We start from the raw sequence: 72089 nt of genomic DNA on the forward strand, positions 1-72089 counted from the left end.
CGTGCACACTGTGGCTACACCAGCAGCACTCCTGTCCCAAACCTGACTAAATAACAAGTTCAATCTCCATCCATCCATCCATTTCCTACCGCTTGTCTCTTTCGGGGTTGCGGGGGGTGCTGGAGTCTATCTCAGCTGCATTCGGGCGGAAGGCGGGGTACACCCTGGACAAGTCCCCACCTCATCGCAGGGCCAACACAGATAGACAGACAACATTCTCTTATTATTATAATCAAATGACAGCAGTCATTTCCATGAGGTTATTTTCTAATGTAAGTGTTTAGGCCCACTTAGAATGACAATAACAAAAAATATTGTTTTTCATGAACTGTGTACTTGTATTGTTTGTCTGGGTGGAGGTCCTCCTTTGGAAATAATGTGTACCCCTTTCAGACATTGCATTTAGTTCCCATTAAAACATTCACATGTTGCACAATGAGATGTAAGCAGGGGATCATGTGTACATTCCTGCAACTTCCTGTTTGTAAAAAATATATTTTTATTAGTATTTATTTAATATACTAACAGCATTTCATGAATAATATTTATAAATTAAGATTCCTAATAAATGATACTAGAAAAAGCCCACATTTGATTAGTAAATCATAGTGTAACGACCTGGAATGACACTTTATGTGTGGTGTTGGAGTTGTCCGACTTTTTGTGTGGCTGTAAACGCATCACTGGCTAAGTGCCATATGTGCATGTGTTGGCACAAGTGAGAAAGAGCGAGCGGCTGCTGTTGATATAACAAAGTTGCTTTTGGTCTGGTTTGTACTGCAGAAAATGACCACTTTTGCTGGATATAATTTTTTTTACTAATGTTTTGGTGATGTGTTTATGGCCGAGTTTTGCTCAGTAAAGTGATCGATGGAATTCATGTCCTCAAAGCGCCTCGACAGACGTCACAATATTTGAACAATGATGACGAAAACTGTTTTGTCTGTCGTGTCCGCGTGTCGAAAATTGTTATGCGCTTATTTTTTTATTTGATTTTGTGCGTGGCATAGATTTGCCGTGCGCAGAGGACACTTGAGCTGTGCGAAATTGCACAGGCAGAGGGAACGTTGCTGTCAATTCTCTTATATACTCTTTCATTCTAGACTTCTAGAGTGTTTGATTATCACATCACTCTAAATGTATAGACTATAAAGTTCACAAACATAAAGAGGGATCCTAGTGGGCCAGGCCAATCTTTCCTTATCTCTAAACTAATACTGGGGAAATGTGTAGAGTGTTCTGGGCTTCAGACATGATTTTGTGTCAGAATTCCTTGAGGAAAAAATGTATGGTTAGGCTTTGTGTATGTAGTGTAAACCTTCCTTGGTTTACAGCTATGTTGTTATTATGCTGTTTGTTACTTATGTATGTTATGCTGCAGCTATTTAAAATAGTTTTGTCAATTTGTTCTGGCGACAAATTGGCCCTTGGAAACATATCTTTGTCTTTGTGTGTTGTATGTAGAGCACATTGCTTAGCAGAGTTCAGTGATGCAAATGCATGTCAAATTGATCAACACATTGCATTATTCTCCGGTGCAATAACAGTACTGAAATGAAGGCTAAAAGGGCATTCATGGGAGCTTTAAAAAAAAAAAGAAGAAAAAAAACAAGTAACTAAATAGTTACTTTTCACAGTAACGCATTACTTTTTGGTGTAAGTAACTGAGTTAGTAACTGAATTACTTTTGAAATGAAGTAACTAGTAACTGTAACTAGTTACTGGTTTTCAGTAACTAACCCAACACTGCCCACCTGTTCCTAATTAGCCTGCACACCTGTGGGATGTTCCAAATAAGTGTTTGATGAGCATTCCTCAACTTTATCAGTATTCATTGCCAACTTTCCCAACTTCTTTGTCACGTGTTGCTGGCATCAAATTCTAAAGTTAATGATTATTTGCACAAAAAAAATGTTTATCAGTTTGAACATCAAATATGTTGTCTTTGTAGCATATTCAACTGAATATGGGTTAAAAAATAATTTGCAAATCATTGTATTCCGTTTATATTTACATCTAACACAATTTCCCAACTCATATGGAAACGGGGTTTGCATATATATATATATATATATATATATATATATATATATATATATATATATATATATATATATATATATATATATATATATATATATATATATATATATATATATATATATATATATATATATACATATAGGCTAGGAGACACCAAGAGTAACAAGGGGTAGAAAATGGATTAAATAGGACAGATTAAAAAATGATGATAATAAAATAATAATATATAATTTAAAAAATATTATTGTTTTTAACTTGGGACTTCCTGCGGGCCGGATTTTGGATGCTGGCAGGCCGAATGCGGCCCGCGGGCCGTAGTTTGGGGACTGCTGATGTAACCTGTTATATGATAATTTATACTTTTGTAATAAAAACATGCATTAGTGTCTCCGTGTTGAGACACACTGGGCCTAGAAACTCAGAGCCAATGGCTGCAGAGTTGGTCCAGACTTCTGTTTATCTGGGGATCTAACAGTATCAAGTGTTTCTGCTGTACTCATTTGCCTGTTCCTAAGGTAGTGTTGCTCACAAACGGCAGAATAAGAAGTCCTCTTTGAGGAACCAACAGGAACATATGACTCACAAAATCAAGGCTAGCCTGGAGCTTTGTCTTGTCCTTTTTTTTTTTTTGTTCATAGCCGCAGTTCTTGGGGATTCACTGCACTAGTCATCGTGCAGTACCATGTATGTCTTTCCTGCTCTCGCACCACCTTCCCTGCAGGGCACCTGTATGCAAGGGAGGCATCGTAAGCTAACAGCCGGTCGAGAGAAACTGCCGTGAGTCACTCTGTACTTGCGCATCACTCGCTGTTTACTAAATTCACACCACCTGCTCCATTAATTCCTAATGAGATTTGCCTTTTCATTTCAAAACATAGGTGACGGTTTAGAACAGCCTGCCTGTTGTTGTTGTTGTTGTTGTTGTTGTTGTTGTTGTTGTTGCACCACGGGCAAGCCTCCCCTGCATTTAAGGCAATGCTTCCCAATAATTGTTTGCAGTGGTGTGCCGTCAGGGCCAGCAAGGCTTTCTCTGCTGGCCTAACATAACCAGAAATCATGATCATAATTAAAGATAACATTTTATTTTTCATTTACTTTCTCTAAATATCTAAAAGTATTCATATTATCTTCATGTCATATTATACTCCTTCCAGTGCTGTTGATAGATAATAGCCAATCAGATCACAAGTTGTTGACAGTAGCCTAACTAGGTAGCCTGATGTTAACGAGACTGACTCACTTGTCATTCCAAAGTGAGTATCCAATCAGAAGTTGCAATTTACTAAAGCAGGAAGTGTTACAGTAAATGGGTTATACTTTTATAGTGCTTTTCTACCTTCAAGGTACTCAAAGGGCTTTGACACTATTTCCACATTCACCCATTCACACACACATTCACACACTGATGGAGGGAGCTGCCATGCAAGACCCTACACTGCAAAAACTGAAATCTAAGTAAGATTAAATATCTCAAAAAGGGTGATATTTGCTTATTTTCTGTCTGATAAGATAATTCTTCTCACTAAGCAGATATTATGTTAGAGTGTTTTACTTGTTTTAAGGGTTTTGGTCCTAAATGATCTCAGCAAGATATCACAGCTTGTAGCTGAGATTTTATGACCTATATTGAGTAAAACATGCTTGAAACTAGAATATCAACTGTTGCAAAGCTGTGTCATCAACACTCACAAGTATAAAACTACTTTTTTAAAGTAATAATTTCTTACTTCAAGCATGAAAAAAAAAATCATGATGCCGAGCGCATATCATTATGTGAAGATAATTGCACTAGCATTTACTTAATTTAAGAATATTTTTCAACATATTGAGCAAAAAGGTCTCTTTTTTTTTCTACCAAGAAAAGTGCACTTGTTATTAGTGAGAATATACTTATTTTAAGGTATTTTTGGGTTCATTGAGGTTAGCTAATTTTACTTGTTTTGGAAAGTCTTGACAAGCCGAATTTTCTTGTTCTATTGGCAGATAATTTTGCTTAGTTCAAATAAAATACCCCTCATTTTTATTTATTTTTTTCTTGTTTTTGAACACTGACTTTTTGCAGTGTAACCACAAACCATCAGGAGCAAGTGTGAAGTGTGACTAGGTTGGTAGAAGCTGGGGATCGAACCAGGAAGCCTCAAGTTGCTGGCACGGCCACTCTCCCAACCGCGCCACACCGACCCCCGCGCCATAGCCATACCGGGCTAGCAGAGAAATCCCTGATACTCACTTTTTTAACCCACAAAAAAGGAGAAAAAAACATTGATTAGGTGGCAGATATATATTTGCGAGGCCATTTTCAAGAAGGATATTTAAAGAGAAACTAAATCTTGTGAGACGATGTCGGCCAACCCCGGAAGCTAGCTCAGCTGTCCCGGCGATGAAATGGGGAAATGCCCGCCTCTTGAATCAACCAACTACGAGGGGTTGTACGGCGTCGAATGGGTGCTACAAATTGTGAGTTCAAATATGTTGTTTCTTTATTTTTTCATGTTTAATATGTTTTTGCAATTTTAATTTTGACAGTGCCGCATAATATATGTTTTAATTGCTGATGCGGGTTTATTGATTTTTAAATGTGCCAGAAAAAAAACAGTTTTGTACACTGTTGATGTGTTTCAATGCTCAGTAAATGTGTTCCTGTATAGCAGTGGTCCCCAACCTTTTTGTAACTGCGGACGGGTCAACGCTCGAAAAATTTTCCCACGGACCAGGGGGGGAGATGTTTTTATTTTTTATTTTTTTTTTTTTTTTTGTCATAAAAAAATACAATCATGTGTGCTTACGGACTGTATCCCTGCAGACTGTATTGATCTATATCAGACCTGGGCAAGTTAAGGCCCGGGGGCCAAATGCGGCCCGTTAAGCTTTTCAATCTGGCCCGCCGGACATTCCCAAATATTTTTTCTAGATCTTTAAGATGGAAACTGTAGCTGCCATTATGATGTGCAGTGATGTTTTCTAATGACCGTAAGTCTTCATCTATACAAAGTATTTCAATGGTTGGAATCTGCACTTTTGCATGATATACTAGTTACTATGGTCATCTAATTAGTTACTATGGTAATCTACGTCATAGCAGCTCAGACGAGGCACCAAGCAGTGTTGGGCGGGAGGCGTTTCCACAGACGCGGAAGGAGATTTTCACAACAAAGTTCTAAAGCTTAGTGTTGTATCAGATATATCAGATTGTAGGTGGGTTTATTTTTTACCCTTCGTGTTCATATTTCACTGTTTGATGCATTTTTGTTGAGTTTCACTTGATTGTAAAATGTGTTGATAGAAAGGGGGTGTGACGTTCATATTTTGTCAATATTCAGTGTTTTAACGTTCATAGAAAAATGTAAAATTCCATTACGTTTTTTAAAGCGGTCTGTCATAACGTTTTTAGCATTAAAGGTCTACTGAAACCCACTACTACCAACCACGCAGTCTGATAGTTTATATATCAATGATGAAATCTTAACATTGCAACACATGCCAATACGGCCGGGTTAACTTATAAAGTGACATTTAAAATTTCCCGGGAAATATCCGGCTGAAACGTCGCGGTATGATGACGTATGCGCGTGACGAAGTCAGTTTAACGGAAGTTATGGTACCCCGTAGAATCCTATACAAAAAGCTCTGTTTTCATTTCATAATTCCACAGTATTCTGAACATCTTTTGCAATTTGTTTAATGAACAATGAAGGCTGCAAAGAAGACAGTTGTAGGTGGGATCGGTGTATTAGCAGCGGACTACAGCAACACAACCAGGAGGAGAGAGCAGAGGCGCTAGCCGCCGACCTCACCTTGACTTCCTACGTCTCCGGGCCGCCAAACGCATCGCGTGAAGTCCTTCGTCCTTCTGCCGATCGCTGGAACGCAGGTGAGCACGAGTGTTGATGAGCAGATGGCGTAGGTGGAGAGCTAATGTTTTTAGCATAGCTCTGTGCGGTCCGGTTGCTAAGTTGCTAAGTTAGCCACAATGGCGTCGTTAGCACAGCATTGTTAACCTTCGCCAGCCTGGAAAGCATTAACCGTGTATTTACATGTCCACGGTTTAATAGTATTGTTGATTTTCTATCTATCCTTCCAGTCAGGGGTTTATTTTTTTTGTTTCTATATGCAGTTAAAGCACGATGCTATCACGTTAGCTCGTAGCTAAAGCATTTCGCCGATGTATTGTCGTGGAGATAAAAGGCACTGAATGTCCATTTCGCGTTCTCGACTCTCATTTTCAAGAGGATATAGTATCCGAGGTGGTTTAAAATACAAATCAGTGATCCACAATAGAAAAAGGAGAGTGTAGAATCCAATGAGCCAGCTTGTACCTAAGTTACGGTCAGAGCGAAAAAAGATACGTCCATCACTGCCTCTCAAGTCCTTCACTGTAACGTTCCTCATCTACGAATCTTTCATCCTCGCTCAAATTAATGGGGTAATCGTCACTTTCTCGGTCCGAATCTCTCTCGCTCCATTGTAAACAACGGGGAATTGTGAGGAATCCTAGCTCCTGTGACGTCACGCTACTTCCGGTACAGGCAAGGCTTTTTTTTATCAGCGAGCAAAAGTTGCGAACTTTATCGTCAATTTTCTCTACTAAATCCTTTCAGCAAAAATATGGCAATATCGCGAAATGATCAAGTATGACACATAGAATGGATCTGCTATTCCCGTTTAAATAAAAAAATAATAATTTCAGTAGGCCTTTAAATCAGACATTATTGTGAGGTTTTGTATTAGTGTTCATAAAAATAGATATACCGGCCCCCAGACACATTTTTTTCTCTAAATGTGGCCCCCGAGTCAAAATAATTGCCCAAGTCTGATCTACATTGATATATAATGTAGGAACCATAAATATTAATAACAGAATGATTTAATAATTTTTTTTTTTTTTTTTTTTTTTTTTTGGGGGGGGGACCAGCAGTGGTCCCCCCCCCAAATATATATAGTATAGTATTTCTCCAGCAATGGTCATGTGCTGACATAAATGATGGTATTTTGAGAGGTAATCATTGAAGTCGGACATCACTGAAGGCCTAGGTGGGAAACGCACGGCCCGCCACTGATTTTTTTGTCATGTCCCACTTGGGGACATAATTTTTTTCCACACCGCCTCTAAATTCAAATACAATAGAGAACCTGATAATATGTATTCATCAATCTGTTAATACTGGAGGTCCCTTGCCTCTCATCCCATATTTCAGAAGCACTGATTTAAGGGGACATGACATGTTCTTGGCAAAACTCCCCATCCCCATTTAAGCAAAAAAATAACAATGTGCCTGCACATGGTGGAGAGAACATTTGAGCTTCATCGTGCTGATAATAAGCTGTGACTTGCTTATTGATTTCCATCATAACTGCGTGGGCCTTTCAGGAGAATGAATAGACAAATCGATGGGCATCAGAGAGATCACAAACGTTTACCATCGCTTTATGATACCTAAGCAATATGAATTATTACCGTGAGACTCAATCGTGCCTGCTTACTCGGAACAAAGTTGTCTTTTTTTTTTTATATCTGAAAAGCATAGTGCATCATCCAGACAATCACATTTAAAGCAACAGTAAGGCTTCATTGGGGTGTTTTGATGTGGACCAGTAGTTGTAAAAAAAATGTTTTTCCAACAATGTGATGTTGAAAAATAATATCCATAACATGGTTCTTTGGAGCATTGGCACATGCTGTAAGAAAACTAAAGCAACATCATTCTGACACCGTTTATAGGACCCCTGCCGCATGCTACCTTTATTATGCCTCCTGCATGTGAGGGCCATGTCCCTTGGAGGCCCAAACTTTTGTGCTTGCATTGACTTTAATGATCATTTGTTTATGTAGCTGTGTCTGCAGCAGCCCACGCTTTCCTTTCAAATGAACTGCGCATACCTGAAGGGCACTAATGTGACCACTTTTTAGGTTAATGTGCGTGAAGAGAATTCACAAATACAGTAAGTTATTATGCAGTCCCGCCAGGATTTTGCTAGCTTTTTTTTTTGTGAGTGTTGCTGCCGAAAAGGCTTGAATTTGCAACAGCTTTTTCTGAAAGTTGCAGAAAAAGTTGATATTGTAAGGCTTTTTTTTTTAATGATTTTGAATTGTTGTACAAAACCCAAAACCAGTGAAGCTGGCACATTGTGTAATTCGTAAATAAAAACAGAATACAATGATTTGCAAATCCTTTTCAACTTATATTCAATTGAATAGACTGCAAAGACAAGATATTTAATGTTAGAAGTGAGACACAAATAACCATTAACTTAGAATTTAATGGTAGCAACACATTGCAAAAAAGTTGGCACAGGGGCATTTTTACCACTGTGTTACATGGCCTTTCTTTTTAACAACACTTTGTAAACATTTGGGAACTGAGGAGACCAATTTTTGAAGCTTTTTGGAATTCTTTCCCATTCTTGCTTGATGATACAGCTTAAGTTGTTCAACAGTCTGGGGGTCTCCGTTGTGGTATTTTAGGCTTCATAATGTACCACACATTTTCAATGGGAGACAGGTCTGGACTACAAGCAGGCCAGTCTAGTACCCGCACTCTTTTACTATGAAGCCACGTGCAGAATGTGGCTTGGCATTGTCTTGCTGAAATAAGCAGGGGTGTCCATAAAAAAGACGTTGCCTGGATGGCAACATATGTTGCCCCAAAACCTGTATGTACCTTTCAGCATTAATGGTGCCTCCACAGATGTGTAAGATACCCATGTCTTGGGCACTAATACACCCCCATACCATCACAGATGCTGACTTCTCAACTCTGCGCCTATAACAGTCCGGATGGTTATTTTCCTCTTTAGTCCGGAGGACACGACGTCCACAGTTTCCAAAAACAATTTGAAACGTGGACTCGTCAGACCACAGGAAACTTTTGTACTTTGCATCAGTCCATCTTAGATGAGCTCGGGCCCCACAAAGCCGGTGGCGTTTCTGGGTGTTGTTGATAAATGGCTTTCGCTTTGCATAGTACAGTTTGTATAGTGGTTTTCTGAAGTGTTCCTGAGCCCATGTGGTGATATCCTTTACATATTGATGTCGGTGTTTGATGCAGTACCGCCTGAGGGATCGAAGGTCACAGGCATTCAATGTTGGTTTTCAACCTTGCTGCTTATGTGCAGTGATTTCTCCAGATTCTCTGAACCTTTTGATGATATTACGGACCGTAGATGGTGAAATCCCCAAATTCCTTGCAATAGCTGGCTGAAAAATATTGTTCTTAAACAATTTGCTCACGCTTTTGTTCACAAAGTTGTGACCCTCGCCCCATCCTTGTTTGTGAATGACTGAGCATTTCATAGAAGCTGCTTTTATACCCAATCATGGCACCCACCTCACCCAAAAAATAACAAAGTTTTCCAGTTCGAACGTTAAGTATCTTGTCTTTGCAGTCTATTAAATTGAATATAGGTTGAAAAGGATTTGCAAATCATTGTATTCTTTTTTTTAATTTACGATTTACACAACGTGCCAACTTCACTGGTTTTGGGTTTTGTACATTTTCCAGGTAGCTTGCCCAACTCTGACCAAAGCAGTACGAGCATTGCACTTTTACAACTTGTCCCAGAAGCAAGAAGAGTCAATAAAATGTGTTAAAATAACATCAACAATGCAACAATAAGAACAACATAGATAAGGAATCATATTAAGGTAGTATCAGTTCAATACTGATACTGATTCTACCCTTGGTATCGATGCTATGAATACTTAGATTGGTCCGTATACCTTATTTGATTTTGTAAACCATGTGTTTCTAATCTTGTGATGTGCGTGTTTACATAAATTTGCAGCAGATGATGTGATTGCTGGGAGTTGTTTGTTTGTTTGTTTGTTTGTTTGTTTGTTTGTTTGTTTGTTTGTTTGTTTGTTTGTTTGTTTGTTTGTTACTTGGCATTAGGGTTGCAAAGGAGTGGAAAGTTTACGGTAAATTTCCGGAAACTTTCCGGAAATTTACCACGGGAAGTTAAGCTCGGAAAGTTTGGAAATATTGACCATTTTTTGATTATTCAAAGTTGGACACCGTCCATGGGAATTAATGGGGAATTACAATAACTATATATTATTTGTCACTTGTCTATATGCAGCTGCATATTTGTGGCATTTTTGACGTAGCTCTTTGCACAGTATTTGCAAATGTACACAGCCTTTCCGCCTACATTGGTTGGGGTGAAATGTCTCCACACATCAGATGGTGTACGTGGCATTATTCTGTTTGTATTTATTTATTCTTGTAAAGCACTAATGCAATGCCACACACATAAATAAATAGTCCGCTAAACAATTGGAGTAGTTTTTAAAAATAGTTTACTGATGGACAAATGAATAGAAATAGGCTAGATGAATAAATGAACACTCAAACAGCATGCAAAATCAAACTATAACCTACATTTTTGTATGACAACAGAATGGCTAGCAGAACAGAAAGCAGAGGAAACTACAGGTTTTGATTTAGTATTTGCTAGTTGAACTTTACACATCACAAAAAAAGGTCAATTCGGATCGCTAACGTTGTTAGCATAAATGAATGGGATTTAACATAGAGAAAATTAGCATCACGGCTAACGGAGAAATATTTTCGGTTCATTATGAGACTGTGGTGGTACATAAACCTAGCTAGCTAGAGATATTGGCCCCAAAATCATTTAACAAGTACAGGAACAGCTAGCTAGCTTGAGTGGAAGTCTGCTGGAGTGGTCTACAGTCATACAGTAACAAGCAATTACACCTCTATTAAACTTAAATACCATCCATCCATCCATTTCCTACCGCTTGTCCGGGGTCGCAGGGGTGCTGGAGCTGGATCTCAGCTGCACATGGCTGCGGGGTACACCCTGGACAAGTCGCCACCTCATCACAGGGCCAACACAGATAGACAGACAACATTCACACTCACCTTCACACACTAGGGCCAATTTATAAACTTAAATACCATAGATCAAATATATTTACCCCAGTAATATCATCAAAACTTACCTGACTGGATGGGCTCAAATACTAGTGTGACTTCAATAGCCCTGCTGTAGTGTGTAGCATGCTGGGAATTATCTGTGCATGCGATGGAAGAATGCACTGCACATGTGATGGAGGAATGCACAGTGCAGGGTTGAAATTCTACTGAATTTGCATTAAATCAGGTTGTTTTAGCTAATAATCATGCTGCAAGATCTAGCATGTTGCATTCAATGTTTATTCCCATTTTTTTCCCATTCATTTCCCGTTAATTCCCGTTCATTCCCATATATTCCCGTTAATTCCCATGGAAAGTTTCCAATTTTGAATATTCCCGGAATTTTGCAACTCTACTTAGCATCATAACTTTCAGAAAATATTCGAAATAGTGATTACATTTTGGGGGTGACCCGGATCACCGTCTGGATTCAGGATTTTTTTTTAAAGGATTCTTTACTACTGGAGTGCTCCCAGGGGTTTTCTGGTTTCTATTATTTCAGTTGTGTCAGGTGAACGCGGGTCATTACAGTAAAGCAGACTAAAATGACTTGTACAATGATGAAGTAACAGTAACAGGCAAAATAAAAAAAATAAATAAATACTGGGGGATTTAACTCTGGCCCTCAGCAATAATGAGAAGTGAGCCGTAATGAAAAGGGGTCGGGGTCGGGGTCGAGCGTGTTGTTTCTTCAGTCTCCGCAGGAAGCGGCAACTGAGAACTGAACACATTTATTCAAGGTTAGATTTATTACAATAAAATAATGCATTTTTACATGCAAATGTTTTCCACAATAATGAGACATTGGGGAGACAATGTAGAGGTGAAAGTGAAACCCAACATATACAGTGGTTACAGTATATTTCACTGGTTATAAACTAACAACTGTCACTGCATACTTTTGTACCTATCCTCATACATATGAGGCGTGTCAAATGCTCCAGGACTGGTGTTACAAAAGACATACTTAATATCCAATCAACTACTATTATCCAATCAACTACTTTTTCCCCTTTGAACTAATGTAATCCCTCTGGAGCTCAACATACCGTACTTTCAGGACTACAATGCGCATATATGCCGCACCCACTAAACTTTAAAAGAAAAAAATAGTTTCCATATATTAGCCGCACCGGGCTATAAGCCGCAGTAATATTTACGTTGTGAAATGAGTTAATTACACAGAAATATTTTGTGAAAGTTTATTTAGATACCTAATTGTTTCCAAAGGGTGCCTGTAACACGGCAGTAAAACGGCTGATCAAACAAAACAGAAGTCATCGTCATGGACCCACTGGCTGCGGTAGTTAGCTCTCCAATCAGCTAAACAGACTCAATAAATACATGGTGACGTTTTGGTGAATTCACTAAGGAATTTGTGAAACTGAAACAATACAAAAAGAATGCCGTTGTAAGTTAATAATACTAACACAGGCACTCTTAACCTCTAAAGGCCTTAGTGGCCACATGCGTGGACAGCACCTTTTAGCTCTTATTTCCAAAATTGTGTACACTACTGAATTGGGGTCTTATGCCGACATATGGACACTTATACTGCTATCTGGTGGTGTCAGAAGAGTATAACATACAATGGACTTTGGAAAAAAAAGTGTAAAGATACAAATTAGCCTGTCACTACACATGAAGTACACGTTTGTTACTTATGGACTAAGTACATCATATAAAAAGATGATTTTTTGTTTTTATCCTAATTAGGGTCCAATAAGCCCAAATAGCAAAGAGAAATAAAAAAAATCATGTAAACAAACAGCTTGGGCCTTCAGAGGTTAAACTTGTTAGCATATTAGCTAATGCTAATGACGCTAGCTTGATTACATTACAATAGCATGTGCAAATATGCATGAAAACACTCCTACAGACATCACACTTTTTAGTAAGTATGAATAGATTTAGTTGTACTGTAAAACTTACAAACGTTGCTTGGAGTGATGAATAAAGAACCCATATGAGTAGAAACGCTATGGACGACTAGAATATTAAACGGGACTTGTACTTGCGGTTGAAAGCACTACACAGAAGGAATTCCTGTAGACGTTCACCCCGCAGGTGCTGCGGTGGGCAAACTTGTCCGAAAGATGGCGCCATAGCACAAACAATAACACACCTTTTCATCGTCTTTGCTTGTGTTTAAAAAAGTATTTGTTGAACACAAAACATTATGGCCGTTAGCAAATCAAAATTCATAAATTACAGGATCTTTTTGTTGACATGCTGGTCAATTGTCTAGTCCGAGTAGAAAAAAATCAAAATGGACTGTATTTCCTATTACAATCAACAGTTCTGCAACGTTTTTTGACACACCAGGAACATATCTCAGTTCCTATTAGTGTCAAATCCTATTTGCGTTAATTGGATTAATCACATTATTGAATTTTGATTCATCACGATTCAATTGGCCAATTGTTATGGTTCGGGTTACGTATAAAACTTTCAGGTTACGAGGCTCCCCACCGCTTGTTGGCGGAGCGAATGAGAAACCCATAAGATCCACCCAAAACATCTGGTTTTACTCACTAGCATTAGCTTGTAGCTATAGACGGACACAACTTTGTTTTTCCAATCATGGCAACAAAGAACGCTAGTGTGGAAAAACAGTGCTGAGAATAAGAAGCGTAGGCTATTAATTAAATTAAAGAAATCATCAAAAACATGACAGAGCGTACAGCTGACAAACAATGTATCCATGAAAATATGGAAAAGCTGCTGATGGTTTGTTTTACGAAGAAGCAGCTCGAAGGAGAAACCATAGAAATTTGCTCTCCAAGGTAAATGCTGTACATTATTATGACATTACTTCATTAAACTGTTTTATTATATCGTTTTTCTTACATTATTTATTAGTCTAAAAGTTAGCTTTTCCTTTTAAAAGGTTTGTTACATGTTAGAATTGGCTCGTTTTTGGGGAGGCTGACCGATCAAATTGATTTTAATAAATTTCAATGGGTGATGCTATTTCGCAATATGAGTTTTCAAGGTACGAGTAGCAATTAAACTCGTATCCAGAGGTAACACTGTAAATACATAGCTTTATTAACTTTTTTTCTTTTTTTTTTAAGACCCCAATAATTCAATAATCTTTTAAATCTTTTACTGGAATGCACAACATGTATTTTTTTAAATATTAGTAACAGATTTGTATTTTTAAAGGGGTCTTGTTATGATTTTTTTTTCCTACATTTAAAACACTTCCTTGTGGTCTACATAACATGTAATGGCTCTTTGGTCCAAATGTTGCATGGATTATGTTTTACTGACCATTTCAAGCCGCTTTCCGACCGTCTCTCCAGGATGCGCCGTTTTATGTGCAGTCTTATTTACGTGCCTCACCCATGTTGCAGTTTTTAGCGCTTCCATAGCTGTCATGACCTGAGAGGTCATGTTTGTTGTGGTTCTACCTCGGTTTCTGTCTAGTTCTGTTCCAGCGTCTTTTCCCTTTGTTTACTTTTCTTGTTGCTTTGGACACTGATTAGAAACTCCTGCTTGGGTTTAGTAATTAGTTTCCTCACCTGTTGCTTCTTCTAACCACGCCCCTTTATGTTCTGTTGTCCCCCAGCCTCAGTTGCTGGATCAAGGCTCCACTTCAGACGACAGCTTGCGATTGTTTTCGGTCATCCTCTAAATCAGACCTGGGCATTCTGCGGCCCGCGGGCCGCATCCGGCCCTTTGTGCGTCCCTGTCCGGCCCGCGTGAGGCCAATTATAAATTACAAAATAAATTTAAAAAAGTATCTATTTCGAGTGTGCAATACAACGGTGCTGCTTTTGTTTTGAAAATCGTTATTTGTATTACTTCCGTGTGGACGTATGCGTGTGCGTGATTGTGAGTGAATGTGAACAGCTGCAATCACAAATTACAAAATAAAGTTGAAAAAACATCTATGTCGTGCGCGCAATACAACTGTGCTGCTTTTATTTTGAAAAGTATTATTTATGGGCGTGTGTCCGTGTGTAACCTGCGAGTGAAGGTGCACATGCAGCGACAAGTGATGCACGGTTTACACCCAAGACGCTAAAAAGAGAAAAGTTGATGAAGAATGCCGTGTTTCCAACAAGACATGGACTGCAAAGCAACGTTCCCTCTAAGGTGCGTGCCTGCGCAATTGCGCACTGCTCAAGCGTCCTCTGCGCACAGCAAATATATGCCGCGCACCAAATCAAATCCCATCTGAATTCTAAACAAAATAAACACATTTATTCTGTGTAATTTTGCAATGCAACTTTGAGTGACAGTGACAACAAGCGGCCCTAACGGTGTTCGTCAACACCGTTCAATTGAACACCGTTCAATTATTGTAACGTCTATCGAGATGCTTCGAGGACAGGAATTATATTGATCACTTTATTGAGCAAAACTGTTTATATTCGGCCATAACCACACCAAAAACATGAGTAAAACACTTCTATCTCGAAAAACTAGTCATTTTCTGCCGTACAAACCAGGCCAAAACCAACTTGTCATCTGTCACCAACACGCATAGCACTAAACCACTGGTGCGTTTATGGCCACACAAAAAGTCGGACAACTCAAACACCACACAAAGTTACACTGTGACTCCTCAGTCATACGTGCGCTTATTTTACTGTCATTTATTATTAATGTTAATTTATTTATAATAGTCATGGAATGCTGTTACACACACTATGTTGAAGTATTACTATTATTATTAATTATTATTACTATTATTATTTATCTTACGGTATACATCAAAAATAATATTGAGCAAAATTTAATTGAAATATTGTCGATGTGGCCCTCCAGCAGTGCTCGGGTTGCTCATGCGGCCCCCGGTAAAAATTAATTGCCCACCCCTGCTCTAAATCCTGTACAGATAGGGTTGTACCGGTATTAGTAGAATACTGCGATACTAATTAACCATATTCAGATATATATATTGAATATCGAGTTTAACTAAAAATATATCGAGATATACTTTTTCATCCATATCGCCCAGCCCTACCAATAGGTAAGACAATTGGTTTTGTATAACAGGGTGCCTTTATTCGAAATTAATTTAGCATTCATACATGATTAATGCTGTATTTTTTGATTAATTGCATGCAAATTGACAGCCCTCGTCCCTTTTTCGTATGCCGCAGTCACACAAAATCTCCTGTTGCTACAACAGCATGACCTCCCACTCCACCCTCATATCATTTCATTGTGTATGTTTGGGAGGACGAACAATGACTAATTACTCTCATTTAGACTTCCTGACTCATGTTCATAGGGAAAGCCATCCCTCTCGGTAATGTTGAAACTGAGCCAACGGTGGCGTAACAGGCAGACACCCACATTAGGTTATTCCTTTTCACGCTCGGAGAACCACCCAGGACCGCCGACATCTCCGCAGAGAGAGGAGCGGAGGCAGGGAGTGATGGAGAGGAACGCCTATTTTGCTTACGTGTGTGTGTGTGTGCGTGTGTGTGTGTGTGTGTTTAGATGTGATATGTCAGAGGCAGGCAAACACAAGGAGTTTGTAACAGCTTAATATCTACTTGAATTGCCTGTGGAGAGTCTCTCCAGGTGCACCGGAACAGTCTACTCATTATTGCAGTACACAAAAACACTGCTTTGGTCATTCCGTATTGCCGTCTTACTAGGAAACTGTTAGTCACATGTCTTTATTACAAAATGTGCCCGTGTTATATAATATCAACCTGGAAGTCGTTCCTCCCCATCTGCCATTATCACTGCTTGGTTATTTGACTAATTAACACCGCATGTACAGTATGACTGCAAAATAATCCAGCTTAGGGCCAAAAAAAGTTGCAAGTGCCAGCACTTTGATAAAGAAATATTTTTTTTGTTTGTTTGGCATGTAACCCATCACACGGTATTTGGAGTGAATACAAATTAATTTTCAGTCCAATTAGGTGAAATTGGATCATTTATGTGTGGGACGGTCGTGTGCTTACGTAAAGCATTGAATGGAAATTAATATTCATGGATTAGATTTATACAGCACTTTTCTCGACACTCAGAGCGCGTCACAGACAACTGAGAACCCATTATTCATTCACTTGACATTCACACATTGATGTTGGTAAGCTACATTTGTAGCCACAGCTGCTCTGGGGTAGACTGATGGAAGCGTGGCTGCCAATTTGCACCTCCGACCACAGCCAAACATTTATTCACATTCATACACCAGTGTGAGCAGCGCTGGGAGCAGGTTGGGTGAAGTGTCTTGCTAAAGGGCACAACGGCCGTGACTAGCATGGCGGAAAGCTGGAATTGAACCGTCCGCTCTACCATGTAATAAATGACAGGGCGCCTTATATGAAATGTTACCGCAAATGTATTCCTAGCCCCTTCCTGCTCCATCATTTAGAAGAAAATGTCAAATTACTTAGAAGACAGTCTTATAGTCTCCTGTGGCGCACAGTGGTATTGCTGGGATCGATTCCCGGTCGGGGATAGTGCCACGGACATTTATGTTAAATTTGTTATCTAGCAATAAATACATACAATTATTGAACAGTATATTTCCCATTAATTTGTATTAGTAAAAAAAATGTGCGTAAAATTTAATTCAAGTTTGGTTTTTAAAAAGAATAGCAATCCTTTGACATGAATAAAAAAGTGTGAAAAATGTTTCTGGGTGTTGTTGGGACAAATTGGTTGAATTTCATTGAATTTGCCAATTCAAATGAAATCTTCAAGTTAGTGAATATGATAACAATATATAATGAAATATTTGTGTATCTATTTCTTTCATCAGTTATATTTCACCTTGTTTTCTACATCGTTATCTATAAAAAAGTTTCTATTTCCAGGTGTCTGAAACATATTAAGAGAATTGGCATTATTTGATGAGGAAACTTGTACCATTTAGTTTTTGTTCAGTTACCCCTAAATCCGATGTACCGCAGTCATGCCATCAAGGGAGAGAGGATTTCATTGTTTTGGCCTGTCACAATATGACAATACTGATACAGCTCTCCGGACATCGGGACGCAGAGAGAGCAGGCGAAGTGCTGGTGCCAGGGAAAGCACAACAGTGCAGCAGGGAAATGTGCAAAAAGGAACCAGACACATGAAGCACAGGGAAGGCAAAATGATCCAGCCCAGTCCAGATAAAAAAAAAACAGCCTAGAGTAGAAATTATGGCAAACTAAGAGAAACAGAAAGTGGAAACTGAACAGGAAACTTAAAAAAATACAAGTTACTGTCATGCGAGACCATGACACTTAAGACTTAGACTTGGACTTAGACAAACTTTAATGATCTACAAGGGAAATTGTTCCACACAGTAGCTCAGTGACAAAGGATGGAAAGGATAAGGATGGAAAGGATAATGCACACAAGGGCACAAAAAGAGGGCGAAAACAAAAAGTATAAAGTAGACTAAGAATGTACCAAAGTAGTAATATAAAATATAACATATGTGTAATATTTACATATTATATATGCAGTATATAATATATACTGATATATTATATTATTATTTTTGTTTATAATATATACAATATATAATAAATCCCAATTACCATGTACAATATTACAGTGACAGATACACTGTCTGGTCCAAATAAGTAACAATGGATCATTTATTAAGACTTAGACTTAGACTTAGACTTAGACAAACTGTAATGATCCACAAGGGAAATTGTTCCACACAGTAGTGCAGTTACAAAGGATGGAAAGGGTAAGGATGGAAAGGATAATGCACACAAGGGCACAAAAAGAGGGCGAAAACAAAAGGTATAAAGTAGACTAAAAATGTAGCATATAGCATTATAAAATATACCATATAAGTAATATTTACATATTATATATACAATATATAATATATACTAGTATATATTATATTATTATATTATATTATATTATTATATAATATATACAATATATAACAAATCCAGTCAAATATTACAATATTAAAGATAAACTGTTTGGTTTAAAGAAGTAACAATGGATCATTGTATAACGTGTGGGCACATGTGATAAATCGCGGGTTGCCTTGCTCAAGGGCCCGTCGGCAGTGAGTTATGTAATCAGTTTCAATATTTGTTAACACTTTAGTATGGGGAGCATATTGTAAGTAACAAAGACTTCATTTAGAGTTATTTGGACACTAGGGGAACATATAAGGGTTAGGGTTAGGGTTACTAATAAGCAATAATTCTGAGGTTGTTGAGGGAGGACTCTTAGTTAATGGCTTACTGGTTGTATAATAAGGCCATGCAGAATAAGGCATTAATAAGTACCTAATAATGACTAATTAAGATCCATTTGCATGTTAATAAGCAACTAATTAATGGTGAATATATACCCCATACTAAAGTGTTACCCAATATTTTTTGTCAGCAAGAGGTCTAAAAAAACGTTTATTTCAGCAATTACCAACTGAGATGTATTTACATTAAAGGTTGGATATCTGGACCATACTCACTCACTATTCTTACAGTCAAAAATATTGAAATGTAATAATATTATTTTGTATCAAACTGCACAAATAATGTATAAAGCCAAAATAAATAAACTCCCGGGAAGCATTCAAAAATTGTTCAGCACACGAGAGGGCGGTTATAATTTAAGGGGGAATTTAAATTTCAAAATGCTTAGTTATAGAACGACCATTAAAAGATTTTGTATTTCAATTTGTGGAGTGAAATTATGGAATGGTTTGAATGTGGAGTTAAAGCAATGTCCAAACATAAAGCAGTTTAAAAAGAAGTATAGGTACATGGTATTCCAGAGGTACAGAGATGAAGAAGGGCTTTGATATTGGGTTGTTTGTGTTACAGAAGAGTGTGGGGCTGCCCATTGAGGCAGTGGTGCTGCTGTGGTGGCATTATACCATTTCCATGATCACTAGTGGTAATGGTGTGGCTATGTATGTGTGTAGTGTGCATATATATCAGACCTGGGCATTCTGCGGCCCTTTGTGCGTCCCTGTCCGGCCCGCGTGAGGCCAATTATAAATTACAAAATAAATTTAAAAAAGTATCTATGTCGAGTGTGCAATACAACGGTGCTGCTTTTGTTTTGAAAATCGTTATTTGTATTACTTCCGTGTGGACGTATGCGTGTGCGTGATTGTGAGTGAATGTGAACAACTGCAATTACAAAATAAAGTTGAAAAAACATCTATGTCCTGCGCGCAATACAACTGTGCTGCTTTTATTTTGAAAAGTATTATTTATGGGCGTGTGTCCGTGTGTAACCTGCGAGTGAAGGTGCACATGCAGCGACAAGTGATGCACGGTTTACACCCGAGACGCCAAAAAGAGAAAAGTTGATGAGGAATGCCGTGTTTTCAACAACACATGAACTGCAAAGCAACGTCCCCTCACCTAAGGTGCGTGCCTGCGCAATTGCGCACTGCTCAAGCGTCCGCTGCGCGCAGCAAGTATATGCCGCGCACCAAATCAAATCCCATCTGAATTATAAACAAAATAAACATATTTATTCTATGTAATTTTGCAATGCAACTTTGAGTGACAGTGACAACAAGCGGCCCTAATGGTGTTCGTCAACACCGTTCAATTGAACACCGTTCAATTATTGTAACGTCTATCGAGATGCTTCGAGGACAGGAATTATATCGATCACTTTATTGAACAAAACTGTTTATATTCGGACATAACCACACCAAAAACATGAGTAAAACAATTCTATCTCGAAAAACTAGTCATTTTCTGCCGTACAAACCAGGCCAAAACCAACTTGTCATCTGTCACCAACACGCATAGCACTAAACCACTGGTGCGTTTAAGGCCACACAAAAAGTCGGACAACTCAAACACCCCCAAAGTTACACTATGACTCCTCAGTCATACGTGTGCTTATTTTACTGTCATTTATTATTAATGTTAATTTATATATATTAGTCATGGAATGCTGTTACACACACTATGTTGAAGTATTACTAGTATTATTATTATTATTATTATTTATCTTACGGTATATATCAAAAATAATATTGAGCAAAATTTAATTGAAATATTGTCGATGTGGCCCTCCAGCAGTGCTCGGGTAGCTCATGCGGCCCCCGGTAAAAATTAATTGCCCACCCCTGATATATATCTATAATTTATGTATACAAGTTCATTAAGTTTGTACATAGAGTGAACAGGTAGTTCTAGCTCAGAGTCATTTATGATTTAAAGAAAAGGGGTGGGATTAAGTAAGTGTAAACTTCTTCTCGCTCCTTTTCAAATATGTAAAAAAAAATAATAATAATTAAAAAAAAAGAAAGACCAATTCTTATTTGTTTTTGTTTGTTATTCTCCATTGTTTTCATTTTTGTTATAATGGCTGTTAAGGCTATAGCACTGTATTGGATCAGACTTGCTCTTGTTTTTATGCATATTTGAAATAAAAATATATCAATCAATCAATCAATCAAGCTCATGTAATGCCCCCCCCCCCAAAAAAATGTTTACAAATTCAAAAAAAAAATGACCCTCTGGCTTTGCAGTCCAATTGCTTCACTCTGATTGTGCTCATCCTCCTTCCGGTACCTTTGGCTCCGCGTTGATATGTGCGTAGTCGCCTGCTCATAATCGCCTGCATCTATGCGCAGAAGCCTCCCTCCCCTCCCCTCCCTTCCTCTAGTCTACAGCATCACACGGCCACCTCCTCCCCAAATCCCCCCCCCCCCCTCACACTTCCACGTGCGCGCGCACGCTCACAAACACGTCTCCCACACACACACACACTCCCCGCCCCTCCCGTCTTGTGGCCGCTGTCTCATTCACTTCGTCCACGCACTTGCAAGGGGTGGGGCGGGGTGGAATATAAGCCGCCGAAGAGAAGGCCACACGCCACACCGAGACGGATCCCCACTTTCGCAGCACCACGCCAGCGAGGAGACTCCGAAGCCGGGAGTAGAAGTACCAACATTGATCCTGGAGCTCAGACTTACGCGCCTTTTTTTTCTTCTACGGACTGTCTGCTGGAGCTCCGTTTCAACCCAAATTCAACAGCAACCTTCGCTATACGCCAGTTTCTCTGGATAGGCGATAGCTTGCTGACAAGTTGGTAGTAAACTCTTTGGAGTTTGGTTAGAGTCGAATTCCCAAAATATATTCGCTTGTGTAAAAAAAGTGGGCTGCAGTGAAACTCGGGAGGGACCCCCCCGAACCCCCAGCTCGGGGACCTGGTGCAATCTTTTTTTTTGACGCAAGAACTGCAAGAAAAGTTTTTTTTTTTTTTTTTGGCCAGACATCCCAGACGTCACGTTGTGAGAAAAGGTAAGAAAAGTGATCCTTTTGTTGATAAATGGTGAGTTGAGAGAGTTTATGGAGCTGTTCGGTCGCTGTCCACGGTGCTGAAAAGCTCCAACAGGCGTGAACGCATCTCAGCCGCTGCACAACTTTGCCATGGTGGTGCGTTTGCGGCAGGCATGGAACTTTGAAACAACGCTGAGAACTTGTTGAATCGGGTCCTGACGTTGGAACAACATGCTTTTTGACGATGTTTCATCAATGTTGGGTTCTTGATTGATTGATTGATTGAGACTTTTATTAGTAGGTTGCACAGTGAAGTACATATTCCGTACAATTGACCACTAAATGGTAACACCCGAATAAGTTTTTCAACTTGTTCTGACGTTGAATTGTGTTCATTTTCCGACCAATATTTTACAACACAAATACAACATGACTTTTGGTGTTTAGTCAATGTCCAGTTGAGACCGTTGAAATTTGGTCATTTTCCAACCGACAACGTGGATCCAACGTTAGACACACAACTATTTTTGCAACGTTGTTTCAAAGTCAGTTTTAAAGGACGTGAATGTATAATCAACTATTTTGGGTGACACTTTAGTATGGGGAACATATTGTAAGTAACAAAGACTTAATTTAGAGTTATTTTGGATACAAGGGGAACATATAAGGGTTAGGGTTACTAATAAGTAATAATTCTGAGGTTATTGAGGGAAGACTTAGTTAATGGCTTAATGGTTGTATGATAAGGCCATGCAGAATAAGGCATTAATAAGTACTTAATAATAACTAATTAAGTTACTACTTTGCATGTTAATAAGCAACTAATTAAGGATGAATATGTTCCCCATACTAAAGTGTTACCCTATGTTGCAACATTGTTTCAAAGTCAGTTTTAAAGGACGTGTGTGTATAATCAACGTTGTCTCAATTTACAAAATGCAACTGTTTTGCAACGTTGTTTCAAAGTCAGTTTTAAAGGACGTGTATGTATAATCAACGTTGTATCAATGTCTTGTGCCTGCTGGGTTTTGATGGCAGTGGAAAGTTAGACTTCGCATCAACAGGTTGCAAGTGCAGCCTGTTATGGTTTTCTTGAAAGAGGTGATTTTGCAAAAGAGAGCCGGTTGGTGGTGATGATAATGCATATGGCTTCAAAAAGTTTGAAAAGAAGGTGGCATCCTTGCCTGTGTTTCTTCATGCACAAAAAAAAACAAAATTCATAATGAGGTGTCTGATTTTTGCAGTGCTGTAATGATGTGAAAATGTACTTAGTCATTGCATATTTTAATGTTAAACAAAGAAAAAAAAACCTGCACTGCAGCATTAATAGTGACTGCAAAAATAAATTGTCACCATAACAACGGCCGTTGACTCCCTTTTGGTTTTTCTGAAAATGACAAAAATGGTCGGGCGGAAGAGAAAAGGGATGAAAAAAGGTCAAAAAGAAAAGTGAGCGATTGCATGGACGACAGCTGGACCTCCTTTCTTTTCGCCACGTGCTTCATGTGATGCACATTCAAAGAGCTTCCGGTTGTTGGGAGGCGAGCAAGAGCGAGAGAGAGAGAGAGAGAGAGCGGGAGAGAGAAAGAGAGAGAGAGACCAAGCAGATGCTTTTCACAGAGTGGAGAACATAATTATGGGCATGCAGCCTGAAAAGTGCAGGTGCAACGAGAAAGGTGAATTGTACCAAATGGTATAGGACGATTAACCCTCTTGCCCTGGTTAGTCCCTCTCGCTGACACAAACAAATGAATAACAAAACAGAAGGCAAGAAAAGAAAAGAAAAAGAAATGAGCGACGTTGCTGAGCAACCGCGTAGTCTTGAACGTGACTCTGTGCTCCTTCGGCAGACTGAGGTGACCGCGACCTGCATGAAGCATTGTTTTCCCAGATCACTTTGGTTGCATGCATTGCTTCAGTAGGTTTTAGCCATATTGGTTCAAATCTCCCAAAAATGACGTTATCACACAAGCCAGGCATAAAATCAGATACGGATACAGACTATTCGTTTCTCGTTTACTGCACAAGAAGAGGCGTGTACTGTGCGAAACATCTGCGGTTGCTAGTGGCGATGCTTGGATGGACGTCAGACTGACGCAGATGATTCATAGTTCAGCTGAGCGTGTGGGAGGAAAGACTAAGAGGCTGCTGATACCAGCCTTCTGTGAAGGGCTGTAATTGCAGCTTCATGGCAATTATCTCCCAGAGAAGCGCGGTCAGTTTGGGTTTTATTCAATCCACCCTAATGATACTGATCAGATGCAAATATCTGGAGGTGTGAACATCAGGTCTAATTCATTTGCATATGAATTTTGAGATGGAGGGTAATAATCAAACCATGTTTTGCATCTCATTCCCTGTCCCTCTGCAGCCTCCCTCGTCGCAGATCGCCTGAGGGATACAAGGTTGACCCAATGACGTCGTCGGTTCCTTTAGGGCCCTCCGTGGCTCTCCCCCTGCTCTTCTTCTTCACTTTGACCTCCAGCACGCCCTCCGGTCCGGCCTCTGCCACCTGCGCCACCCTGGAACAAAGCCGCTTCTTCGGCGTGTTCTCCTCGGCGACCACCCTGCCCTCTGCGCCGTGCTCCTGGACCCTGCAGAACCCCGACCCGCGCCGTTACACCGTCTACATGAAGATCACCAAGCCGACCGACTCCTGCGCGCCGAGGCAGATCAGAACCTTCCAGTTCGACTCCTTCATCGAGACGTCGCGCACGTACCTGGGCATGGAGAGCTACGACGAGGTGGTCAGGCTGTGCGACGCTTCCACGACCGTCACATACCTGGAATCCAGCAAGCAGTTCCTGCAGATCCGCAAGGTTCCCCCAACTAACGGCCTGGAGCTTCTGCGAGGCGACAATGACGTCAGCGAGTTCAAAGCCGAGTTTCTAGTGGTGGGAAAGAGGAACCCCAGTATGCCTGCCTGCCAGATGCTGTGCCAGTGGCTGGAGAAGTGCCTGTCCAGTAGCACCCACGAGTACCCCTGCGGAATCATGAACACACCTTGCCAGTGCTGGGAGGCGCCGAAAAGGAAACCAGGGAGCTGCTACCGGGGCGGCGTCTACGTCGAGAAGTGCCTTTCAGTGCCAAGGGACAACGCACGTAATGTTGAGATCATCAGTAAGTATGAGATACTTAGTAAAGATCTTCAAGTTATGAAACGTTCTAGAAACAATGTTCTTCGGGGTGTCCTGACCTTTGAGTTTATCGATGCCAATAATCAAGTCTGCAGAACACAGGCTCAGGCAGGGAATGTGCACTCTGCCGCCACAAAGTAATGAGTAGCGAATCAAAAGGTGTTAGAGAAACCGCCGTAATTGGATGACCTGCCCCAGGTGCACGCATGGCCGCCTCTCTGTTGTGTCTCTAGATAAGTTCGTTTAAGGGTTCGGGCATGCATGTCGGAGAAAAGGCGGGGGGGGAGCACAAAGACCTCACAGTCAGCTTGTGCAAGTCGAAGCGTGGCACTTGTCGTTGGCATAGCAACACTGCCTCTGCGGCAGGTTCAGACCCAGTGGTTAGAAGTCAGACAAGCAAAATGTCCTCAAGACATTGAGTTTGCTGTAGTTTCTAAAGCAGCAAATAGATGCATAGCAATGTTGTTTACCGCACTTTATGCTATACTGCATACAGAAACGTAACTTCCTCGGTGATGACCTAATCTAATATGATTGTGCTGCAGAAGGCTGGGCTGGTTGGAGTCGCTGGTCAGCATGCAGCCAGGAATGCGGGGGTGGCGTCCAGCTGCGCACTCGTACCTGCCAGCCCGATGGCGCCGTATGTGAGGGCACCGTTGAAGAAGGGCGGCCATGCAACCCACAATCCTGCATAGGTAATTTCAATCCGTCATTTTATCATCATTTGTTGGAATTTCTGTGCACTAAACCTGGAATGACTGCAGGTAAAGAGCGCAGCAAGAGCCAGGGTTTGAGGGCCATTGTAGGTCTGAGGAGGGACCATGTGGATGATTCCAGCCTCGGAGTCGTTGCAACCCAAACCGGTAAGATGATTTGGTTTAAATTCACTTTTCTAAATGCAACAGTTTGACCTCATGACTTTTGTCCTGCTCACAGGAAACACTAAGACCGACGAGTGGTCCCCCTGGACTGGGTGTTCAGCGACTTGCGGAGAGGGCTGGCAAGGCCGCACTCGCGTCTGCGCCACTTCCTCCTTCACCACCCAGTGCACCGGGCCCCTGCGTGAGAACAGGCCCTGCAACAACACCGCCGTCTGCCCAGGTGACTTCCATCGTTCCCTCCTCCGGCGACAAGCCGAGGTGGAGACACGTGCAAAAACATGACATCTATTTGACTCGTGCAGTTGACGGCGCTTGGGATGAATGGACCCCCTGGAGCCTGTGCTCATCTACATGCGGCCGTGGTTATCGTGACCGCTCCCGCACGTGCAAGCTGCCCCAGAACGGAGGCCAGCCTTGCAACGGCCCTTCAAGACAGAACAAGCTCTGCAACATCGCTGTGTGCCCTGGTGAGTTACATGAGTTTAGTACTTTATTCACGCCAATTAAAGCACGTATTTGGAACGTCAACTAGTAGTCATTGATATTATGTGACTCCATTTGGGTAAAGTGACCATTTTGTGGAAGTATTTTAATTTTTTATTTTTTTTGATTTACAGACAGACATAGTTTTGTATTTTATCATCATTGTTTATTGTGTTAATATCAGAGTCCGTTCTGCAAAAAGGTCATCCCTAGAAGCACACAGTTTATGGACAGGGACCCACAGTTAAAATATACATCATTAATATAAAACAATACAATATATTTCAAAATCTACCCACCAAAATACCTATTTACAATTTCATTGAAAAACAAAAAAGGAATCCTTAAATCCACCAAATCAGTCTCAATATCCTATTATTCAAATTTGATTAAAAGTTTGCGTCTTGAAGATCTGCACACTATAGTCATATCCAAAAAAAAAGTTGTCAAAAACCAATTTTGCACTCATACTAATTCTCTCAATTAACTTAAATCAGTGTAAAAACTATTGATTTTCTACTAGATGCCATGTATGCTGTTTGATTTTCAATGCAAAGCCACAACTGACTGCTCCTCTGCTTCCCTCTAGTGGACGGACACTGGAACGACTGGTCGGCTTGGAACCCATGCTCTGCCTCCTGCTCCAACGGTACCATGCAGAGAACAAGAGAATGCAATGGCCCATCCTACGGGGGCTCCGAGTGCCACGGCAGCTGGAAAGAGGCCGTCAACTGCTTTCTGAAAGAGTGTCCAGGTAAAAAAAAATACACAAATAAATACATATTCTCCTATTGTAGAGCTTTAAAGTGGTCTACTCGGAAATATACAAAATCTCACGGTGTCGCTGCTGTCTGTGTTTAGTCGACGGACGCTGGCATGCGTGGAGCTCGTGGGGAAGCTGCAGCAAGACCTGCGGCGGCGGCATCCAGCAGAGGCAAAGAGTTTGCGAGGGTCCTTTTTTCGGCGGGGAGCCTTGCCCCGGCGAAAGAGGAGAGCAGAAGCGCTGCAACGAGAAGAGATGTCCCGGTTCGTTTGTGCAAATGCGTTGAAATTCCCCTCAAGTGACAATTTGGTGCTCATGCTTATATTGCTGCAACCCTGTAGAGCCCCATGAGATTTGTCCTGAGCAGAACGCTGGGGATGTTGTGTGGAAGAAGACCCCTGCCGGTGACATGGCTGCTGTATCTTGTCCGACTGATGCTGCAGGTACAGTGACAGCAGAGGTCTGAGTAGAGAAAATGAATGGATGGATCGTCCCTTACCATATCTTCTCTCATACGTAGGTCTGATTCTTCGGCGCTGCAGTCTCAATGCTGTCGGTCTGGCCACCTGGGAGAGCCCTACTTACATCAAATGTGTCTCCAAGAACTACGACAACATTCAGATCATGGTGAGGTCCCCCACAAAGTTTAACACCGACGTGTTAAACGCCTGGTGTGTGGTTTAACTCACATGAACTCCTCTCTCGTATATATAGTCGAAGGACTACAGCTCCAAAGCCCGGGTAGCGCAAAGCGTGGACGGCGTCGCCGAGGTGATTTCACGTCTGAGGTTTACAACCGACGAAGGCGCCACGTACAGCGGGGACCTCTTGGCCGTCATGGAAATCCTGAAGAACACCAGCGAGATGTACAAGTCCAACGGGCTGAGGCTGAGCAACGCAGACGTCGAGGTAAAGCAGAGTTGGAAAAAATCCACTTTTGAAAGACAGTATTGAGGTGCCACGGTTTAAATGTAATAAATGGGGGTCAGTTCAGTGAGACACAATTTATCCAGGAGGTGACAATGAAGTTCAAGCTGTAGGTATTACATGCCCAAACGTTATGCCTCCAAGGTCCAAAGTGAAAATGTGCCAATATAGTCCGAACAGCGATTTATTCCCATGCAACAGCACCACAAGTGAGGAATTGAGCCTCATACCGCCACATATAAATATAAGGTAGTAGAGACTGTTGCACAATTCAACTCTGCATATTTTATGTGCATTTTCAACCTAAAATCATTAAAAAAGGTAATTTTCGGCAGATTTTTTGCCATTTCCAGGTGTTTTTGCGTACACCAGCTCGTCCTATATATGTCATGCAATCACTTTGAAACTTTACCCAGACAGTTTAGACATATGGAGGATTTTAACATTTTTAAGCGTTTAGGTTTTTGCTTTACCGTAGAGCAGGGGTCTGAAATTCAAACTAGTTAGCCTATGTGAAAACAGAAATCTATACATTTTCATAGCAAAAATTGGTTTACAGTGCATTACTGTAAGCAGCTTCCGTAGCAGAACCTCCAGGTTCTGTAACAGCTTCTTCCCTCAGGCCATAAGACTCTTGAACGCATCATAATAATCCCCTCAATTTCAATCAATCAAAAAAGGGGACGGCGTGGCGAAGTTGGTAGAGTGGCTGTGCCAGCAATCGGACGGTTGCTGGTTACTGGGGTTCAATCCCCACCTTCTACCATGCTAGTCGCGTCCGTTGTGTCCTTGGGCAAGACACTTCACCCTTGCTCCTGATGGCTGCTCCCTGCATGGCAGCTCCCGCCGTCAGTGTGTGAATGGGTGAATGTGGAAATACTGTCAAAGCGCTTTGAGTACCTTGAAGGTAGAAAAGCGCTATACAAGTATAACCCATTTATCATTATTTATTTAATTCCCCCCCAAAATGGATTAACTCGCTGGAATATAAAGACAATATAACATACATTCATAAACGTGGATGCATATGCAAAAGTGCAATATATTTATCTGTACAGTAATCTATTTGGTTATATCTGCACCTTATTGCTCTTTTATCCTGCACTACAACGAGCTAATGCAACAAAATGTTGTTCTTATCTGTACTGTAAAGTTCAAATTTGAATGACAATAAAAGGAAGTTTAAGTCTCTAAATTGACAAACAGTACCACTCTTTTTTTTTTTTACCTTAAAACTCTGCTGCTACTTTTTTACCGTGCCATCAATAATTGTGCAGATTGTCCTGATTCAGCACCCCGTGAAGCTGTATTTGGTAATCTCTTACAACTGTGCCTTGTTTTTTTCTCTCTTTGCAGAACTATGTCCAGACCATCAGTAACTTGCTGAAGGAAGAACATCACGAGAAGTGGGAAGAGGCACAGCTGGTAAGTGTGAGGAGGAGAATGTAAAAAGTCTCACATTTTCACGACACTTTTGGAGTGAAAAGGCGCTAAAACTAATTAGAGGACTTCCAATCAAGTGCATCACTGCGACGCTTATGAGCGGGGCGCCGAAAAGGGGGGGTAAAGGAGACGGATTCTAGGGGCCCATGATGGAAGAGGGCCCAGATAGGCCCCTAATGATGATGAAATTATAATACAGGGGGCCCTGTAAAGATTATTTTCATGGGGCCCAAAATCCCTAGCGGCGCCCCTGCTTATGAGATATGCACATAACTAAGTTGAGTCTTTTTTAATTGCTCGAGTTAAATGTGCAAAAACTGATGACACAAAGCAAACACTTCAAGGTGAGCTTGAGACGGGGGGAGCGAAATTGACTCAGGGAAAAGTACGACGCCTACTCGGCAATCTGTGTGTCTCCGCGCCATCCCACAAAGCCTTGTCAGCCGAGAGGGGACACAGACGGCACAACACATCACATCGAGAGAGAGAGAAAAAAAAACGCGCACACACACCTATCGCCCACGTTGCACCGGTTATGCGTCAGAAAGACGCAAGCAAGAACAGCCCTCCCCTCTGCTGAGAGGAAATACTGTAGAAACACTAGTGTGACTCAACCGCCTGTCCATATATGGCTTCAAGGAAGTTTGCAGGTTGCTTAGCAGCAAGCTGGGCTTTCACTGCAGTCAGAACAGAACACCTCGACAAGATTTTTTTTATTCATGACTAAAAGTCCTACTGAAGATATATGTGTTGCATGTGCAAAACCACATGTGACTTTATTTTATTTTATTCTATATTGTCAACATAAGGAAACATCTCCACCGCACCAATGCTGGTTTCTTCAGCCAAGCGTCTAGATCAGTGGTTCTGGAACTTTTTTCACCAAGTACCACCTCAGAAAACACTTGGCCCTCCAAGCACCACTGCATGGGCCAACATTAAAATAAGGTAGCATAGTATGTCTAAGTATTTATTGAAAACAAGGCAGAGGTTTTATTTAAGAAGGGTATTTAATATTTTTGGCCACTGTACAATACACACAGTTTGAACAGTAACACTGTTTGAATATAGTACTTAAATAGTGAATCAAATATTTGGTGTACCACTAGGTGGAGCCCACGTACCACAGTTTAAAAAATCACTGCTCTAGAGCAGGAGTGTCTAACTCGTTTTCATTGAGGGGCCACATTGCAGAGGACTGAATATAAATGTATTGGGATTCACCTCATGATATTAGTTAACAATTGCCTATGCATTTGATTATTATATTTTTTACATATACTGTAAAAAAAAATTATGGTTTTGCAATAAATATCTGACAGTTCAATCGCCACAATTTCACCATAAAACTTATGGTGGTTTTTACAGCATATTACTGTAAATGTAAAACCATACTAGAGTGTTTTGCAGTAAAATTCTGAAAAACTGAGCTGGCAGTTTTTTACCGAAAAATATATTGTCATTTTTACACTGTACAATTTAATGGATTACTTGCTTCGAAATTGTAATTCAAGCAGATATTTAGGATTAATGTTATTTTAACTTATTTTCTTTTTTTAAAGTTTGGAGTATATTTGTTGCATTATTAGATAATATTAAAGTTTTAAATATATGCAATTGCATGCACTACAATTATTTTTTCTGTAAAAATGAAAATAACAAAATACATTAGATAAGAAAAGATAAAAAAAATACCTTTATTTTATTTCAGAGATTTGACGAGCTTTATTAAATGATGCGACGGGCCAGATATGGCCCCGGGCCTTGAGTTTGACACCTCTGCCCTAGAGGTTATGATGTCCCATAATTTATGCTATAATTACTTGTAATTTTTTGTGCAAATGTTTTTGTCTCTCCTAGAGATATAGTGTAGTCTTTAATCAGCCCACAAGGGGGCGTAGTATACCATGTTACTGCTGCTAGTTAGATTGTGACATCCTAAGGTGCCCAGCAATTAAATGTACAGTAGTACCTCAATTTAGGAGTTTAAATCATTTTGTGACGTAGCTCTTTACCCAAAACAATTGCATATCAAATCAGTGTCTCCCAATGAAATACATTTAAATCGCTTTATTTGGTGCTTTTTAAAAGGCATTTAAAAACAAAAGCTGACTTATACATAAAAAATATTGTGTAAAAACAAAACATTAGAATGTACTACGAACGACTACAGTAGCTCTATGAAGTAATGTAACAATAATGTACTGGATTTTCCTTGGAGGCTCGACTTCTGGGTTATCTCCAGCTGATTTGCCCTCAAACACACAATCAGCAGCTTTCACATACTTTCATGGATAAATGTCTGCCGTTTAGATATTATTTCACCATTCTTGGCTGGAATTAGACTCATCCTGTGTTCAGTTTAATTTGCCAAATTGTCATCGTTTGGCATATACTTAGAAAATAAAACAAATTCACTATTATTGCTTTTGTTCAGATAGCTGAGCAAAGGATTACTTTTAGCATCTTTTTTTTTGTCACTCAAGAGTTTCCAGTCGTAAGAACACGTGTTTCTCCTTGTCTTCATACAGATGGGCGCCAACGTTAGGGAGTTCTTCCGTCTTGTTGAGGACTCAGTGGATATGATCGGCATGCAAATGAGCGGTTTCCAGGACATTTATGAAGTCACCGAGAATTTAGGTAAGCCTTGTTTTTTGTGTTTTGTCTTTTTTTTACAATCTTGAAATTCATCAAACGTAACAGATATGATTTTTAGTACGGTAAACTTCTCACTGTGGTTCACTCTGTGTCCCATGTACCAAAAACATGTGCCAGTTTTCATTATTGATAATCACGTGTTCCAAAATCGTTTTTGTTTGTTTGTTTGACAGTGCTGAGCATCCACAAGAGGCCGACCACGACAAACTCCAACTTCACCTTCCCCGCTAAAGGCTGGAGGGGCATGTTGGACTGGGTCAGGACCTCGGAGGAGAAGATTACTGTTTTGAGAGATGCTCTAGCCATTGAGCATACTGGTAAGATGTATTTATTTATCTATTTTTCTATTTATTTTCAGATGAACCAAAGTGAATTGGTAATTTTTGAGTTGGTGTTCAAACAACTGTTTTCTTCATTTCAGATGGCAAGGATGCATTTGTGACTGGCATCGTCCTCTACAGAAATCTCACTTCTTTTCTCTCCTTCCAAAGGTACATTTTTATTTTACTTTATACCTTATACCTTATCCTTTCCATCCTTTGTAACTGAGCTACTGTGTGCAACAATTTCCCTTGTGGATCAATACAGTTTGTCTAAGTCTAAGTCTATAGTACAATACATTATATAATTTCTCTCATGTCATACTTTGTTTGGCCACCAGATGGGGTCCACTCCTATAATACTGCAAACAGACAAAAGCATGATTAAACCTACAAAAACTGAAAATGTTAGAGAATGTGGATATTTTAAGCTATATTTGTGTCACGGTCATCCAGATCATAATTATTGTAATCATCTTTGAGACAAACATTACTGTTAAAAGTGCATGTTACTTTTTTTTTTTTCCTGAAAATGGATATTTCCAAACAAGTCCCACAAAGTTAGAAGCATGTATTGATTCAATTAAAAAGGATACCGCAGGGGTGTATTATATGCCCCTAAATGTTCTAAATCACATGTGTCGACACGACATTTAATGTGGCCCGCGAAAGCCTGTAAATAATGTGCATACTTCATCTTTCTTACTAAATGTTTTCGTTGTTTCCATTTTGACAGAAAAACATGTATGTAACAACGGAAATTCCATATGTTTTAGACTTTGATACGATCTGCTCATGCAACAAATATTCAATGGTGTGAAACTTTGGGCACCTCGCCATTCGATTCCCATTTTAGGTTGAGGATTTGATTCATAATCGATTCTCGGTTCAAACTGATGTTTGCAATGTATTGTTTGGTATAATAATAACACCTTACCAAAACAGCTTGCCGGTTACAAAACCTCTTTTGGTTGCTGACGTATGACACATTCGCGCACCAAGTAAGCATAAGAGATGGCCTAAAAAAATGTTTTTTTTTTATTATTTGTCAAAAAAAAAAAAAAAAAAAAATTTATATTTGTTTAAGATTATTAACAAATTTACTATTGAGATGAATAAGAATCGCGATTCAGATGTGATAAAACATTTTTTTAGCACCCCTGATTATTATATACTGTATTATAGCTTGTAAAGATAACAATAAATACTTAAATACGATTTCAATACAAGTTATCCATCAATTTGTACGTATAAAAATCAAATAACCACATGCATAGGCAATTGTGCAATAATATCATGAGGCGATTATACTTTCATATTCTTACATTCACTGTAGGGCTGCAACTAGCGATTAATTTGATAATCGATTAATCTGTCGATTATTACTTCGATTAATAATCTGATAAAAGAGACAAACTACATTTATATCCTTTTCAGTATTTTATTGGAAAAAAACAGCATACTGGCACCACACTTATTTTGATTATTGTTTCTCAGCTGTTTGTACATGGTGCAGTTAATAAATAAAGGTTTATAAAAAAATAATAAATAAATAAATAAAAATTTAAAAAATTAATTACAAAAATTGCCTCTGCGCATGCGCATAGCATAAATCCAACGAATGGATGACTAAATTAATCGCCAAATATTTTTATAATCAATTTTAATCGATTTAATCGATTAGTTGTTGCAGCCCTAATTCACTGTTACAAGCGGCCCTCTGAGGGCAGCCATGACTGCGATTTGACCCTCGATGAAAACAAGTTCGATTTAGAGTCTAAATCATTCATTCCACACTAATTATATACATTTTTATTCCCACAGCAACAGCACCTTGCTCAATTCCAAAGTGGTCACGGTGATCGTCAAGCCCACCCCTGCACTCGTGTCCTCTCCTGTTGAGATCGAGTTCCCTCACCTCCACAATGTAAGTCCACCCACAGTCACCCAAACCCATGCGGCCTTATGAAAGAAATACCAGCCTCCCCTCTGGGGTGTTAGCTCGTCGCCGCACGCGGGGCTTGACATTTTCCTGACATTTGCGGCGAAACTGTGACATTTGCCAATCATTTTGAGCCCTGCAATGATCACAGCCTAACCAGCTGGTCAGTCAGGCGATGAGAAACACCCAGTAACTGGCGCAGTAATGAGCTCTTTTTAAATGTGGCGAAAAGCAGATGGATGTCGGCAAGGTGTTGCGTCTCACATGTTTATACATCATTCCAATCTACACGCTTGGTATGCAGAGATTCCTCACAATGTCGTCTCCCATCTGTGTCTCCTTTTTAGGGCACCATGAATGAGACATGCCTCTCTTGGGATGAGAGTGAAACGTAAGTGTTGACTTTTGTTGCTTAGCTTTTTTCTGTTCACACCGTTGTCTTTGTTTCTCTCATGAGAGGCTATGTCATTTTTTTTTTTATCATCCTGCATCCAACACTGAATAGAACATTCATTTGCCATGGGACTCAACCAGAGGGGGGAGTGGAAAGCTTCCATCCCCTTTTTTTCATGACAGCTGACAGCTAGCTCATGTTGACCCATCTTTCCCAGCTAGAGCACCTCTGACATACTTACTGTATGTATGGCAGACACTTGTGTTGTTTTTTTATTACATTATCAGCTAAAGGGAGGGTTGAAAGAACTATAGGATCATAGAGGTATTTGGCAGTGTGAGTTATTGAAGAAAATGGTGCAAATAACATAAGACAGGTGATTTTTCTCTTGGTTTGGTTCCTGGGTGACTAATAGTTACATATATTATGACTCGGGTGGGCCACATTTTGAGAAAAAAATGTGTCTGGGGGCCGGTATATCTGATTTTTAGGAACACTAGTACAAATCCTCACAATAGTGTCTGATTGAATGCTAAAAACGGAAAAAAACGGAATGGAATGTTAGTTTTTTACTGAACGAGACACCCAGAATGTACATGAAAATAAAGAATGTGGGATTTACAATATTATCTATGAACGATAAAACACTGAATATTGACAACATATGAACGCCACACCCCCTCTCGATCGACATATTTTACAATCAAGTGAGTAACAAAAATGCAACAAACACAGCGAATAATGAACGGGGGGAAAAAAACCACCTACAATCTGATATACCACTTGGCTTTAGAACTTTCTTGTAAAAAATCTCTTTCCGCGTCTGTCCCTGACACCCGCTCTGGAAACCGCTTGGTGCCTCGTCTGAGCTGCTGTGACTTAGATGACCATAGTGACTAGTATATCATGCGAAAGCACAGATTCCAACCATTGAAATACTTTGTATAGTTCAAGACTCACGGTAATTTGAAAACATCACTGCACATCATAATGGCAGCTACAGTTTCCATCTTAAAGATCTAAAAAAAAATTATTCAGGAATGTCCGGCGGGCCAGATTAATGTATTTCATTTTGGAATTAGGCTGTGACATAACCAAATATGGACAAAGTAAAGCCATTTGAATACTTCCTGCATGCACTGTAACTGTGTGCAGAAACAGCCTATTAATCCCACACAATAGGAAAGATGTATTTATTCTAATCCTAAACTCAGTCCATAACCAAACTGAATTTCAAGTGCAACATTTTCTGCACTTCGGAAGGAGGGCAACGCTCTTGTCGGATGTGCTTCATTTGTGACAGCGGATGTGATCATTGGGAAGACGGAGACGGTGCAAATTGGTCAGTGCCCGTGTGCAGAGGTGCACATGTGGAGCAGGAAGGGCTCCATTAGCTCCTCAAATGAAGTATACAACAAGTTGTACAAGGCTCCGCAGGGACACACTTTTGACAACACAGCACACGTTTAAGCTTCCCATTTAGCTGCACAAGAGTCCGAATATTGCAAACACCTCTCAGTGTGCTATAATGTAGAGCTATAACACGTCACTGTCAGGTAAAAACTCAGACCTACTGGGAAAGAATAAATTGGATTTCGATGCCAAGAACGCATCTTAAATTACGACTTAGTCGTGACATGACAGTAACCCCCCCCCCCCCCCCCCCCCGTTTTGAAATGGTTATATAGATATGTATACAGTATATGTGTACATTTGTGTCATGTTTGCAAGCCATCACTGATTGGTTCCCAATAGCTCGTGCATGTTCTCAATACATTTTGCATGTTTCTCAATACATTTTGCATGTTTTCAATAGATTTTGCATTTTTGTGATTATGATTGGGTGTTTATTTTGTTCTTTAAAACAGTAAGGTGAGGCACTTCTGCAAATGATGGTATCAATCTGATACCAAGTAAATGCAGGACCAGTATTGTCAATACTGACATCGATGCTTGTTAAAAGATTTTTTGATTTTTTGCCTTTAATTTGTTGGCTGTCATTAGAGCAGAATATAAAATATGAAAATACGGCAACGTCAGCAATGTAACAAAATGAACAACAAAACAAAAAATATGCAATAGTTTAAAATAACGAAACAAATGGAAAAACTTATGTTGGCTCTCAGTCAAATCGTTTTTGGCTTTTTTGCCCCAGAAGAAATTTGGGAAAACAAAAATTAAAAATAACAATAATAATCGATCTCATCGCGTTAGAATTAATACGGTACTCATACTGTTATTGATAATATTGATATTTGGATCGATTCGCCCTCACCCATACTGGCCAGGTATTGGTAGTAAAATCATAAGATCCCAGAAAAACGATGTACTTAAGTGTGCCCCTCTCTGCACTGATCCGTAGGGGGCAGCACATCTAAAAATGCAAATTAATGAAAGACAGGGCGCTTCGTGTGAAATTTGACGCAAACATACCCGTAGCTCATTCCTGCTCTGCGGCTAATAAGAATATAATGGCAAAATTCCCCTGTACAGTGTAATTGTCCACCTTGGCGCATAGCATTAGTGCGATATAGTCCTGTAACCCAGCAGGCACGAGACATTGAAACAACGTTGAGAACATGTTGAATTAGGTCCTGACGTTGAGCAACTCAAACCTAACGTTGGAACAAAAATGCTTTTTGGCAACGGGTATGTTGGGTGCTGACGTTGATCTGACCATTGGAATCTGGTCATTTCCCAACCAACAACGTGGATCCAACGTTGGACGTCAACGTTGTCTCAATTTATTAACACAACTATTTTGCAACGATGTTTCAATGTCAGTTTTAAAGAACACGCACAGTACGGGCCAAAAGTTTGGACACACCTTCTCCTCATTCAATGCGTTTTCTTTATTTTCATGACTATTTACATTGTAGATTGTCACTGAAGGCATCAAAACCTGCATGAATGAACACATGTGGAGTTATGTACTTAACAAAAAAAAAGGTGAAATAACTGAAAACATGTTTTATATTCTAGTTTCTTCAAAACATCCACCCTTTGCTTTGATTACTGCTGAAAGTAAAGTTAAAGTACCACTGATAGTCTCACACACACACACTAGGTGTGGTGAAATTACTCTCTGCATTCGACCCACCCTCCTGGGAGGTGAGGGGAGCGGTGAGCAGCAGCGGTGGCCGCGCTCGGGAACCGTTTTGGTGATTCAACCCCCAATTTCCAACCCTTGATGCTGAGTTGCTTTGCACACTCTTGGCATTCTATCGACGAGCTTTTGATTGATTGATTGAGACTTTTATTCAAGTAGGTTGCACAGTGAAGTACATATTCCGTACAATTGACCACTAATGGTAACACCCGAATAAGTTTTTCAACTTGTTTAAGTCGGGGTCCACTTAAATTGATTCATGATACAGATATATACTATCATATATACTATCATCATAATACAGTCATCACACAAGATAATCACATTGAATTATTTACATTATTTACAATCAGGAGTGTGGAGGGGGGGTGGGGTGGGGGGTGGGGGGGGGTGGGGATATGGACATCAAGTAGTGGACATAGAGAGAGAGAGAGAGAGAGAGATCAGAAGGCATAAGAAAAAGAATCTGCATTTGATTGTTTACATTTGATTATTAGCAATCCGGGGAGGGTGTTAGTTTAGGGTTGTAGCTGCCTGGAGGTGAACTTTTATAGCGGTTTTGAAGGAGGATAGAGATGCTTGAAGTGGTAGTCTCCTGAAATGGTTTTCACTTCGCAGGTGTCATAGTTTTGATGCCTTCAGTGACTATCTACAATGTAAACAGTCGTGAAAATAAAGAAAACGCATTGAAAATGCGAAGGTGTGTCCACACCTTTGGCCTGTACTATACGTACAATCAACGTTGTATCGATGTCTGGGGAAGACAGTTGTCGGAGATCTTTTAGGAAGGTTAGCAATGTACGTTTTAATTATGGTATATGTGTTATCGTTTCAAGTATGTAATGGGGGGTTTCGGCACAGGATGTACTATTATTTAAACACGTCTATTGATTAAAGTAATTGACACACTATTATTACTAATTATTACATATGCATTATCCCATATACATTTTCTTGGCTTGTGGCAGATTTGGTGTTAAATAATGAAATAATAATATAAAGGTAGAGGTTGGTGAAAAATATTTCATATGTGAATTATTTTTGGGGGAAATCAAGGACGCATTTTTAATGAGAGTCGTCAGACCGATCTCTTCTAACCGGTGGGCTGCTTTTGTTCTCCTCCCCTGTGCAGATCCTCCCTGCTTGGATCTTGGTCTGCTCGGAGCTGCAGAGCCGTCCCCGTTCATTCATTCAGGACCAAATGCGTGTGTGACAGCGTCTCCACCTTCGCCATTTTAGCGCACACCAACTTCGATTCGGTAAGTCCTTGAAATCTGCTCATGCAAAATATTTTTATATATATGTGTGTATATATGTATATTGTTGTCGTGCTATGTGCGCGAATGCGATGCAGTGTTGTTGTCCGGGTTTGGACTCATTTGCATACACTTCGTGTGGGGGGGGGGGGGGGGGGGGAATAATCGGGAAATGTGTTTTTTAGTCGCATATTCATGCATTAAATCGATTCAAAGGCGTGAAAACATCCCGTTTGCCGTCGTACAATCATGTCGTGCATGCATAATCAGAATCAGTCGACGGTTAATTTCTGTTCGATTATCAGAAAAAAAAAAAAAAAAATCTTTTGGGCGGGGGTCTTTTATTGGTGTCTTTTTAATGCCGAAACATTGAAACGCGCACAAAAAAAAAAAAAAAAAAAACATTATTTCCCGGGTAGACTGTGTTGCCCCAGAAGCTGAGCGAGCCAGTTGCCGTGGCAACGGCTTCTGCAGCGCAAACGCGGCCTGTGGGATTTTTCATAACTGAGAAGGGGGAAAAAATTATAAATAAAACACACAGCAAACCCCATTCCCTTAATCCTTGAACTGTCTGACCGCAAAACAATATTTATATGCATTTTAATTCATTTGCTCAACATGTTTGGCCTCAGTGTTGACCCCATTATGATCGGATCCAAAGCTTTTCTCGACTTTTAACTGCAAAAAAAATACCATTATTTTATCATTATCAGCATCCCCCGTGCCCTCTTGTCGTCCTTTTTCTTCTGCCGGTTTTCTTCCATCCCCGCCGTTCGCCCTTCAACGTGATCTGTTGACATTTTCAATGACATCACATCATGAGAATATCAGCATGAGGAAGATGAAGAGGGGTGGGGGGGGAAGATAGACTTTTGATGTCCTCTCATTTCAAAGGCTTAATGATACTGCGATATAGTCTGTGCCTTTTTGATGCAGAAACTACCAGACTTTCTCTTTCATTTTTGGGTCAAAATTCCAGGCCCAGACAGACTGAATCGCCCTTGTCTGTACCTTCCTCGGGATTTGATTTAAAAAAAAAAACGTTTTTAAAAAGCTGGCTCAAAATACACAGCACGCCGCTTCACTATATGTTTGCTTCACGTGTATTACACGAAATTAGAGGTCGAATTCTAAGAGACGATACTGACAAATGTGTTAGAAACATTTAAGAATTCAGGGGCTACATTGACACATTAAAGATACTAAAACTACTACAATGTAGCTCAATCAGTTCTCAAAACGATCCGAACAAAACAACCACAACTTGTATCATAGGTGCACAACATTGTGTACTGTAATATCTATTACAGTTCTCAAACTTTTTCCACCAAGTACCACCTCAGAAAACACTTGGCTCTCCGAGTACCGTTAAAGTACAGTAGCCTAGTAGGCCTAAGTATTCATCAAAAACGAGGCAGAGGTTTTATTTAACACATATATGTCATATTTTTGACTACTGTAGCATTACACTCAGTTTTTGAACAGTAACACTGTGTTTGAATATTTTATTTAGTGTTTTTTTTTGGCCCACGTGCCACTAGTGGTACCCGAACCACACTGTCTTTCGAGATATTTAGTTTCTTCCTATTATTATTCTTGACTAATATTATTGTTATTCCACCAACTAAAACCTTTAGCACTCTCGAAAAATTACTATATCTTACACATACTTTCATCATGACTGGACCATTTGCAGGGGTGTCAAACTCTTTTTCATTGAGGGCCACATCGCTCACATGGCCTCTTAAAACGGTAAACATACATGAATGTTAATGTATAATCACCTGAAGTCATGATATTATTACACAATTGCCAATGCATTTGATTATAATATGTTTTAATGTACACATTGACAGATAACTTGCTTTAAAATCATACTTTGAGTCACAGTGGGACAATCAGATGTTTAAGTATTTATTGTTATTTTAACAAACAAAAAAATGTTTTAATATAGTATTTGTTGCATTAACAGATGATAGTATGGTCAGAATACATGGATTTTTCCATCAAAATAAAAATAACAAATCCATTTAAGAAGAAAAATGAAGGCTTTTGCGGACTACACAAAATTATATGGCGGGCCAGATCAGATCATGACTGGACCATTTAGCGTAAGACACGCAGTTCGTCGGCCATGTAGGTTTTTAGGTCCCATTTTTTTCTTACCTTTTTGTGTAATGCAGGACGTATTTATCTGTAGAATGGCACATTTTAGACACCACTTTGTTAAAAGCAACGAGAACGAGGCCTAAGTAATATATGTTCGCTCTTTTGTTAGCAACACATTAACGTTTTTCTTTGTGCATTTATGGAAAAACTACTATGCATCTGTCGAATAATGCATTATTTAGCCGCTTCAGGAGTGTCGTTTTGAGGTAAAACGAGTCAATAGAGCAGCGTCTCCATCCCTTTGTTTCTTCTTGTGACGGTATATGAAACACGGGACTGTCAACGCCACCGGCAGCGGCGGCCGCTAAGCGGCTGTCAGATATGAGAAGGGCAGGTTGTGACAGATTAATGCACCGATGATAATGATCCACCTGTTCACCCCTGCAGGGTTGAACGCATAACACACACGAAAAGGGGAAGGAAAAAAAATGACAAGTGCAGGTTGTCCGTTGTATCTGAGCAACCTCCTTTTAGAGCAGAGATGGAGTAGTGACTAAATGACATAGTCACCTTGAGGTGCGCCATTCAAGTGGTGCCTTCAGGGACCGGTTTTCTGTTGCAGATGCATATTTCGGATTCGCTAAGCTCACTAAGGGTATGTTTTTTTGCTTGCATCTTCTCTGTAGATCATGGACAAGGCACTTCTCCCATCCGTGACGCTCATAGTTGGCTGTGGGGTCTCCTCCCTCACCCTGCTGCTCCTCATCATCATCTACGTCTCCGTGTGGAAGTAAGTCAAACCCTAAAGCTTCTTGGTTCTCTCGCGTCTGCAGCCAGACTAATGCTCGGCCCCTTCTTCTAACTAACCCCAGGTATATCCGCTCTGAGCGCTCTGTTATCCTCATCAACTTCTGCCTGTCTATTATTTGCTCCAACGCCCTCATTCTCGTGGGACAAACTCAGGCTCGCAATAAGGTAAGAGCTCTTCTCCATTCCCGCTTGATGTTTCCAGTTTAAAAAAACCCTACTGCTACCAATAACAACTAGGTTAGGGCGATGCTGCAAGTTTTGGTTTCAATACCAGTATTGCCAATACCGATACTATTTACTAGAGTTTGGAATGTTTGGGCACATCACGATTCTTGGGGTGGTAATTCGATCCGGAATCGATTCCCGGTGCAACTCGATTCTTGCAAAGTTTTATTTGATATAGTAATTTCAAATCAGGTTACAGATTACGAAAACATCCTTTTGGTTCCTGACGTAAGACGTGTATGTGTGCAGCGAGTAAGCATGAATATGGGCTAAAAACGTTTAAAAAAAAATAATAATACAAATAATATGTCAAATTTTGAGAAATACGAATCGATTTAGAATCAGAATAAATAAGAATCGGGATTTGGATCTCAATAGATTTTTTTGGGGGGCCCTCTTTCTATTTACTTGAATATTTTCAAGGTTACTGAAGAATTTTGCTTTAAATCGTTGATTACACATGGGCGGGCCAGTTTTGCACGAAGAAGCGCATGTAAATTGTTTATTTTATATGAAATATTACTGGAAACAAATTTGGAGCCCCTTCCTGCTGTGGCACTGATAAGAATATCTGAATCTGAAAATAATTTCCATCAAAGACCGCATACTGAAAAGTCAAGCATGAAGGGGGACAACAACTTTTGTGTCAGCTTTGGTCTTAGGTGTCAAAAAGTATAAATTTATTAATAGTATCAACATTTCCTTATTTTTTTCCACTACATTGTGTGTTGCAAATGGCCCCTCAGCCCCCCTTTGTTTTAGGTAAACAGAAAAACGTATTTGTGAACAGTAACAATATGTAAAAACAAAACTCGTGCTGTCAAATTAGTTTGTTTTTTTAAATCAGATTAATCACACTTTTAAATTTGGATTAATAGTGATTAATCACAGTAAATGACTTGCTTACATAATTTGAATTAACCCAAAAAAATTGCCGATATTTTGACACAAATGTCAGAATGTCATACATAAACATTTTTAAAAATGTTTTACTTGAATGTACATTGTCTATTTGCGCAAAACCTTGTAACAGTTTCATCTAAAGTCCTCTCGGAGTTCATTTTGAAGCAAAATTAAAACGTGTGGTAACCGTCCGCGGTTAAGATAAAGGAGCACGTGCGCTCAGAATTAACCTGCAACTATACACGATTAATACGATCATTTATTTGTGATTAATCACATGAGTTAACTTGTTGTTTTTGACAGCCCTAAACAAAATATATCAACAATATTAAACCACTATTCCCTTTTAGTACATTACAAATTATGATCTACAGAAATATTGTGATGGATTTTGTGGACGGTGGATTAAGAACCGTGCCTGTTTGGGATCCCCCTCAGGTGGTGTGCACACTGGTAGCCGCTTTGCTGCACTTCTTCTTCCTCTCCTCCTTCTGCTGGGTGCTGACAGAAGCTTGGCAGTCGTACATGGCTGTCACTGGTCGTCTGCGCAACCGCATCATCCGCAAGCGCTTCTTATGCTTGGGTTGGGGTAAGAGCGCCGATCTTTTCACTTCGCTTCCTCTTGCGTCACCCTTTCTTAGCGTTTGTTTGCCCTTTCAGTCTCTAACCTCTCTCTCTCCTCTTGGCCCATTGTTTCTCTTTACAGGCTTGCCTGCATTAGTGGTGGCTGTGTCTGTGGGCTTCACAAAAGCCAAGGGATATGGCACCGTCAACTAGTAAGTACAGTCTGCCTACTGCTTCTTAGTTAGGAAAATGCAAACACAAACAAAGTCTGGAGCCGGGGTCCGAGATCAAATTGGGTTGACTTTTACATGTTAAAGTTCACTTTCTGTGTGAAAGTAAGGAAGGTGTAGAAAAACTTACATATCAATTGTAAAAAAAAAATTTAGATTTGGGGCCCAACTTTTCCATTTGAGAGGGCCCACTTAAATATCAACATTAAATTAGTAATTTTACTTTTGATTTGAATCATTTTCAATGATTATATCTAACCTATTGACAAGTTCGTCAAAAGATATTAAACCTTGTTTATTCAACACATACACCTTAGGCTTAGGTCAGGCTGATTAGAAAAATAAGTACTTAAACAGGGACTCATGAAGAACCGACAAATAATACATTTGCATACAATTATGTTGTTGCTGAAATAAATAAACTAAATTAATAATACATATGTTTCCTAAGTAAACTGTCAATCAAATTAAAGTGCAAGTGAAAATACAGCTTCACCACTTTAGTCATAATTTTTGCGCTTAAGAAACAATAGCTCCAGACTTCTTCGGTTTGTTTGTTTGGTATTTTGTATAATTGATTAATGTGATGCGATTAATTGCCTGAGTTAACTCATACAATTTGAAAGCCCTAAAAAAAATGTATCCCCCAAAATTCATATGGAGTGGTTAAAATATGTATCATATTGTTGGAAAAATTTTGCGATATATTGTGTTTCACTTTGCAATAATATGCTTTTAAGATCAAGCAATAAATCATGACCTCCTCTTTATAATTCTAGCTGCTGGCTGTCTCTCGAGGGCGGACTCCTCTACTCCTTTGTTGGCCCCGCCGCCGCCGTTGTTTTGGTTCGTACCTGATCTGACTCACATCCAGATCCACATTACGACATGCATTTCATACTGACCGTGTGTTTTTTTTTTGTTTTCCAACCAGGTGAATATGGTCATTGGTATTCTGGTCTTCAATAAGCTGGTATCCAAGGACGGCATCACAGACGTGAAGCTGAAGGAGAGAGCTGGGTAGGTCCTATTGATCTTCTACTTGCAACAGGGGGTTGTGCTTATCGCCCACATCAGCACCGTTACGCTGTATCGATCGTGTGTTCTGATGTCAAGGTTCTCAAACAAATAACCGGGGGATGACATTATATGTCGGTGAAGGGATAGTAGGATGACTTGAGTGTGTCCGTATGAAGGAAAGAGAGTCATTATTCTATTTCCTCCTTACAGGGCGTCACTGTGGAGCTCCTGCGTGGTTCTTCCTCTACTGGCCCTCACATGGATGTCTGCCGTACTCGCCATGACAGACCGCCGTTCCGCCCTCTTCCAGATCCTCTTTGCAGTATTCGACTCCCTAGAAGGTTTCATCATCGTCATGGTCCACTGCATACTGCGTCGAGAGGTAAGGCGAACACACTTGTTTTGATTAGTTGCGGTTCACCGAGCCGTGGTTTATATGCAATTTCCTTAATAATCCGCATTCAGGTTCAAGAAGCTGTTAAGTGCAGGGTAGTTGACCGCAAGGACGACGGCAATGGAGACTCTGGCAGCTCTCATCACAATGGCCACAACCAGCTGACGGTATATTTATTCTCCTTATTGACTGTTAATGTCTTGAGTGCCTTCTGCGTTTTCGATGGATGGTTGATGAATATGTTTCCTTTTCAGCAGTCTGATAATGAAAAGGACGAAGATTCATGCAGACAAGGTAAACAGAAAACTTTTAACAGTTTTTCCATTTGCGTTTTATTAGGTAAGCCAGGCTTCAATACTATTCTGCTTTCTTGTTTAAAGGAATGAGCAGCTCTTCAGAGGAGAAGATGTCCCCTCCTCAAATGCCTCTTCCCATGGGCCCCAACTTCCACACTCTGCCGTCCAACAAGAGCCACATGCAGGCCGTTCCGGAGTATTCCAGCCACACGCTCACACTGAAGAGAGAGAAGAGCCGTCTGGCGGGTGGGGTCGACCCGTCTTGTGGGAAGCCCGTGTACGTCTGCGAGGGGGAGCTATTCCAGCAGCTGGATGCGGATCTCGCTTTGGTCCAAGCAGAGGGCGGAGTCTCCACCGGCGGCGGTTACATGCTCATGCCCAACACGACGTCCACCCTCAGGTCCAAGCCAAAAGACGACGGGACAAAATACAACATCAGCGTGGAACAACTGCCACAGGCGAGACTCATGCACCTGAGCGGACCCTATGCCGAGCCGCAAACCGCCTTCGGGATCAAGCCCATCCCCCCCGACCAGATCAGCGTGTCTTACTCCGAGAGGGACTCGCCCATCCAGAACATCCACAATATGTCCAGCGAGTCTCACATCACCCACAGCAGCCTGGAAAACACCTTTGAGTCCATGAATTCCATGATGTCCAAAAGCGAGACCATCTCCACATTGTCCATGAGCTCCTTGGAGGTGAGACTCGATTCATTAGAATATATTGGTACCTCATGATACGAGTTGAATTGGAATTCCGTACCTCAAAAAACTGGTTACCTGAATTTCTTCGTAACCTCGAGCATAACAATTAATCGAGAGACATCTCGTATCCTAAAAAACTTGTAAGATGGGGAAATCGTATCCCGAGGTACCATTGTAATTTAAAAATATATATATTTTGTATTCCTTTGTTGTGTTTATTCAACCTTCTTTTATGTGCCTTCATTTTGCAGAGACAAAAGTCCCGGTATGCTGAGCTTGACTTTGAGGTAAATATCAATCAGATATTGTTTAAACCAGGAGAGTCCAAACTTCTTTCATGGCACGGCGCCTATTCATCATTTCTAATTTAGTAGAAAAAAAGGCAAAAAAACATGACTTAAAGACAATTTGTTGCTGTATTTTTTTGTTTTTGCTGTTGTTTTTTTGCCTAAGTCCATTCTTACAATTACCGTATTTTTCGGACTATAAGTCGCTCCGGAGTATAAGTCGCACCGGCCGAAAATGCATAATAAAGAAAGAAAAAAACATATATCAGTCGCACAGGAGTATAAGTCGCATTTTTTGGGGAAATTTATTTGATAAAACCCAACACCAAGAATAGACATTTGAAAGGCAATTTGAAATAAATAAAGAATAGTGAACAGGCTGAATAAGTGTACGTTATATGACGCATAAATAACCAACTGAGAACGTGCCTGGTATGTTAACGTAACATATTATGGTAAGAGTCATTCAAATAACTATAACATATAGAACATGCTATACATTTACCAAACAATCTGTCACTCCTAATCGCTAAATCCCATGAAATCTTATACGTCTAGTCTCTTACGTGAATGAGCTAAATAATATTATTTGATATTTTACGGTAATGTGTTAATAATTTCACTCATAAGTCGCTCCTGAGTATAAGTCGCACCCCCGGCCAAACTATGAAAAAAACTGTGACTTATAGTCCGAAAAATACGGTAGCCACGGGCCTCTAATTGCCACACTTTGGACCCCCCCTGGTTTAAACCACTGTCATCTTTATTATCACAATTCCCAAATTAAGGAATGTATGTTAATTGTTTCCATTCATGTCTCCTGCAGAAAATAATGCACACGAAGAAGCGCCACCAGAATATGTTCCAGGACCTGAACAGGAAGTTACACCATGCAGATAAGGACAGAGAGTCACCTGCCTCTGACAGCAAGGTAAACACACGATCTGATGCATATACCCGTTATCCATCATCACAGAGAAAGTAAATTCATACATTAGAAATTGGGACAAAACAATCAGGAGACATACAGCAGAGGCAATTGCTGTTGATTAGTTTGATAGATGAAAATGATGGTGGAAAAAAAAAATGACCCTAAAAATGTGTATTGAGTTATGGTTAACATGAGGTCATTTGAATAAGGATGCATTTTCTTCCTTGCTTCCTACAGTCAGTGAGATGGAGCGTATCATCAGCAGGAAGTGACAAAACGAACCACAGCGTGAGTGTTTATGTAATATATATAACCTCACAATCGCAAATTTACGGCCCTGTAGACATGGCACACCATCAGATAGTACACTTGCCTCAAAGTGGAATAATGTCCTCCATTGACCATATCACCTCATTGGACAATCACTGATGAAATATTTCTCACAGAGGCTGAGTGACACCAGTGCTAAAGTGTTACGCCTTTACCCCGACAGGACAAACAGCAGGCTCCTCTGGAGAGGCCTTGGGAAGCGGTGCGGGGATTACCACAGCAGTCTCCTCCCGCGTGGGTCCGCAAAGACTTGGAGCCTCTGGCCGCATCGCCGCTGGAGTTGCACGCCGTGGAATGGGAGAAGACGAGCACCCCCATCCCTCTGGTGGGGCAGGACATCATTGACCTGCAGACCGAGGTCTGAATGAGTTGGAGTCGACGCAAGCAAAAGCCGCCTTATTTTACCTCGGTTCCCTTTCGGGCTTCAGTACGGGCTCCTGTATGCGTACCATACAGCGGAGCCAGAACGTCAGGACGTCAGACTGTGGGCCGGAGAATCTATTGTCTTCAAACCCCTCAGCATCAGCGGCAAGGTGGCGGAGTGGAAGATAGAGTGGTTGGTTGTTTCCTCTCTGAGTGGACTTAAAGCACCTCTTGTTAGAGTGCTCGGAAGGTGCTGGCGAAGTGATTTTGCGGTCCACGTAGGCCAGCCCGTGGTTGCTTTATTGCACACTGGCAACCTGGGCAGGCATGTCTGTGCTTCTTTCTTGCGAGACGGCTTCTTTTAGCGGGAGGAATAACGCAGAACTCTTGACTGCTGCTCCTCTTCCAGTCTATGTCCCTTCCACTTGAAAAGCAAACAATTTCACACTCGCAGTGTGTCATTTTTTTCTTGTTACATTCAATCTTTTGTGATGGCTTCCACGCCTGGAACTATTGTTAAAGATCAGACTTTATGCAGGCTTGTTGACAGCATTCGTCACTCATACTGTACCACAATCGTTATTATCAATGATTATTTCAGCATTATCACCATTGTTGCCATAACATGTTTTTTTTGGTAACACTTTAGTATGGGGAACATATTCTAAGTAACAAAGACTTAATTTAGAGTTATTTGGTTAGGGTTGGGGTTGGGGTTAGGGTTAGTTGTATAATAAGGCCATGCAGAACAAGGCATTAATAAGTACTTAATAATCACTCATTAAGAGCCAATATGTTACTAATTTGCATGTTAATAAGCAACTAATTATTGGTGAATATGTTCCCCATACTAAAGTGTTACCGTTTTCTTTACTTTATATTAGGGATGAGCATAATAATGAAGCAATTGTTAGAACCAACATAGCTCTATGGGAAACGCTGGTATCAAAACAGGAGTTCAGAACATTCAGAGAGTAGCCCATCCCTGTTTTATATTTTAAGTTACCTTATACGACTGTCAATATGTTTTATTTGGCCTACAGTGGGAAATGCACATCTCCACTTTGTTGGTGACACAGTATGCAATGCAAAGGGACAAACAAACTGAGTAGGGACGAAGGCAGTTTGTTGTTTTCCTCCTTTTTCCTGCATTTGCTCGGACGCCAAAGCACCAGCACCACAATACAGACTCTTGACACGGAGCAGTGCACTGTGGGAATCGCCGGTCCCCCTTTGCAGGAACTATTTGGACCTTGGACTGAGGCTCCTGGCACTGACGTGACAGCGCAGTCAGTTTCAGGCTGTCAAGCCTTCAACACATTTGTGTTTTTAGACCATCAGTGTAACACAGTGCAATATGATGGGCGCTTGATGCTCAAGCAAGACTGATATTAGGATTTACACATTCTTTTCTTACCGATGATTGAAATCTTTTATACCATCTTCTTCACATTTACAGAGCATATAGGCGCTTTATGAGAATATATTGTATAACAAATCTGTATTAGTAATTCAAGGAATTTATCAACTAGAGATTTGTTAGACTCCAGAAAAACTCCATATTTGGAGGTGTCTGTGACAGGTAGATAATTGTACTTCTATAAAGCAAACACTGTATACAATGAATGAATGAATATATTTCTCAAATTTGCTTCAGGTTACTTGTTATTACTCTCCACTGTGTCGCGATGAGTAATGGAACATCATGTCTTCTGTGAGAGTGTGTTTTTTAATACCTCGTCAGTAATTACCTGCCAATGTGTTAGTCCAATTCATACCTGAAAGGACATGTATTCAATAATCATTTGTATTATATTTGTTTACCCCCCCCTCCCTTAAATGTACAGTTTTCACAGCACAAAATGAATGTGATTCATTTTTAATAAAAAAAAACAAATCTATACATTACTGAAGGAGGTGTGTCACGTGATTTACAGCAGGGGTCCCCAAACTACGGCCCGCGGGCCGGATACGGCCCCCCAGCGTCCAAAATCCGGCCCGCGGGAAGTCCCAAGTTAAACAAATAAAAAAATTTAAAAAATAAAAAAAAAATTTAATTTTTATTTTTATTTTTTATTTGTCCTTACTAGTCCATTTTCTACCATCTCCTAGCCACTCAGGCAAATCATATTGTCTAAAAATGCATTTTACCATCGATAACGTGAAATGCAGCAAGTGCGCTCTTTAAGTCAATTAGTGCGCGAGGAATATATATTTATGAATACATATATATGTATGTATATATATATATATATATATATATATATATATATATATATATATATATATATATATATATATATATATATATATATATATATATATATATATACACTACCATTCAAAAGTTTGGGGTCACCCAAACAATTTTGTGGAATAGCCTTCATTTCTAAGAACAAGAATAGACTGTCGAGTTTCAGATGAAAGTTCTCTTTTTCTGGCCATTTTGAGCGTTTAATTGACCCCACAAATGTGATGCTCCAGAAACTCAATCTGCTCAAAGGAAGGTCCGTTTTGTAGCTTCTGTAACGAGCTAAACTGTTTTCAGATGTGTGAACATGATTGAACAAGGGTTTTCTAATCATCAATTAGCCTTCTGAGCCAATGAGCAAACACATTGTACCATTAGAACACTGGAGTGATAGTTGCTGGAAATGGGCCTCTCTACACCTATGTAGATATTGCACCAAAAACCAGACATTTGCAGCTAGAATAGTCATTTACCACATTAGCAATGTATAGAGTGTATTTCTTTAAAGTTAAGACTAATTTAAAGTTATCTTCATTGAAAAGTACAGTGCTTTTCCTTCACAAATAAGGACATTTCAATGTGACCCCAAACTTTTGAACGGTAGTGTATATACATGGGCATCATATTTGCCAACCCTCCCGTTTTTAGCAGGAGAATCCCGATATTCAGCGCCTCTCCCGACAACCTCCCGACAGAGATTTTCTCCCGACAAACTCCCGGTATTCAGCCGGAGCTGGAGGCCACGCCCCAAAAAAAAAAAGTCTGCCGCAGCTGCAATTGGACCTGACCAGCCTCCGGGTACAAGTACTGGAGTACCAATTGCTTGCCGGGGAAGATCTTCCCCAGGAAGCAAGGATTGACCGGTTTTGGGCCATGCTAGGGAGAGATGGAAGATTCCACACTCTCGTGCATTTGATGAAAGCACTTTTGTGCGTGCCACACAGCAATGCATCATCAGAGAGGGTGTTCAGCATGGTTAGAAAAATAGTGACAGAGAATAGAAAGAGGATGGACAATTCAACCCTTAAGAAAGCATTGTACTTTCAAGTACAACAATGAGTAGATGAGTGTTGTGTGTGTGTGTATGTGTAAATAAATGAACACTAAAATTCAAGTATTTCTTTTATTTATATATATAATAAAATAAATAAATATATATATATATATAGCTAGAATTCACTGAAAGTCAAGTATTTATATATATATATATATATATATATATATATATATATATATATATATATATATATATATATATATATATATATATATATATATATATATATATATATATATATATATATATATATATATATATATGAAATACTTGAGTTGGTGAATTCTAGCTGTAAATATACTCTCCTCTTAACCACGCCCCCCCGCCACAACCACGCCCCCCCCCCCCCCCCCCCACCCACCCACCCACCTCCCGATATTGGAGGTCTCAAGGTTGGCAAGTATGATGGACATATACATATATACACACACATATATACACATTTACATATACATATATATACACACACACATTTACATATAATATATATATATATATATACACACATATATATACATATATATATATATATATATATATATATATATATATATATATATATATATATATATATATATATATATATATATATATATATATATATATATATATATATATATATATATATATATATATATAGCGCGGCCCCCAGCCAAATTGTTTTACCCCAATGCAGCCCCGGAGTCAAAAAGTTTGGGGACCCCTGATTTACAGGGTCAATTCCACAGAATTGGTGTCATTTGCCTGCTTGTAACTACAAAACCCAAAAGCATTGAAGTTGGCACGTTGTGTAAATCGTAAATAAATACAGAATACAATGATTTGCAAATCATTTTCAACCTATATTCAATTGAATAGACTGCAAAGACAAGATACTTAACATTTGAACTGGAAAAGTTTGTTTTTTAAAAATATTAGCTCATTTGGAATTTGATGCCATGTTTCAAAAAAGATGGCACAAGTGGCAAAAAAGACAGAAAAAGTTGAGGAAGGCTCATCAAACACGTATTTGTAACATCCCACAGGTGAACAGGCTAATTGGGAACAGGTGGGTGCCATGATTGGGTATAAAAGCAGCTTCCGTGAAATGCTCTGTCATTCACAAACAAGGATGGGGCGAGGGTCACCACTTTGTGAACAAATGCGAGAGCAAATTGTTCAAGAACAACATTTCTTAACCAGCTATTGCAAGGAATTTAGGGATATCACCATCTACGGTCCGTAATATCATCACAAGGTTCAGAGAATATGGAGAAATCACTGCACGTAAGCAGCAAGGCTGAAAACCAACATTGAATGCCCGTGACTTTCGATCCCTCAGGCGATACTGCATCAAAAACCAACATCAGTTTGTAAAGGATATCACCATATGGCAGACCTGGGCATTCTGCGGGCCGCGGGCCGCGGGCCGCATCCGGCCCTTTGTACGTCCCTGTCCGGTCCACGTGAGGCCAATCATTAATTACAAAATACATTTTAAAAAGTATCTATCTCGAGTGTGCAATACAACGGTGCTGCTTTTGTTTTGAAAAGCGTTATTTGTATTACTTCCGTGTGGACGTATGCTCGTGCGCGCAGCGGCAATCACAAATTACAAAATAAATTTAAAAAAACATCTATGTCCTGCGTGCAATACAACTGTGCTGCTTTTATTTTGAAAAGTGTTATTTATGGGCGTATGTCCTGTGAGTGAAGGTGCACAGCGACAAGTGATGCCCGGTTATCCCCGAGACGCTAAAAAAACAAAAGTTGATGACGAATGGCGTGTTTTCAACAAGACATGGACTGCACAGGTTGCTGTGTTTAAAGAATATAGTGTAACGACCTGCTGAAGTTGATGTTGTGTTTTTGAGTTGCGTAAATGAGGAGTGAGGGACGTGCGTGTGGAAGGAACGAGATAAGTTGAGCTGTGTTAGTATAGGTTGCTCAATAAAAGTTTAAAAAGAGCGTCAGACTTGGTGTGCACTTCTTCTGGACGCTACATTTGGTATCATAAGTAAAACTTTGTGCATACTGCCGCTGCTTAATTGTGTGCGCATACTGCGCTGCTTGTGTGCTCAGCCTGCTACGTCATCGGGAGGTACGTGCCACGATGTTTCCTGACGACTTTGTCAAGATGGAACGGGAGGGAAAGGACATTGAGTGGGGACTTAAGGTGCCGCGGCAGCACTGCAGATGTCTGTGTGTATCCCGGACGTGAGAAGCTCGTCGCAAAGAGAGAGAGAAAGGGATGAAGGAAGGAGAGAGGCAGCGTATACAGGTGCAGCGCACGCTGCTTGGCATGGGGGAATTCTGCCCTCAATGAAGACTCCCAGGTTTGATGGCAAGGCGAACTGGGAGAAATGTCATCCCACTTCTGACACCAATTGTAGCGTCCAGAAGAAGTGCACACCAAGTCTGACGCTCTTTTTAAACTTTTATTGAGCAACCTATACTAACACAGCTCAACTTATCTCGTTCTTTTCACGCGCACGTTTATCCTCACTCCTCATTTCTGCAACAGCAACGCTTTCTCCTTCTTCGCCAATCACCGTACAGGCGTGCTACGTTCACAACAAAGAGGACGCAGGATAAAGTGACAGAAATTGAAATTTTTGCATTGTATTATACATCAGGAAGTGTTGTGTAAGAAAGTGTTAAAAATAAAACCATCAAAAGCCATCTGCTTTTGTATAAAGATAAGTTAGGTTAAATGAAAATATTATTATTAATATTTATCTTACGGTATATCAAAAATAATTTGAGCAAAATGTAATTGAAATATTGTCGGTGTGGCCCTCCAGCACTGCTCGGGTTGCTCATGCGACCCCCGGTATAAATTAATTGCCCACCCCTGCCATATGGGCTCGGGAATACTTCAGAAAACCATTATTCAACCATAACCAGCTTTTGCAAATCATTGTATTCTGTTTTTATTTACGATTTACACAACGTGCCAACTTCACTGGTTTTGGGTTTTGTATTTAAAAAAAAAAAGATTTCAACTAAAAATCGATAATAGTCAAACCATGCATCCGCTTTTTTTAACCTTCAAGTTTGAGTCCTGTACAACCCCTAGATTTCTAACCAGATTACAGTCGTCCATCGCTACATCGGTCTTCAAATATTGCGGCTTCAGCATATTGCAGAATTTCTGGAAATATTTTAAAACACTTTAAAGAATATTGTACAATTTTTTTTTAGAAAAGTTCAAACATTTTGAAGACTAAAAATGGATAAATGAACTGAAAACATCAATGCTACAGTACTAGATCAGACCAAACCAATCAGAGCCTGCTTTTTAGTATTGAGGCAAATGATTGGCTAAGCCTCAGACAGATTAAAAGAGTATAAAGGTGACTAAAGGGTGTTATTATATATGTCTAGAGGGCTTTCAATGTTGGAAACATATTTAAAAGGTCATAAACTGTTGTTTTTTTTGCTGTAGCTATGAAAATATTTGATTTATAATGAATGATTCCTACTTCGCGGAAATTCATCTGTCGTGGTCCTGTCCTAAAGCATTTAGCAGTGATAAACAGAAGACGACTGTAATAGGTTCCAGAGAAAGGGTCTCAATAACATGTTCTCTTCACACACAATGATTTTGGCTAAAAGAACATTGTTTTGCAACCACACACTGATCTGTTCGATGCAGTGACAAAGTGAATCAACAGGCCGTCAGTGACACGTAGATCTGAGTGTCATCTGCATAGTTGTGGTTGCCAGCATGTACAAACCCCAAAACCAGTGAAGTTGGCACGTTGTGTAAATCGTCAATAAAAACAGAATACAATGATTTGCAAATCCTTTTCATCCTATATTCAATTGAATAGACTGCAAAGACAAAATATTTAACGTTCGAACTGGAAAACTTTGTTTTTTGCAAATATTAACTCATTTGGAATTTGATGCCTGCAACATGTTTCAAAACATGCCCATCAAACACTTATTTGGAACATCCCACAGGTGAACAGGTTAATTGGGTATAAAAGCACAGGTGAACAGGTTAATTGGGTATAAAAGCAGCTTCTGTGAAATGCTCAGTCATTCACAAACAAGGATGGGGCGAGGGTCACCATTTTGTGAACAAATGCGTGAGCAAATTGTCGAAAAGTTTAAGAACAACATTTCCCAAAGAGCTATTGCAAGGAATTTAGGGATTTCACCATCTAAGGTCTGTAATATCATCAAAAGGTTCAGAGAATCTGGAGAAATCACTGCACGTAACATTGAATGCCCGTGACCTGCATCAAAAACCGACATCAGTGTGTAAAGGATATCACCACATGGGCTCAGGAACACTTCAGAAAACCACTGTCAGTAACTTCAGTTCATCGCTACATCTGTAAGTAAAGTTAAAACTCTACTATGTAATGCGAAAGCCATTTATCAACAACACCCAGAAACGCTGCCGGCTTCGCTGGGCCAGAGTTCTCTCTGTTTCCCGTGATCGAGCTGTGTGCCTCGACCTCCCACCGGATTCTGGACTGCCTCCCTCGATCCTCGACCCCCGCTTGCACATGGACCTCATCGCCTCTCTCCAGCCCCCGACTGTCTTCTCGCCTTACCCCTTTGGTCTGACGAAGGAGTCATCCAACACGCACATACAGCAAACCCTGATAACATTTACATTGTTAATTCTACACATCGTCTTGCACCATTCACATATAGTAGCATACACACCCCAACTCATCATCATCATCAGTTTCAATAAACCTATGGAACTGATCCCTGCCGTTGTGTCGTCTCCTTCCCCAGCCGTACGTAACACAAGTACTCCATTTATGTCGAAATAGCTTGGCTCCAAGTTCCCCATTTACAGCGTAAAAGTCACGCCGACCTCATTCTCTCGGCTTCCGTCTGCTCCAATATTTCACACTCTGTTCGCGCTCGCTTCTAGAAGCAGTAGTTCATCTTCGGTATATTCAGCTTCAAAAAGATAAGGTTGCGATTCCTCATTTGGACCAAAATAGTCTTCTTCGTTGTCAGTTGCCAAGTCTGCCACGATTAGAAAACACTTGTTTGTTTCCGGAAGAAGGAACACACATTTGTTGCCGGAAGTCGTAAGTGCGTTGCTATGGAAACGGAAATAAATGCGCTGAGGAATGCTTAAAATGACCAAAATAAGGTAAATATTGTACATTTTAAATATTTTCATGAACGTGTCTGTTACTACATTATGTATATATACCTGCAGTGTGTATATAAAACATTGATGGAGGGTTTTGAAGTTGTTTTAGAGGGCTTTGAAGGCTACAATTCATTAGCCGTAACTTTCAAGCGATTTTTATCATCTTTAAAATCCTAAAAAAAAAAGACATATGTGATCCTGTCTCTCATAATGTGTGCTTTTCCTGGCTGCTGTGTTCTCGCTTTTTACCCAGTTTTCATGGCAGCCAACGAAGGCGGGAAGGCTGAGCACACCTGACAGCAATCACCACGCCCTACATATACTGATTGCACACACCTGTTCCTTTCCAATTCTTTCCTTCAAGTCCCTCCATAAATCCAGACCATGCCAACCTTCCTCCTGCAGTTCACGTGCAAGTATCTTTGGATTGGTGTTTCATTTGCTACTTAGTTTTTTGTGCTCAGCCTTTTACCTGCCTTCCTATGGCCACTTTTTTTTACATTTATCATTTATTTACTTTGACCCCGTGGCACTGGTTCCTCCACCCAGTACTATTTATTTTATTTGTTTTACTTCCCTAACTTGGATGTTAAACCTTTTTGAACTGTTACGTCTCTCTCTGCTTCTGGGATCCACCGTTTACTAAGCGCAACAGTTCCCCCTTTAAGGTAATGCAAAGCTATAACTTGCTTATTTAGCAATTGAATATTATGCAGTTTTTTTTATTGTCAACGTAAAAAACATGAGCTTTCAATACACATTTTGTTTGAAGAAAAAAAAAAAAATCATACCAAAAAAATAAGTAAATAAAACAATTATTCCGATGTAGTATCCTGATTTGGTGCCATCTACAACAATGTAATAAAATAATCAGAATAATTTGAATACATGATTTAATCATCATGACCAGAGTGTACTCCGCCTACCACCCGAATGCAGCTGAGATAGGCTCCAGCACCCCCTGCGACCCCAAAGGGGACAAGCGGTAGAAAATGGATGGATGGATGGACTAAATTTACAAAGTGGGGACACAACAAATGCTATTTTGTGTTCAGGGTAGTCAAATGTTACATTTCATTGATTAAATATGCAATTGAATCAATGTGCAGCACACTTTCTATAATAAAAAAAAAAAAGCATTTTACTGTTAATTTTTTCATGCATTTATACATTTTATTTTCTCGTTACGCAAACGGCATCGATTCGGTGGCATGTCAAAAAAGTGTGACTCAATTTGTTGAGTTTTTTTTATTCAAATATGACAAAAGCACACCAATGAAGAAGTTTTAGTGAAAATAAATCTATTGTTGAAGGACAGATAAGCAGATTAGATGTATTTTTAATAGCCACATTAAAGCTGCTGGCAAGCAACAATTATATGTTTCTAAATATAGTCATGATTTGTTGGTCCCCAAAATAACAGGCACTTAAGATGATAAAAGAGCAACTGTCCTCCTATTCTATTTTTATTATTTTCAAGGAAACATCATTACCAGCAGACAAATATTTCTACAGTGGTAGATAATGAAATAAGGCATGTCTGTGATGGGCATTTTAGTCTGCTTGGTTTGCACTGGGATTTATTTTGTCTTCCCCATTTTTAACCTCATGTCATGTCATTGTTTTCAAAGTTATCTGCCTACTGTTGTGCACAAACTTTGCATACATTCACATACTCATGCACTGGTTTTCTTAAAGTGCTTTAAAAAAAAATGTAACTGTGTTGATTGTTACTGAAGATGCAGACTCAATTTGTGATTTAACCCACAGGAACACACACCCGTTTTGGCTTAAAGGGGTCGTAATATGATTCTAATCTACATGCATCAAACTTCCTTGTGGTCTATATAACCTGTAATGGTGAACATTTTGCATACATTTAGCTTTACAGAGCCATATTCAAGCCCCTTACTGAGTGTCGCTTGAAAATTAGTGTTTTTTAGGGCTGTCGATAGATGCACAAATATGTTTCCCCACCCCGTCAGCCATTTTTGTAGTTTTCAATGTTCGCTCCTTGCTCGGTACCGAAATACATACATTAGAATTATCAGATTGTTTGTTAAAAATGGCGACAGCAGTGGATTTTAGCGTTCAACCATACATGAACGAGGCAGAGCGAAAGTAAAGTGAAAAACAACAAGAAGAAGAAACTTCAAAACCGAGGCTTGAAATTAAAGCATCTCAAAGGTTTATTAGTTTTCTCTTTCAGCGCCCTTCGGTGCCATAAAGCTTTACAGTAGGAAGGGGACTCATATGGCCCCATTCTGTGCGGATTACCTGACACATGAAACGTGACGAATTTGGGGCGCGCACTATCCACTTTCGTCGCCAGATGGCAGTAGAGTGTTGAATATCTTAAAAATGTGTTTTGTGGCAATTCCATCATTTTGAGCAGACTGCATTGCAAAATGATTAAAAGATAAACACATCACATCAGCCAGCATGCCAGTGAGAGCGGACATTGCAAATCATTCTTTTATTACGGCATGTTCGTAGTTTATACAAAACACAAAACCAGTGAAGTTGGCACATTGTGTAAACTTCATAAAACCAAAATACAATGATTTGCCAATCCTTTTCAACCTATATTCAATTGAATAGACTGCAAAGACAAGATACTTAACGTTCAAACTGGAAAACTTTATTTTTTGCTAAAATTAGCTCATTTGGAATTTAATGCCTGCAACATGTTTCAAAAAAGCTGGCAAAAAAGTGGCAAAAAAGACTGAGAAAGTTGAGGAATGCTCATTGAACACTTATTTGGAATATTCCACAGGTGAACAGGCTAATTGGGAACAGGTGGGTGCCATGATTGGGTATAAAAGCAGCTTCCATGAAATGCTCAGTCATTCACAAACTAGGATGGGGCGAGAGTCACCACTTTGTGAACAAATGCATGAGCAAATTGTTGAACAGTTTAAGAACAACATTTCTCAACAAGCTATTGCAAGGAGTTTAGGGATTTCCCCATCTACGGTCCGTAATATCAAAAGGTTCAGAGAATCTGGAGAAATCATTGCACGTAAGCGATGATATTACGGACCTTGGATCCCTCAGGCGGTACCGCATCAAAAAGCGACATCAGTGTGTCAAGGATATCACCACATGGGCTCAGGAACACTTCAGAAAACCACTGTCAGTAACTACATTTCGTCGCTACATCTGTAAGTGCAAGATAAAACTCTACTATGCAAAGCGAAAGCCATTTATCAACAACACCCAGAAACCCGAGCTCATCTAAGATGGACTGATGCAAAATGGAAAAGGATTCTGTGGTCTGACGAGTCCACATATCAAATTGTTTTCGGAAACTGTGGACGTTGTGTCCTCCGGACCAAAGAGGAAAATAACCATTTGGATTGTTATAAGTGCAAAGTTCAAAAGCCAGCATCTGTGATGGTATGGGGGTGTATTAGTGCCCAAGGCATGGGTAACTTACACATCTGTGAAGGCGCCATTAATGCTGAAAGGTACATACAGGTTTTAGAGCAACATATGTTGCCATCAAAGCAACGTTATCATGGACGCCCCTGATTATTTCAGCAATCCTCCGTATTCTGGATCATCATGTGTCCCAAATTAGACTAAAATACTGTACATATTACATGTTTTGAATGTGCTGGTTACTACATCGAATAGACTTACAGCATGTATACAAGACATTGGATGGTTTTTAAAGGGCTTTATGGTGAAGTGAAGTGAATTATATTTATATAGCGCTTTTCTCTAATGACTCAAAGCGCTTTTACATCGTGAAACCCAATATCTAAGTTACATTTAAACCAGTGGGGGTGGTATTGGGAGCAGGTGGGTAAAGTGTCTTGCCCAAGGACACAACGGCAGTGACTAGGATGGCGGAAGCGGGGATTGAACCTGGAACCCTCAAGTTGCTGGCACGGCCACTCTACCAACCGAGCTAAACCGCCCCCCGCGGTATAGGCGGAATAGATAAAATCCCTGTTCCTTACATCGACATATGTGTTCTGAACGATTTACTAAAAAATGTGCAGGAACCCCTTCTTAAGGGTTAAGTTAGTACTGTGTTAGACCATCAGCAATTCTATGAGGACCGACTATGAAAATCCTTAGTCGAAGGTGCGGAAAAATGCAGTGCACTGTCAACACCTGTATGTTGCATTCCAAAAAGACCAATGTGAAATAAATAGAAAAAGGGGGGCACTACCTTGAAATAATGGGTTGGAAAGCAGTGGAAATGGAGAAAAATGATTATAAGCTCGTGTAAAGGATATGTCTGTGTTGTGCCGACCTCACTTCCAGACGCTTGACAATGAGCAGACAGCTTTTAGCTCATTTCCGAGCACTGCTGCACTTAACTGTCATTCGCTGGGGCAGTCTTCGTCACTGGCTTGAGCCCCAGGCTAGACTAATGTCATGACCCGGATGAGAGTGAGGTTTAGAGGGTGAGCATAACGGATGCCAGCGGTAATATGTTTTGTAAACCTCACTTCCTGTTGCACTGTTGGTAGTGATGTTTACGCCAGAAAAAAGCACTGATGCATTTAAATTCATATGTTCTAATCAAATATCTTTTAATACCATTTATTTACTTTCATAACATGAAAAAATAATTTTGGTCTTACTGTAAAAGGGTCAATTGTGTATTGAAAATGTACTTTATCATATATTTTTATTATTGTTATAATTACAAAATGTGTATGGTAGAGGAAAATACCTGTTTGTTTTATCTTATATCAATATGTGGAACCATTGTGTCAATGTGCGTGACACCGGCCTCTTTATATGCGTTGAACACGCTTTTCTACTTCCCTTTTTGTCCGGGATCTATAAGTGAGAGGTACGTGTCCATGTGGCTGCAGAAAAGTGTCAATCTTTTCATTTAGAGTCTTATTTCATAATCCTTTCTTGTTTTGTATCATTGTATGTAGAGATGTTTTGCTTTTTTGCCGATATCCGATATTGTCCAACTCTTAATTACCGATTCCAATGTCAACCGATACCGATATATACAGTCGTGGAATTAACACATTATTATGCCTAATTTTGTTGTGATGCCCTGCTGGATGCATTAAACAATGTAACAAGGTTTTCCAAAATAAATCAACTCAAGTTACGGGAAAAAAAAGGCCAACATGGCACTGCCATATTTATTATTGAAGTCACAAAGGGCATTCTTTCTTTTATATGCCTCAAAACAGCAGCTTGGAATTTGGGACATGCTCTCCCTGAGAGCGCATGAGGAGGTTGAGGTGGGCGGGGTTGGGGGTCAAGTCAGGAAATAGTTTTTGCATTGAGCAGAATGTCCAGTTTTTTGTTGTGCAATATAAAGTGTTTTCACAGTATGTATTGTACTTATTTCACACCGGCTATTTGAATATAATGTGCATCTTAGTAGTAGTTTTCATTAAAAGAGTTGAAGGTTTTGAAATCAACATGTAAAATTAGTAGCATGTACAGTACAGGCCAAAAGTTTGGACCAACCTTCTCATTCAATGCGTTTTCTTTATCTTCATGACTATTTACATTGTAGATTGTCACTGAAGGCATCAAAACGATGAATGAACACATGTGGAGTTATGTACTTAACAAAAAAAAGGTGAAATAACTGAAAACATGTTTTATATTCTAGTTTCTTCAAAATAGCCACCCTTTGCTCTGATAACTGCTTTGCACACTCTTGGCATTCTCTCGATGAACTTCAAGCACACCTGTGAAGTGAAAAACACTTCAGGTGACTACCTCTTGAAGCTCATCGAGAGAATGCCAAGAGGGTGCAAAGCAGTAATCAGAGCAAAGGGTAGCTATTTTGAACAAACGAGAATATAAAACAGGTTTTCAGTTATTTCATCTTATTATGATAAGTACATGTGTTAATTCATAGTTTTGATGCCTTCAGTAACAATCTACACTGTCATTAAAATAAAGAAAACGCATTGAATGAGAAGGTGTGTCCCAACTTTTGGCCTGTACTGTGCATGACACAGCCACTGTAAATTAGCATAGAACTTGCGCATATTGAAAAGTGTAGCCTTACTGCAGGTTATAGTGTTTTCTATTTGGCATACTTGCTTTGTTGACATGGAAAATCGCAACATTACCTAGAGGCAGTCGGAGTCCACTCCGAGTGCTTGTTTCCTCGCCAAGTGTTTGAACCGGCCGACTGGACGTAATTCCACTTGCAAAAGACATAAAAATAACACACTGTTTTATTTTACAAGAATCAATACCCACTAGTGTTGGCAGAATTTAGTCGTTCCCTATAAAAGTACAGAATTCGTTACCCAGCCTTAATCATGAATTGGCGCAATACACAAGGACTTGTTCACTTGTGCACTAATCGGACAGGAAATCCTAGCCAAAGTTTCTGCCCTGTATATGATCAGGATATGTGCACACTTAGTGATTATTAACCCAAGAAAATGTTTAAGGTTATTGTAATCATACAGAAAATATATTTATAACACATGTAGTTTAATGGAAAAATATGTATTTTGTTAGTCTATGTACTTGTCCAGGTGCAGCTGGGATAGGCTCCAGCACCCCCCACGACCCCGAGAGGGACAAGCGGTAGAAAATGAATGGATGGATGAATGTTAGTCTATGTTTGTAATTTTTCATCATGAAAGCCTTAAAAGCTGCGCTGGACAATAGAGGACTGATTAGGGCTTTTGGCTCATTGCCTAGCGCGACTGCACTTAACTCTCATTTGCTGGGGACGTGGTCGCTAGTTCGAGCCTCTAAAAGTGAAGTATTTCATTGAGACACAGCAAAACAGACAAATGGTTGAGTATTTTTTGGTGTAATCCTGTATCTATGTATCCCTTCATTGTGTCATCCAAAACTGAATACGACTTGTGTATCTTATGCATTTGTATTTGATTAGTTAACCTAGTTTAGTCACTCTGCAGCAACACACATGCCATATTACTTTTTCCTTCATGCAATAGTTGATCTATATCATTAATGAGGCTTTGCACCAGATCTGGTTTGATATTTTTCACACATTTCACACACAAAGGCTGCCTGTCAGCACCATCGCATGACAAGCACTTAAAATAGTCTTAAAGTCTTAAAATAAACTTAATGAGTCATTGTTGGTTCTCATTTTCTTCTTGTAGTGTTGTGATTTGCAGACAGTAGCTGTCAGTGAGCAGAATGTAAGACTGACAATGACAAAAGGCAAAAACAAAGCGCTTAAGGAAAAAGAAACATTTTATACAAAATCCAAAACCAGTGAAGTTGGCATGTTGTGTAAATGGTAAATAAAAACAGAATTCATTGATTTGCAAATCCTTTTCAACTTATATTCAATTGAATATACTGCAAAGACAAGATATTTAAAGTTCGAACTGAGAAACTTATTTTTCTTTTTGTAAAAAATCATGAACTTACCATGTAATGGCAGCAACACATTGCAAAAAAGTTAGCACAGGGGAATTTTTACCACTGTGTTACATGGCCTTTCCTTTTAACAACACTCAATAAACGTTTGGAAACTGAGGAGACCAATTTTTGAAGCTTTTCAGGTGGAATTATTTCCCATTCTTGCTTGATGTACAGCTTAAGTTGTTCAACAGTCTCCGTTTGCGTATTTTAGGCTTTATAATGCGCCACACATTTTCAATGGGAAACAGGTCTGGACTGCAGGCAGGACAGTCTAGTACCCGCACTCTTTTACTATGAAGCCATACTGTTGTAACACGTGCAGAATGTGGCTTGGCATTGTCTTGCTGAAATAAGCAGGGGCGTTCATGAAAAAGACGTTGCTTGGATGGCAACATATGTTGCTCCAAAACCTGTATTTACTTTTCAGCATTAATGGTGCCTTCACAGATGTGTAAGTTACCCATGCCTTGGGCACTAATACACCCCCATACCATCACAGATGCTGGCTTTTGAACTTTGTGCCTATAACAATCCGGGTGGTTCTTTTCCTCTTTGGTCCGGAGGACACGACGTCCACAGTTTCCAAAAACAATTTGAAATGAGGACTCGTCAGAACACGGAACACTTTTCCACTTTGCATCAGTCCATCTTAGATGAGCTCGGGCCCAGCGAAGCCGATGGCGTTTTCTGGGTGTTGTTGATAAACGGCTTTCGCTTTGCATAGTAGACTTTTAACTTGCACTTACAGATGTAGCGACCAACTGTAGTTACTGACAGTGGTTTTCTGAAGTGTTCCTGAGCTCATGTGGTGATATCCTTTACACACTGATGTCGGTTTTTTGATGCAGTACCGCCTGAGGGATCCAAGGTCACAGGCATTCAATGTTGGTTTTCAGCTTTGCCGCTTATGTGCAGAGACGTCACCGACTGATGCATAAGGAGTGGTCACCCCGGGTCCCGACTTCATGTGCAAGTCCAGTCCATTCAAGACGTTATCATATTAGGTTTGAGATCAAGTCACACCGGTCCTGACTCTCTTGGTTTCCGTCTGCGCCAACGTTTCACCCTCTCTTTGTGCTTGCTTCTATAACCAGCAGTTCATCCTCTGTATATTCCGGTTCAAAAAAGATAAGGTTGTGAATCCTCATTTGTCCAAAAAATAGCCATCTTTGTTGTCTGTTACCAAGTATGCCAAGATTAGAACGGTTTCCTGAAATAGGAACACACATTAGTTGCCGGAAGTGCGTTGCTGTGGGACAGGAAAAATGCGCTGAGGAAATAACTTATGATGACCAAAATAAAGTAAATGTTGAACATAGTACATATTATTATGAACATGTCTGTTACTACATTATACATATACTTGTAGAGCAGTAGTTCTTAACCTTGTTGGAGGTACCGAACCCCACCAGTTTCATATGCGCATTCACCGAACCCTTCTTTAGTGAAAAATAAAAGTGTTTTTTTTTTTCAAATTCAAGACAAAGTTATATGTTTTGGGGGGAGGGGGGGGGTTTGGTGGTAGCGGGGGGTGTATTTGTAGCGTCCCGGAAGAGTTAGTGCTGCAAGGGGTTCTGGGTATTTGTTCTGTTGTGTTTATGTTGTGTTACGGTGCGGATGTTCTCCCGAAATGTGTTTGTCATTCTTGTTTGGTGTGGGTTCACAGTGTGGCGCATATTTGTAACAGTGTTAAAGTTGTTTATATGGCCACCCTCAGTGTGACCTGTATGGCTGTTGATCAAGTATGCCTTGCATTCACTTAAGTGTGTGTAAAAGCTGCAAATATTGTGTGACTGGGCCGGCACGCTGTTTGTTTGGAGGAACAGCGGACGTGAAGACAGCTTGTAGAGTACGCTAAAGACAGTGCCTTTAAGGCACGCCCCCAATATTGTTGTCCGGGTGAAAATCGGGAGAATTTCAGGGGAATGGTTGCCCCGGGAGATTTACGGGAGGGGCACTGAAATTCGGAGTCTCCCGGGAAAATCGGGAGGGTTGGCAAGTATGGGTTAGGGTCAGGGTTAGAGGGTTAGGGTTATAATAAGGCCATGCCGAATAAGGCATTAATAAGTACTTAATAATAACTAGTTAAGAGCCAATATGTTACTAATTTGCATGTTAATAAGTAACTAATTAATGGTGAATATGTTCCCCATACTAAAGTGTTACCATGTTTTTTTTACAGGTGCATAAAATGAACCGTGCATGAACATCACCTTGTTCAAAGAACAAAACCAACACAGTGCATAAACTCACAACAAATTACACACCTGCAAATCAGTCAGCTGTTGCCGTACCCGCAATACGCTGATAGGGAGAAGTTTGTATTTACACGATGAATCGGCTGTGTCTTGACCTCCGCCGAACCCCTGAGGCCGACTCACCGAACCCCTAGGGTTCGATCGAACCCAGGTTAAGAACCACTGTTGTAGAGTGTATATAAAATGTTGATGGAGGGTTTTGAAGTTGTTACAACTACAATGGTGACTCCAATTAGCCGCATCTTGCGAGCAATTTTTTTATCATCTTTAGAATGAAAAAAATATATGAAAAAAACATGTGTTCTTGTCTCTCATAATGATTGTGAACATTTTTTTTTTTTTTTAAGTGCAGTTCCCCTTTAACGTTACGTTTACAGCACGTTTCTGATCGAATTATGTTTAAAATAAACGTGGACCTCATTGCGTTACGTTGTTGTCTGGAGTCGTAGCCGGTCTGTGCACGACCAAAGATTGAGAGAGGATTCTTTTTGTCACTTAAAAAAAAGGACTTAAAAAAGGACATGGTAGACAATGGTAGTTACGGGCATGGCTGTGTTAAGTTAAAGTTAAAGTACCAATGATTGTCACACACACACTGGGTGTGGCGAAATTATTCTCTGCATTTGACCCATCACCCTTGATCACCCCCTGGGAGGTGAGGGGAGCAGTGAGCAGCAGCGGTGGCCGCGCCCGGGAATCATTTTTGGTGATTTAACCCCCAATTCCAACCCTTGATGTAGAAATGGTGGTGCCAGCTGGTTGCATCTTTTAATGTAATTTATGTCCATTGTGTTATTTGATGTTTCCCTCTTGTTTTCATGTTTTTACTTCAGTTCATCCATCCATGCATTTTCTACCACTTGTCCCTTATGGGGTAGCGGGGGTGCTGGAGCCTATCCCAGCTGCACACGGGCGGAAGGCGGGGTACACCCTGGACATGTCGCCTTCTCATCGCAGGGCCAACACCGATAGACAGAATACACTCACACACACATCCATACACTGGGGCCAATTTAGTGTTGCCAATCAACCTATCCCCAGGTGCATGTTTTTGGAGGTGGGAGTAAGCCGGAGTACCCGGTGGGAACCCACGTAGTCACGGGGAGAACATGCAAACTCCACACAGAAGGAACCCGAGCCCGGGGATCGAGCCATTAAAAAAAAAAAACTTTTCACATTGTCATTATGGAGTATTGTGTGTAACATTTTGAAGACCAAAAATGAATGTATTCCGTTTTAGAGTAACGCTGTAACTTAACAACAAGTGGATGCACTCTATGTAATAAAAGGGAAGCGGAAAACAATTATTTTTGTTGACATTGTTACATTGTCTTATGTTGTATTCATACATTGTTAAATTCTTCAAAAATATGTTTGATCACTCAAAAAATATATTTTTTGTGGGCCTGAAATCTACTGTGTTTTATTGTGATACTTATCATGATCAACAAAATAAAGACAAAGCCACTGAAAAATAAGAAGTACGGTTATCCTCGATTTTGGCAATACAATACAATATTTATATTATGTTTTTACGCTTACCCACAGTGTTGTGTAAGCAGAAAAACATTTTCCATCCAAAAAGCCTGTCCTCAAATGTAGGAATACTTTTGAAATTATGTTTTGTTCGATTATTTGCGGTACCCCGGTTTGAAAAGGTTGATTTTGTGCATCATGCCTGAAATACAAACATATCTGAGCCACGTGATTGTAATGGGAATTCATTGTTACAATACATTCAAGGTCAATAACAAATGTTGTGTTTAAATGGAATGTTAGGGCAAGCAAGACATTATAAAAATGTATTCATTCATGACGGGGGAATTGTTCCAGAGCTCCAATTGTCTGCATGACCTTGCTCAGGTTAGTGCTGTTGCCAGGATACTATTTCCTATGGCAACACTTGAGCTGCTTTGAAAGGATGCAGGTAACTGACTGCTCTGTGGGTCTTGTGGAACGGATGTCTGTCTGCGAATGACCATGGAATTATTTCATAAACCAAATAGACATTGGAGTTAGGTTTCTATATGCGTGAGTGTACAAGAAATGTACATTTAGTCCCTATGACATTCTTTAGGATACCATTGTTAGAGGTATATCATTTTTACAATGGCTGATTAAGGCATCAACCATTATACATTCGAACAGTTGGTGGCATTATAACAGTTACAGTAAATTATGAGTTGACTAATTTAAATTAAATACATGCAAATAGTGGATTCAGTTGTGATGACTGAGCCCAAATGTTCTATGTGGAATTTTTTTAATCATCTTGAAGTTGAAAGTATCATAAATAAATGACATGAATCCTAAAAAATCAGTACAGAACCGTGTGAATCAGAGGTGTCCAAAGTGCGGCCCGGGGGCTATTTGCGGCTTGCAGCTAAATTTATTTAACGGGCCTCTGCACGTTCTAAAAACACTATTAAAAAACATGAAAAAGTGGAATAAAAAAAGTAAACAGGTCAAATATAATGCGATTAAGTTTTAATTTTGACTCTAATAAGACAAAGCTGCCATACAGGCTCCAGTTACTTCACATCAAATATTCCACTTTGAAATATTTTTTCGGGGGGAAACATAGTTTGTTTGTTTGCCATAAAAAACAACTTGTTCTTTGACCAAAAGGGCATTAGACAGAAAGATTAAAAGATATGTTTATTTAAAAAAACTATATACAAATACAAGTACATATGCATACATACACTCATGCACATAATCACGTTTCATCAAACATATATTAACGTTGTTGCCCTAGGGTAAACTGGGTAACACATGGCACACTGACAAAGCTTAACCTATTGTTACTACAACAATCTACAAGGTTAATATAGGTTGCTTCTCTTTCTTCCCCTACATTTTTCTGCATTCTTTCGTATCTCTAGTTATCATTACGTATATGTATTGTTGCATTTGGACAACTGTATTGTTGATAATAAAGGTAAATTATTTGTATTGTTCATTATCAATAGCGCTATTTCTATTGGTATCTGTATTGCTCCATTTGATTTGCCTGAGAAGCTGGACAGGACAAAAAAATTAAAAAATAAAACTATATAGATCTGAATTTAATCTGGAGATTTAACTGGTGAAAGTAAAAAAAAAAATTTTTTAAATAAAAAAATCTATGACTAACCATGTAATGACTGTTTTATGAGAATTTTAGTGGTGTGGGGGGTTTGAACTGTCATTGCTCATAAAATAATGATGATTTAAAATCAATGTTGTTGTGAAATATTGACCTATTTGAGGCTCCAAATACTTCACACCAAATATTTCACTTTGAAAATCTTTCTGAGGAGAATATTGCATATTGTGTGTTTTTGCCAACAAAAAGTTTGACAAAAAGTGCATAAAACATTTTTTAATTCTTTAATTACTTTATATCGACAGATAGATCTGAAGTTGAACTAGGGATTTAAGCATTGAATAAAGAATTTAGAAATTAACATATGACTTTTTTTTTTTTTTTTTTAAATGATGACTGAGACTTTTCGGGTCCCTGGGACCAAACTTGAGTGGAGCCCTAAAGGTTAAAAAAATATATATATATTGTATTCACTGTATGTATATTGTATTGTATCAAAATGGCCCCGCATGCTTTGATTTTTCAGTGTGAAAAAGGTTTGGACACCCCTGGTGAAAATAAGCTTCATCAATCTTTATGGTGGAATACTGCCATCATTTGTTGCAACTCTGTTACTACCATGCTTGGACTTTGAACTGAATCCAAAGTAGAAAATCATCCAATATAATCCTTCTTGGAAATGTTTTGGGGCCATTCCACCACAGTGGTGCCATTTTGTTGTTTGCCATTTTACACAGAATTAGCAAAATACATGAAGCACAGCCATGACATTAGCGTTAAAGGTGCCATACGTAGTACTTTCATGTCAAGTCATCATTAAATGGCCCTGATATGTCAAAAGGCATTAACTAATAAATCCTGTTCTTTTCGAATACCTTTATAACTGATAATGGTAGTTCAGCCGAGATATGCTCATTTCAATATTAGATTTACAGCCCTGAAATATTGTTATTGTTTTCATTTCGATGCCACGCCCTCTACAGTTTGACCAATTAGAAAGTCAGTGAATGTGTCACATCCAGGTTGCCAGTTATGCACCGCTACCATCGTTGAGCTACTGCCACTGGTAAAGTTACTAAACATGTCAGTAAAGGGCCTTGTTACGATTCTCAAATTATTCATGATAAAGCCAGGAACAAAACAATGTATCGGGGATGCCTTTGAAAGATGGAGATGATTGAAGGCGGAGAAAATGTTTTCATTTGACGCCAAACTTGATAATTTCCTCCTTGATAGGTAAGTAAGGCATTTACGTTTTCTTATTACTTGTAATAAATGGAAATAGACATTTCGAATGTAAACTATATTGTCCAATAAAGTCTATGATCTTGTCTAACAAAGCTAGTATGTTCGTGCAACGAATGCTTAGTGTGATGATCAGCTCTTAGTGTAATGCTTAGCATGCTAGCCTGGTCAATGACACATCAACATGTAGGCTAACGGGGGAAATATATGCCCGTTAGCCTGTATGTCGATGTGTCATCCAACTGACAGAGCAAAATATATTTTCGACAAATAAAACCTATGTGGATATGTGCCTATTTCGTTCTCAATATGCTGATACGCTGAGGAAATGCGTTCCAACATTAGTGTCAGAATAATTGTATCTAAGTTATCACAAAACTTTGTGTTTCAATGAGTTCCCGGCGAGCAGACAAAAGCTGTCTTGGATCTTACCAATCAAAAGGCTTGTAAAATCCACTGTGTAGGATGGGAAGCGACATGAAGGTGTCGGTTTCTTTGATGTATTGAAATCCGCAGGAAGATTTTATCTTGACCCGAGATCTACAAAGCGGAGAGGAAGCAGGACCTGACCCCCTTCCAGGCACCTTTTCTTTGAACTGTTTTGTGACCAAAGGCAGAGGCTGTTTACGACCCCCTCCCTTTAGAAACAGCTGTTGCCATGTAATCACGGAAAGTCCAAATAAAAGAGGAGGCGTACAATCTTTCGTCAGAGCGTGGTGGGAGACTGTGCAAAAGTACAGCCCAGACGTTTCTCCTCAATTGAGCTAAATTTAATTCTGTCTCTGTTTGATTCCTTGCTTCTTTGTCTGTTTAATAGATGTCATCAGTGTTTGAACCTGACAATTAGCACGGCTAATTGCGGTTTCTGGTACTGTATGTGCATCAGGCACATATGGGGTGGTATTTGCTTGGCACAATATAATGCATTACATGTAATGATTTTCTACTTTGGGTATTGACATGGTAGTAGGCTATATGATTTATACGTAACTTGCTTTTTGCGTAACGTGGGTTGGCTCATAAAACCGCGCTCTGCACTGGAAGACG

General features: G+C 39.8%; 1 protein-coding gene across 3 annotated transcripts; it reads left to right on the plus strand.

The window, feature by feature from the left end:
• The first annotated feature begins 21736 nt into the window (after window positions 1-21736).
• On the plus strand, window positions 21737-50556 carry LOC133636238 (adhesion G protein-coupled receptor B1-like). 3 transcript variants are annotated; one of them, XM_062030037.1, is made up of 32 exons: window positions 21737-22204; window positions 24555-25303; window positions 25866-26015; window positions 26085-26183; window positions 26257-26421; window positions 26504-26668; window positions 27274-27438; window positions 27546-27710; window positions 27789-27890; window positions 27968-28074; window positions 28162-28356; window positions 29731-29799; window positions 32349-32457; window positions 32649-32792; window positions 32897-32966; window positions 34620-34722; window positions 35085-35128; window positions 39373-39499; window positions 42292-42395; window positions 42478-42580; window positions 43982-44132; window positions 44250-44319; window positions 45117-45183; window positions 45272-45357; window positions 45568-45739; window positions 45823-45918; window positions 46006-46045; window positions 46132-46748; window positions 47006-47041; window positions 47868-47972; window positions 48210-48260; window positions 48466-50556. In XM_062030037.1, exons 2-32 carry the CDS (start codon window positions 24598-24600, stop codon window positions 48664-48666), a joined length of 4584 nt encoding a protein of 1527 aa, XP_061886021.1. In that variant the 5' UTR covers window positions 21737-22204; window positions 24555-24597; the 3' UTR covers window positions 48667-50556. The 3 variants fall into 3 exon arrangements, with proteins under 3 accessions (XP_061886021.1, XP_061886022.1, XP_061886023.1); XM_062030038.1 differs by having other exon boundaries at window positions 46009-46045; XM_062030039.1 differs by lacking the exon at window positions 48210-48260.
• The last annotated feature ends 21533 nt before the right edge of the window (window positions 50557-72089 follow it).

Source organism: Entelurus aequoreus, linkage group LG20, assembly GCF_033978785.1.
Source record: "Entelurus aequoreus isolate RoL-2023_Sb linkage group LG20, RoL_Eaeq_v1.1, whole genome shotgun sequence".
NCBI lineage: Eukaryota > Metazoa > Chordata > Actinopteri > Syngnathiformes > Syngnathidae > Entelurus > Entelurus aequoreus.

Bases quoted from the DNA above. Each gene is read 5' to 3' on its own strand.
- LOC133636238 (XM_062030037.1), top strand. From the start codon at position 24,598: ATGACGTCGTCGGTTCCTTTAGGGCCCTCCGTGGCTCTCCCCCTGCTC. The intron at 27,711-27,788 runs GTTCGTTTGTGC...GCAACCCTGTAG, and splicing joins CAACGAGAAGAGATGTCCCG to AGCCCCATGAGATTTGTCCT. The intron at 45,919-46,005 runs GTATATTTATTC...TTTCCTTTTCAG, and splicing joins ATGGCCACAACCAGCTGACG to CAGTCTGATAATGAAAAGGA.